Source organism: Sylvia atricapilla, chromosome 8 (genome assembly GCF_009819655.1).
Source record: "Sylvia atricapilla isolate bSylAtr1 chromosome 8, bSylAtr1.pri, whole genome shotgun sequence".
NCBI lineage: Eukaryota > Metazoa > Chordata > Aves > Passeriformes > Sylviidae > Sylvia > Sylvia atricapilla.
In genome coordinates, this window is record NC_089147.1 from 6,483,386 (window position 1) to 6,555,474 (window position 72,089).

The 72,089-nt window shown below is 38.6% G+C and overlaps 1 protein-coding gene across 1 annotated transcript; it reads left to right on the top strand.

Annotated features, from left to right (window-relative positions):
- The first annotated feature begins 4,715 nt into the window (after positions 1–4,715).
- Positions 4,716–37,042, top strand: RAB11FIP2 (RAB11 family interacting protein 2). Its single transcript, XM_066323508.1, has 5 exons — positions 4,716–5,289; positions 16,116–16,561; positions 17,255–17,714; positions 28,784–28,829; positions 32,446–37,042. Exons 1-5 carry the CDS (start codon positions 4,937–4,939, stop codon positions 32,671–32,673), a joined length of 1,533 nt encoding a protein of 510 aa, XP_066179605.1. The 5' UTR covers positions 4,716–4,936; the 3' UTR covers positions 32,674–37,042.
- The last annotated feature ends 35,047 nt before the right edge of the window (positions 37,043–72,089 follow it).

Consider the following 72,089-nt stretch of genomic DNA (forward strand, 5'->3'; position numbering starts at 1 on the left):
TCCAGGTTTCCGGTTGAGAGCACTGGATTTCTGCCAGAACAATGGACAATTCTATGGCATTTGCTTGATTTCAAGCCCCCACTCCCCTTTTCAGAGACACATTTCCTTTGCTGTTTCTTGTATGATCCCATTCCTTACAAGAAAGACAGGTGAAGAGTGAGGCAGGGCAGACACAAACTGCATCCCAAGCAGACAAACCCACAGCTGGCTAGAGAGAGCAGCACAGAAGAGATGACAGTGGCAGTGCCTGAGAGCTCAGGATCACTGAGATGTCTGTAGGGCTTTCAAAACCTACCAGAGAAAATTCAGCCCTAGTGTTGAGGCCAAAGGTTTTCTCCTTCTGGGCAGATGTCCCACAAGAGTGAAGGTGGAAGGTAAAAGGAAGCACACAGAGAAGGACAGTAGCCTCACTGATCCAGCCTCAGCTAATCTTGAACATTTGGGGTTGCGAAATTTGGGGTTAGAACAGAAATTTCATTAATATTCTTCTAGCTTTTAATAATTACATCAAAATACTTCCAGCATGATGAATCCTTCTCAAACCAAGAGAGCAGACAAAACCAGTAGCTTGAGAAAAACCTTCCAATTCACAGTAGTTCAAGCCCAGCTATTTGATTTCTGCAGTCAATTAATTCCAGTGAATTCCTCAAGAAGTCACTAATTGAAAAAATAATGACAGCTAAGATAAAGCTAAAAGGCAACAATGTTCAGTCTCAAAAATTGCACAGTCTTTCCAGAAAACAATCTGGACAGTTGCAACAGCTACTGAAAGTTATTCAGCAAGGCAGAAAGCAGAAGCTTGTCACATGTCGAGACAAAACCAGCCTGTTCCTCACAGCAATGTAACGTTCAAAGCAAACACACCGCCCGCAATCTGCCAACTCAGAATTATTCAGCAAATAATTTCAAAGAGGAGATAGCATTTTCATTAAAAAACAACGAAATGTTTCCTACTTCATAAACAGAAATCAGGGAGAAATTAAATCACCAAATTACCTGCTACAGCTTACCAGTGGAAACACAACTGATCTGATCCTCTTTTGCAAGTACACAGCTAAGAATGAGAAGCAGAACATGGAACTGTCTCAGTGGCACAGGCAAAAAGATTTTCATGCTTTTTTTTTTTTTTTTGCCTTTTTTTTTTTTTTTTTTGAAAGGGTAGCCAGAATATCAAGGCTCATGTTTAATCAGATGTACTGTAGGCTCAGGAGGGAGAAATGAGAGAGAATTACAAATTACTGAAGTTGAAAAAATCCACCACAGTTCTTGGAATTCCCTCTTTAAAAAAGAAAATGTTGATCTCCTAGGTCAGAAGTGACTGGAAGAACATGTAATAGAGATAGATGGCACACATGATCTTTAGGGTTCTGTATTAAATATACCATAGATATCTTCTGTTGTTCTGTGATTAACAATTGTTTTTTAAACTTGCTCTCATCACTATCTACAAGGAGATGGGGTGTTGGAGGAGCCACCAGGAACACAGGACAGCTATTGCAAATTAGAAATGCAGAAACAATTTCCTGAGGCCACATATTCCAGCTTTGATGGCTTTTTCTTCAATCACCAAGAATTCTGGTTTTGCCTTTCTCCAGTGCTACACAGGAGTGGCAGAACAGGGAAAAGGGGCACAGTGTAGAAACTACAGGAGCTACCCTACTATCCACAGGGAGAAAGAAATCCTTTTTACCACAGTGTAGCACAAAAAGGAGCTACAAAAAAACTGCAAGCTCCAAATATAATGTTTCGAGCTCAAAATCCTCTAAAAGAAACTAAGGACTAGAAAATTTGTGATGAGACAACCTCAGAGTTAGTGGACTTGGACAGAAAACATGATACAGCAGTAACAGTGAGTTTAAAAGATTATTATTACAGAACAACAGTGGGTATCTAATGGTGGACTGAAAGAATGGTACAGTCCTGTTACCAAAATGGTGTATAGGAAATAAAATGGATTTTCTAATGAAATATTCACTAAATCATGGACAATGATGAGCAAAACCTACAGTGCATAGAGGCACTGAGCAGTTGTGGTGGCTTAGTGAACGAAAATCTGAGTCATTTCTGGATTAATGCTCTAACACAGTGCCAGGGGACACTGTGTTGCTGGAGATATCATTATTTCTCTGAGATATTTTGTCATTTATATCCCACGTTACATTCCAGAAGATGACAATTACCCTATTCCAATGAGGACAAAATCAAAAGGCCAGCCTTCAGCTTGACCCTTGAGGGCTGTAAGAGGGAATAAAATATATTTGGTGCACCTTTGAGCAGAATTCTCTTCAAGCACAGGGGTGGAGGAGTTGAAGAGGGCATCTCCCCAGTGCCTGCTCCACCAGCTGAGCAGAGAGGAGAAACATGAGAAAGGGGAAAGGTTCCACACTCTTCTTTTCACATGCCAGATTGCACATAAGGAGTAGAGGACTAATAATCTGTTTATTTTTGAAAGCAGGAGAGGCAGATTGGGTATTGCAGTGATACATAGTCTGCAACAGTACAAAAGTTCTTCCACCTTCCCCTCTTCAGCTGTGTGCACATGTATTCCAGTCAGCTCTTGTTTAGAAAGAGACAATAATAAGAAATTAGAGAATTCCAATAAAAGGCAAGGAAAAAGCACAAAACCTGACTGTTGTAAAAACTCATGAAAGTTTTCCTAAGATGCATCATGCAAGACATGATGTTTGACTTGAATTTCTATTAGATAAATATATTCTGCCTACCTAAAATTCATTTCTTGTTTTGATTTGATGAGTTCATCATGCTTGTTTTCTATTTAGTGCTACGAAGATTATTCTACTAAAATAGAATTTGTATGTGGTAAAATTAATTTCAGAAATATTCTGATGTACGTAAGTGTCTCTGGTTTCCAAGAAGAACCCGTGGCTTTCCCCCATGGCCTAAGTCTCCCGCAGAACACTGGCACCATAATCCCTTCTGGCTCTTCCATCTCAAAATACTGCAACTCTTTCCCCAGCACAGCAGCTCCTCCTGGGAGCTTCATTGTGAAACATTTGGGAAAGATACCTGAGGATGTGGAAGAATGACAGCTGCAGAGCAGGGGAAGGGGTTTTCAGGCAAGGGGGATGGTGATTTATCCCAAAGAGTTGACGTGCAGCTTTAATTGACCAACATCACAAACCAAGGCAGACAATTGTAGCATTACAAATTACAAAACTAGCATTACAAAACTATGATTTCAGAAACTACTATCCTGGATAATCCATTTACAAATTTTTGCCTAAATACAATCCCAGGACATGTATTGAAGTTACCATTTCCAAGTGGACCATCTATTTTCCTATCAATAAAAATCAGATCCAATGTGGAAGAGGGAAGAAGTGCCAGCTCCGTGTTAACTATCACAGCATGCAGACAGCTATCATTGCCAGCCAAAAATTGAGCATCAATGAAGTATTTATTAAAATTGTATACAGAAATGACATGAGCTGGGACTCAGACTGAAAATGAGTGTGTGTAGACTGGTGATCCCTCCTTTTCGGGCCCTGGATGATAACTAGCTTGGCATTAGGTATTGTGGGAAGCATTATATTTTACTCTCTAATGGCCTTCAGCTTTAAGTTTTTAATTTCCTGTAGGTCTCAGCTGTATGAAAAGGTCTCCCATGGTTTCCAAGGTTTCATTGCTCACTAACTTGTGGACATGGACTGGGCATTCATGAGTGAGAGGTGCTGGGTGAAGTATCTGACCTGGATTCCCTGCTTTTTACACTTTACAGGGATGGGAAGGGATGGGATAAACAGCCTGGCAACTCTAATTTTTTTTTTTTTTTTTTTTGGTGGAAACTACATTAATACCTGTGACGCCACATACAGGTGTACAGTTTTGCAGTCTCTAGGTGCACACACCGGCAAAATTATGTGTCCTCAAAACACCTTGCATAATATTGTTTTTATCAATATTTTTATATTTTGTAGTTTTCACTCTCTCATTTAAATCCAAGAGATTTGCCAGGGCGGGTGGATGGGGCCGAAAAACGAAGAAGCTCCCGAAGCGGTGGGCAGCAGGGTGGGTTCCACCGCGGCCGGCTCCATGGCCGCCCCCGAGCCCCGAACATTGAATAATAATAATAATAATAACGACGACTGACGCCTTTAGCCCAGCTCCCTCCTCTCCACAGCTCCTGCACAGCTCTCTGCCCGCTCTAGAAACCAAAATAGCCATGAATTAATTAACGGGCCGGTGATCTCAGCCGGGAGGGGGCCCCGGGAGGCAGCGCTCCGTCACGCCCGGGGCAGCCGCGGCCTCTCCGGCCCTGCCCGCGGGCAGCGGCGGTGCTCGGGGCGCTGGGCAGCGCCTGCCCGGGCGCCCGGGGAACGGCGGCGGAGGGAAGAGAGGGAGGCGGCGAACCCTGCCCTCTGCCCTCTGCCCGCCGCCGCCGCCCGCGGCATGGGGAAGGCGGAAGCGGCGGAGCCGGCCCGTCAGGCCGGGCGGCGGCGGGGGGGCAGCGCGCCGAGAGGCTGAGGCGGCCGCGGCAGGCACGGGCGGGCCGACGGAGGCAGGGAGGGCGGCCCGGCACCGAGCGCCCCGCCGGCACCGAGGCGGCCGGCACAGCGGGGAGAGGCCGCCGGCGGCCGGCGGGGCCCCGCGGCGGAGCGGCCCGGCCCGGGGGATGCCCTGCGGGCGGCGCGGGGCCGGGCCGGCGGCAGCGGCGGGCAGGGCCAGGCCGGGCGCGGGGGAGCGGCGGGGCCGGGGCGGCGGCGGGACCGGCAGCCCCCGGCCATGGAGCCGCAGGTGGGGCTGCCGGGGAAAGGGGGGACCCGCGGGCCCGTGAGGGCCACCCGCGGCCAGGAGCGCTAGAGCAAGGAGCAGCCGAGCCCCCTGACAGGTGTCTCCGCCGTAAGTGCCCTTACGCAGTCACTCGAGGACTGACGAGACTTTGCGTTTGTTATTGCCGCTGCCGCGATCTTCGAAGATGATGTTGGCAGAGCAAGCCCAGAAGTGGTTCCCAACTCACGTGCAAGTTACGGTCCTTCAAGCCAAAGGTCTGAAGCCAAAAGGTAAAAATGGCAGCAACGATGCCTACACCATCATACAGCTGGGCAAGGAGAAGTACTCCACCTCGGTGGCGGAGAAGACGCTGGATCCCATCTGGAAAGAAGAGGCCTCCTTCGAGCTCCCTGGACTACTCATGCAGGAGAATCCAGAAAAATACATCCTGTACCTGATTGTCATGCACAGGTCGCTGGTGGGGCTGGACAGGTTTTTGGGACAGGTGGCCATAAGTCTGAATGATGTATTTGAAGACAAGCAAAGGCGGAAAACAGAGTAAGTGATGGTTGGTTTTTTTCATTATGATTTGTATTCCTTGGACAGTTGCACTTGGGGAGGATGGGAAATAGTAGCCTTACTATGAACGTGCATATGTACATTGAAATGAAATTAGTACTTTTTTTGTTGATTCTGTGCTCAAATCTCTTAATCTATACAGTTATGTCATTGTGGTATGACCTCCTCAGAGAAGTTTACTGTAATCAAAGTGCTTACTGTGCACAGGGACTGTCAATAACATTAACTTTTCTGACAAACCCTTGTATGTAACATGAACTCATTACAGTCTGTTTTTCTAAGCATTTTCCTTTGTTCTGCACAGGGCCATACCCCCATTCATGTCCTACCTCAGTTTGAACCATGTGTGAGACTCAGATGCTCTGAAACCTAGTGTGGTTCTCTTTAAAATTGTTTTCCTTCACTTGCTTCAACCAGGTGTCTTTAAATGTTTTATATTTATGTTTTAGTGGTCAATGAACTGTGACTTAATGAAGGCTTACCACAAAAGCACAGTGCTTTGCTGGTCCTGATTAATCTTAGGCCATGATCCCGCAGGTTGCACTGTACAGCAGGCCTCAGCTGAGAAGACTGAAGAGAAATTTCAGCTCTTGTGGTAGCTTCCATCACTACCTGCATCAGCCTTTGTCAAATAAAATTGTGTTTGCCAGGAAGTTCAGGTGCTGGAATGCAAGAAAAATGAAATTTTTTTTGAAAAAAGCATCATAACATTTTATTAAGTTGAACCATACTTTTCTAATTGTCTTGAGTTTTTAAACTGAATGAGTAAAGTTGTTATAATTCCTAGACAGGACGTGGTTGCACAAAGATGTTTGGTACCAGATTAATTTATCCTCCAATGTGTATGTGTAACTCAGACTGTAGGTGTGAGAGTACTGCAGGCATGCTTATGACTTTGGTTTAGAGATGCTTGTCCCACAGAAGTCGAGTCATGGAGACCTCCAAGTGTTGGCAGTGACATATAACAGATCTTTCTGCAGCGGTTAAGAAGTTCCTGCTCCAGGTGCCTTTCCTGCTCTAGTGTCTCTTCAGTAGAGTACAAAGGCTGCTGTGCCCAAATCCCAGCTGTTAAAATGAAAGTCTGGTATCCATAGTGATGGTGGGTCTGTGGTGAGGTGCTGGGCTTTGCATCCAAGCCTCTGAAAGACTGGCATTGATTGTCTGTCTCTGACTGTGCTGGGGTTGAACTTCCAGCAGCGTTGGCAATCCATATGGTTAACACCAGGCAGGGCTTCTTGGTCAGACAACTGTTCCTGCTGAAACCACCTCAAAAACTGGACCTACTTAAATGCACAGCTGAGGTTGAAGAGTGCCAAAGACAAGTCAAAGCTCTCTTTGCCCTGGTGTTTGTTTTTGTAAACTGAACTTTTTGCAAAACAGTATGTTCACAGACCATGCAATAGCAAAGAAGAAGTCTGTGCAGAATCTCTCGTGGGTTCACTGTTTGGAGTATTACGCTTTTTAATTGCTTACCTTTTTAGGGACAAACCAGTTATCTTGATGCCATACATGGTAATGCCTGTAGCCTTAGGGTCTTAATTTCTGTTAACACTTGATTCAAGAAGTTTCACTGCTCTTTAGACACGTATCTTAAAAATTCTTGAATCATTAGTTGTAATTATCTTGCAAGTCAGTAGTCAATTGCCTTAGTTGCAACACCTAGCAACAAGGTGAAAAACAAGGTGAATGAACAAGGGAGGAATGCTACTAGAAGTGATGACTGTAAATCTAGATAGAAATATGTGTTCAGAAATAATATGTGGAGTAAAATATGTAAATTATTCCATTATTACTGTGAGTAACAAAACTTCTTTTCCCTAGAAGAAGAAACGTAGGCTCCCGCACCAGTTTTAGCAAAAGTAGCGCTGGAGTCTTGCAAAATTATTCCAGAAATTTTTAAGTGGGGTAAGTAACACAGTCCTCCTGATAGTTAAACAAACATTCAGATCTGCGGTATTTTCATAGGAAGTTATGCTCAGCAGAGCTCCATAGGTGTTCTTTATTTTCTCATTTCTGTCTCTGAAGTGTGAGAGAGGAACTCCTGCTATGTGGCTGTGAAGCAGTTCCCCCCAGAGCTGGAATCACCCGGGAGCGCCGCGCGCTGCCTGTGAGCTCTGCTGCACGAGATGGGGGCCTGTGGGGAAAGCTTTATAAACAGCCCAAGTCCTTTCTTCAGAAGTTACTTGAGCATTTCAGATTGCAAATCTTATTAAAAGTTGATGGGTGTTAGGCTTCTAGGGCCGAGCAGCCGTACTTGTAAAAGTCTTATGTAAGTGTAAAAGTGCGGCTGGGCGGCAAGTGGGATTTTTGGCAGCGCGTTCTCGCTTAATGCCGGTTTAAATTCTTATGAGGAAGGAGCCACTGAAAGTCCAGCTTTCCCTTCAGCGTCTTTAGGTTCTTAGAAACCTCAGAAACGTCCTTTCAAAAACTCACTTCTGGAAAAAAGTAACGCTGAGTTCCAGACTTGAGATGTTTTTGGGTTTTGGTGGTCGTGTGCCCTCGTGCCGTGTGGGTGTGTCGTGGCTGTCTCCTTCAGGCGTTCCTTGGAGATGTGGATGTGTGTGGGACAAGGGCAAACTTTCAAGAATAGATTTACGAATGCAATCTCAAACGAAATGCTCTCTTTCCCCCTCCTCTTTATTAAATCCTTTTAATAGAAAATACTCCTAGTCCTGTGTTGGCAGTAAACTAAAGGTAATATATTTGGACCTAAAGACCTTCTAACTGTGACTATGGTGTGGGAACTGAGACACCCAGCACCTCTCAAAACCAAGTCCAATGTCTTTGTTACCAAAGCATTCTGATGGTTGAAAGCTATATTCATTGTTTCAGAAACACTAATCTGTTTTATTAAGCAATGTTTTTACTTTCAAATATGTTCAACAGGCTTGTGCTCTTATTAAATCCAGAGTTATTTTCTTATGTTGATGTAACCTTAACATTTCTTGCTTTGTTTGGGGATGAATGAGATCCAGTTATTTGATGAAGTGTCTATTGGTAATATTTCTACTTTTTAATATATTTAATAGCTTCCTCTTTCCAACACAGCTCTACATATGGTGCTGTAAGAGACAGACTCAGGAGTCACCAGGGTATTGCAAAAAAGATATTTAATATTCTGCACAATGCTGAACCCTGTCAGCAAATCCCTAGTGCTTTTTTAGTAAGGAGGTATGAGAAGTGAAGGCTACCAGCTGATTCTCAGTTCCTAGGAAGGCCATGGGGTGTGTGACATTTGGCTTTTTACATATTTTTTAAATTTAATATTTTGTAATTTGGAAGAAATAAATTTCAAAAATCATTACAGACTCGGGAACATTATGTTATGGAAAAATAATCTTTTTTTTTTTCGTGTGGAGCTTTTTTTTGTTACTTGTCACATCTTAAGACAAATACTCCCTGCAGTGAAGTTTTCAGGCAGAGGCCTCATGATAGGATTTGTCTTGTGTTCTAAGAAACTTGCTCTGGCTCAAGACTTAATGAAACAATGTAGTCTATTTACTATAACTTGATAGGGAAAATTTTGTACACAGCATCATAGAATGTCCTTTTCCTTTCTGAAACTGATGATTTTTCAAATTCTTAAAAGTAAAAATTCTTGGAACAGTTAGATCCAGCTGTGGCTCAGATGGTCCCTCACTCGATCTCTTCCAGAGACTTCATCCAAAGCATCTGCAGGATCCCAGTTCATTTTCTTTCTGTCTTAGTGCAGAAATGTCCATTGTACTGTGAAAGTTCATAAATTTGTATCTCTGACATCCCTGAAATGGACAGGGACTTTTTATTTCTGCTCTTTTTTCTAGAGCTGAAAACTAGGCTCCAGATGCTGAAAGATATTACTGAGGTTTTTTAACAGTTCAAAAAGCTTTGGAAAAACTGTATTTAGAAGTTTTCAAATGTTACATTTCTGACATGGTTTTTATTTTTTGCAATAACATCTCATGGGTTTTTTAATTCATCCTAAGAAATACATGACAATTTTTTCCATCTGCTCTTGCAAAATAAATATACCTCTTCTACTCTTCCATTTGAAATGTAAATTATGATCAATGAATGAATTGTTTTAAAGCATATATGCTTTTCTGTAATAATTTCAATTCAACTATAACTCACAGTTGCCTTAATGCTGCTGATAATCTGATTGCATAGCATCAAAACAAATTTGTGGGTTACCATGGAATGAAAAAAAATACTAATTTGCTGACATGTCTTAATTTACTGAAGCATTTTTCAGTTGGTTTTTACAATGACAGAGCTTAGAATTTTTTCCTCCTGTGGGCTAAATGAACACAACACTAGAACAAATTGCTGTTAACTTTCCCAGTGTTACTTATGTTGTCCTCAGCTTTTGCTTCACCCTTGTTACTCTCTAATTCCACTCTGTTTATTGTCCATTCCTTTATGAGCTTTGCTGGACGGCTCATTTTATTGTATGTTCAGCTGATTTAAGATGTAACACTTGTTTGGAATGCTATAAATTTGGGGAGGCAGGTGATGTAGAGTTATTATTTCTTATGGAAATGTTGGAGGAGACATCTTTTATTTGTGATTTAGTTCCTCTTCTCCCTGGAGTCTGTAATACCTCCACAACACTCCCCTTCACACACACACACAAATTGCAGCACTTGTTGAAAAAATGCTTGCTTGAGCATAATACAGTGAAGGAATCTTGGCCTTTTCTGAGACTACATCTTGACTTATATTGATCGTAAAAAAAAGAGTCAAAACCAGCTTCTCAGCAAGCAAACAAAAAGAACTCATTGTTGACCATGATCAGTACCCCTGTGTTGTAGGCACTGACTTTAGTGCTGCTGATCTTCCTGGAAGATATGCAAATGGTGTGACTTTTTCCAAATTATATGTGAATTCTTTCTTGGCAGCCTCTGTCTTGGATATAAAATCACTCTTCAACTGCCTCTGCTCTGTCCTCTCTCTCATCTGTAGCAGCATAAGCAAGAGAGAGGCTTCAAATACATCTGGAATTATGAACAAGCAAAACTAGTAAATAGATTATATATGGACTCAGTGCTTGTTAATGGGTGGGAACCATTTTAATAATATTTCTACAAAACATAACACACTATTATTTACTCATTTTTACTCTTAAATTTAGTTTAAACAAGAAAAATGCATTTTAAGGCATGAACTTCAATAACAGTGGAAATGGCAGGGTGTAATAGAAAATGTCTTTATTGTGGTTAAATCAAGAGAAAAGCCTTGTTCCACTCAAGCCAAAATTGGGAAGAGTAGTAACTGAGAATTTTGTTAAAGGCACAGAAATAAAGAGCAGGCTGGAGATTCCATACAGGTTGTCTTGTGGTATCACTCGTTGAACGTAAAAAGAAAAAAAAAGAACGTGAGTAGTGAAGAACAGAAGAGAAAGATGGTTATGGGAGAAAACAGAGTTTTGCCCAAGTGTAGCTTTATGGACTTACAGTGTTATTTTCAAATTATTTAGGAATATTCCCAGCATTTGCATTTTGACAACAAATCCACGCACATCTTAGTAAGTTATAACTCTGTGTCAAAGTGCCATCTGGATTGAAATGCTTCTCCATTTTCTGTGCACACACACACGTGCTCGTGCACACACTCAAATAACTGGCCTTAATTCTCATACCTTCAGTTAGTTTGTTTCTAATACAGAAATATTCATACATAGTCTTTAGCCAAAATAATAAGTAAACTAAGACTTTAATGACTTTGATTCCAGTTGATGTTAGCAAACCCCATAGTGAGGGTGTTGTGATAGCTGTCAGTTCCCATATGTTTTGTGGTGTTACAATGTCACTCTGTAGTATTTATTTTGAACTGCTTTGAATTTCTCATTTCAGTTGGCTTCCAGAAAGTAAGAGTATTCATCTTTGTGCGTGTCATCACTTATTTTAATGAATAATTTGTTTTCTTCTTAATTTCCCCTCATACACGATGTAGTCTGTGCTCATCCCCTTGCCTTAATTTTCCTACTTGCTGACTTTTGGGGCAGCCTCTCAGTATGGTATCGGAATGATTTATCACAAAACATACTTCTGCTTTTTTCGAAGTGCATACGCTGCTAAATGCAAATGTCAGACAGTTCTGGGCTTTGGATGTTGCTTTTTATCAATTAGCTGTGGATGTTGATGTTAGTGGGCTTTTGTGAAGCAAGTTTCTTCAGTGTATCTAGCTTGACAGCAGTCATCAACTTAATTTTTGGGACAGCTGATGGACATGTTCTATAATTGAGATTCTGATGGTCTTTTATTGGGGTGGGTTTAGAGTATCTGCCTGTATAGAAAATTCTCATTAATGTGTAGCAGATCATGATGCTGATTTTTGCCTGTAAAATCAAGGTCAGAAGCTTTGGTGGATGCTGTGGTAATTATGTGTCTTCTTGCAAAATTTCTTCAGTAATTTCTGAATTGAAATAAAGATCTTGCAAAATTCTTTGGGTTTTTCAGCAAAGCAGAACTCCGTCAGCTCAACAGATAATTACTGGTAGAGTGAAGGCAGAGGGGTGTCTTTGAGAAGCAGAAAGATGGGAAAATTCCTTCAATACTTTCCATCATTGGCACTCTCCAGAAGACAGTCGGGAGGTCGTCTGTCACGCACAGGATGAATGTGCTGGCTGGAACACTTAATTCCTGTTGAAATTGGTAGATAAGTTACCCAGTGGTTTTGGAGGCCGTCAAATTATATAATTATAAATTACATAAATATAATTAAAATGTAATTGAAATTAGGTAGTGCTTTTTCTTACCCGTGCTGTCAGCCCATCCTGCTCACTGTTATGTGGTGAGCAAAACAGGCAGAGTGATGCTTCTTCAGAGGAGAGAGAGGGATAAGACTTGGAAATGTCAGATTCTGTGGCAGGTTTGGGGGACAAATAGAAAAGGGAAGGAAAAAGACAGCTGAAAGTCTGTAGATCACTAGCTATTTAAATGAAATAGGCCAGAGTTTTGTAACTTGCTCATTTATAGTAGCTTATTTTAGTTTTCTCTTTCACCCCTCCTGTCTGTCTTCTCTAAGGTGAAGGGTTCATTACTGGTAAGACTGCCCAAGTTACCAGAGTTTGTTTTTTCCACTCCTAATTGTAAGTATGGCCAAAATCAACTAATTTTGTCATGGGTAGAAAGTAGCCATGCTGCGTCACATAGGGATTTAGCTTTTCTGGGCTGCCTGGTCAGCAGGTTTTTTCCTATTTTGCCTCGCATGTTGAGCTTCTCTTTGCACATTCAAGAAAATTGTCACCATGCAGAGTGGCAGTTTATAGAATACTTAAAAGTAAAACTTAACAGAAACCTGTGCAAGACAGGCAGAGCCCATAAGCACACTGAAAAACAGATGAGAGGAAGAAGCAAGGGTTGTTCTGATGGAAGCCATAGGGAAAAAGTCAAAATTAAGAGGGTGTATGGAGGACATTGCCCTACAGAACATTTGAAGGTGGGAGCAAGAAGAATGAATGTGATTCCAAAGGCAATAGGGCTTCTTTTGAAGTTGGGAAAATTTGCCAGACTTTGTACAAGGTCTGTTTAAATAAAGACTGTCTGCAAGACTGGATGTAATATTTGGTTATTAAGTAAAAGGGCATCTGCTCTCATAACAGCCACCCTGTTTTGTTCATGTATGTTATTGGCTATTTTCCTACTTTGTACAGGCTTTCTATAGAATAAGCTCATGGCAGCCTGACAAATGGAGCATTTATTGTGGCTAAAAGTACTGTAAACAAAACCAAAATAGCAAGTTTTATTGGCTTTTATAATACATTTCAATTTTTAAAATTGGCAGTAGTATAGTGGAATTTAGTGTTTTAGGACCCAAATGTTGTTATCTGAAAACAGCGGACTTCATTTCCCGGTTCTTTTTTCTCTCCTGTACAGAGCTGGTTTTTCTATTTGCTGCTCACGCCCATGTGTTGTCGAAACAGATTCTAATAGGAAACATTTACAGCCTTTGTTGCTCGTTCACGTGCAGCTCCACATAAATGCATTTCCCTGCATTTGTTCTCATCTGTTTTAAAAAAAGTAATTAGTTGCCTTTGAATTTCGAAGAAAATCATGATTTGAGTCTGCTTCACATATTGTCTTGTTATAAGCTGAGGCATATGGAACCTTCATTGTAAGTAAAACAAGATAAACTCTCCAAGGTAACAAAGAAACGTCCTTGAAATGCCAATGAAGATTAAATATCTGTCTTTCATACAAAGATTTGATCCAGCAATCATTATTCAAATAAAAATTCCACTGAAGAGTAGAGGAATTTTGCTGGAGTAAAAGAGTTTATGATTAAATTCTGTTGGAATCAGTAGCAGCGTTGAACCTAGTTCCAGCAGGACCTTCTGTTGTCTTCCTAGGGAAAGGAGAGTTTCTTTATTTTCCCAGCTGAAGTTATTTTTAAGGTCAAATTCTTCAAGATATACTTTGAAAAGAAATGTAAAAGCTATGAAGGCAAGGTATTAGTTGTGGGCTTCTCTTTAAGAAGAGGTAAATGTCAAAATAGAACATGGCATTTACCCTTAGCAGGTGAGTGCTGGTAATGACCCAGTGTTGTTGATTTGTGATAAGAATGCCAATAATTGAGTTAAATGAATTTTTAGAACAAAAGACATTCTTCCCCATAGCTAAAGCTTAAGAATTTATGTCTTCTTGTTGTAAAACAAGTGTTGTGGATCAATTTAAGGTTTTGATCATTCACAAGCAAAAATACAGAAAAAAATCCCCAGTTTTATGAGAGATAGAGTATTAATGTTTGAACCCTTTGAGGAGAGGCAAAAAGGGAATGTTTTGTTACAGTGTAGGCTGAGCCATTAAATCTGAATGTCAAAAAAATGAAGTCCTTTCTGCCTTTTAAGTGTTTCTTAAAACACTCATGAGCCTTATTTGTGCTGGTGTGTGTGGCTGAGGAGCCAAAGGGCTTTCTCAGGTCCAGGATGGTTTTGTTCAGGGATTTTTACCTTCACAGGAGCGGTCTGAGCAAGGCTTGCTCATTATGGCTGTGTACTGTTTGTATTTTTTAAAGGGAATATGTGGATATATTTTCTTTTAAAGAAGAATGTTAATGAAAGCAGGCTATCATGTCTTCCAGTTTTTGTGATACTGTGTAGCACAAAGGCAGTTGACTTTTGGTTCTGTTTTTGTTTTCTCTAACAACTCTATAGATGACTTAAAGTGTTTCTGGAATCAGTTACCAAAGAAGTGAAGCATTATTAACTAAAAGGAAAAACAATCCATCTTCTTCAGACGCATATTCCAGGTTTTGTATTTCATTTAAAGTATATGAATGAAGTTACCTCACAACAGAAGAAAAGCTTTTTTCCTAAAGATTTAATTATCCTTATACTGGTTTGAGCTTCTGGATCTATTGGTCTGAGTTCATGTTGTTCATTGCAAGGACAGAGGAGGTCTGGTATTTCTTAATTATTTTGCTTTAGTATGAAATACAAAATCTTATGAATATCACAAAGCAACAGCAACAAAAGGCATAACACTTTTATCCTTTTGTTATGTCTTTGGTGTGTCACTTTTGCAAGTATTTTCTCAACTTAAAACATGTAAACCTGGAAATTTGATTACGGCTGTCACCTTTAAAATATATTTATGAAAACTGAAAACAAATGGAGGGCTATTTTTCTCCTTTCCTGACCTGACCTTTTTCTCTATATTTGGCAGAATTGAATAATGTATGTATAACTGTATAATCCATTTTGTATCTGTGTTAATAGGCAATTAAATTTCTTAGTCTCTCCAATTGAGAAGTTTCTGGTGGTAAGGCAGTGTTGTGGGAGTCTGTTCACATGGATTTCTCCTGACAGTGGGTTTTGGAGCACTTTGGAGCTGGTGGATCTGAAATACGCCCTTGTGACCTTTTAAATAGGAAAAAGACTCTTGGTGGTGGTTGTGGAGAAGGGATTGTGTGCTGGTCATTCATTTAGTTGAAGCTGTGGAGGGAAGATTGGGCCATAATTCTGCAGATGCTTTCATGGGACAATGGAGCACAACGGGGAATGAATAAGACACTTGGATAATGATAAAGCTTTTGCTGGACCTGGCAAAGAAACACACTTGGCTTTTTGAAACAGATGATCACACCTTTGATCTCTTTTCAAGGAGTGGGGATTTATGTCATGGTTCCAAAGGAAATATTTCTGAAGTTAATCCTGCTGGTGACCTGTAAAAGAGAGGACACTGTTGGATACACCTACGTGCTCACAGTTGTGCTTGTGGAGTTACTGTCACCATCCAGAGGGAAGGCAGTTGCAGAATTAAAATGGTAGCTGATTCTCAGATATTTTTTAGCCACTGTTGCTGCAGTTTCATAAATCTTAACAAGTGCTTAGAAGAAAGGAAAATGTTTGCTAGTGTCTAAATCTGAGCAAAATCCAAGGAGAAGAGGTTACTGGATCAAGTAGTTGCCACATAGAATACTTTAATGTCACTACTACATAGAATACTACATCACTACTAAATAAAGGACACTTGAAAACTATAAAAAAAAAGAAAAGAAAATGTATTTGTATTTATGATTAAGTAGAAATTCTCCTTCATAAGCAGATGGAAGCCCTTAATTTTGGTAGTGTTTGGTCAGCTTCCAGAGTTGATTTTGATTTTGAAACAGGTGAACAGTAAAGGGCTTCCTCTTGCTTAGGTGTTTTCTCCTTGAAAACAAATATAAACAAAGAAGTTTTTCAGGAATGGTGGAGTCTTTGATACAGGATTTGTGTTTTCATACTGTAAATTGTGCTATCCAAATGCATTAACCAACTAACACTTGAGTGTAATGATAGCCTTCAGAAAACACAACTTAATTTGCTCTCTTTCTCCTTTAAGGTGGTTTCCGCTAGAATCCAGACAAGGGAAGAGAACTAAAGACAGAGGAGAAATAAACGTCAATATTCAGTTTATGAGGAATAACATGACAGCAAGTATGTTTGATTTGTCAATGAAGGACAAAACCAAATCCCCATTTGCTAAACTAAAAGACAAAATGAAGGGTCGGAAAAACGATGGGACGTTTTCAGACACATCCTCCGCAATCATCCCAAGCACACACATACCTGATACAAATCTAGAGGTGTGTAGTGGTGGTGAAGTGCAAATGAAATCAAAACCAAAAAAACCTTTCCTCTTGGGACCTCAGCGGCTGTCCTCAGCTCACTCCATGTCAGATCTAACAGGACCACACGTCTCCTCAGAGAAAATGAAATCCAGCACTGTTGGCTACACCCATCTTTTCAGGCGTCAGCTGGAGTCCTTTGGTTCAGTTGATGAAGGGGGTAAGTAAAACTCCCAACCATTACAATTATAGCTCATTATTAGAGCATTCAGAATCTGTTACTTTAATTTATGAAGCACTTACAAAGCCAGAATGTTGAGATATTGCTGGCCTATTTTTTATGCTTTCTTTAATTGCTGGTAACTCTGGTAATTGCTGTTTCTGAGCGTAAGAAGGAACTTACATTGCTCATGATGTATGATAATTTAGCATTTTCTCTTACTGTGTCCTCATCTGAGAGTGTATTGCATACCAGAGGGGACTCTAGGCAAAATAGCTTCTTGTGAGAAATATGTTCAATTAAAAAGTCAAAAACTTTTTTATCACCAAAATTTAAACCTGATTTATAGAAAGAACTGAAAATACTTCGCATTGCTCAAAGTTATTATGCAGCAACACATTATTGTCTCTTTCTGGAATGGCACACCAGTCACAGCTGTCAACTCTGTAGAACTTGGTTTTCATGCAGGAAACAGAAATTTCCCATGATGCCTATCCCTGAACATTTTCTGAGACATGAAATCGAGGCCACAGCTGTTAATTTTTTTATTTTAATAGCTTAGTTACTCACCAGTGTTCTGAACTGAGGCTCAATTGCAAAGCTTCTAGATCTAAGCTAAAACGGGTTTTCTGCATGTCATAAACTGTGATATAGTGTCTCATTGATAATATACTAATGACAGATTGTTTGCAGGGAGTCTAAAATCTCCACACAGAAGGACATTGAGTGTTGATACTTCTAAAATGAGCCAACTTGACAGCACAGTTGATGAAACTGCACTTGAAGCACAAAATGACCCATTTAATGTGAGTGCTTCGTTACCCCAAAAATTTGCTACACTGCCAAGACAGAAGAATCCATTTGAAGAAAGCCCAGCAACGTGGGATCAAAACATAAGTCTGTTTTCCAAACCTGTCGAGATCAGAAAAGACATTAAAAAGGAGAAAAAAGAGAAAGTTAGTCTTTTTGAAAGAGTGACTGGAAAAAAAGATAGCAAGAGGTCAGATAAACTTAGCAATGGGGGATCAGAGAGTTCTACTGACTTGAAATCACCGAGTGCGTTTGGGGAAGCTCATCAGGAGAGTTTTGATTATGATTCAACTAATCCGTTTATGGCAACCTTCAAGCCTACAAGCATGTTGCCATCTTCAAGGTAGGTTTTTGCTGGATTTCAATCTGATATCTTGAGCATGTTATATAAATGAAAATGTGGAGTGTTGAGGAGCACAATCATTGTGCTTTATACATGTTTGTATCAGTGCTTGTCCGTTTCTAAGTATGTTAAAAACTTTTTATGTAATTTGATCTTTTCGTACTTTGTTTTGAAGTGACTTTTTGATTACTAATGTGTGCTGTGGAGGTTCTTGGATGCTTGTGTTTGTGGAAGACCTTGTTTGTGCTCCAGAAAGGGCTCTCCCTGAAGTCTGCTTTCACTGAACATTCATTACTGATTTATTATATCAAGTTTTGAGAGGGAAAGGTTTCAAGTGTAATGGGATGAGGAAACTGAACAACTAAAAGAGTGGTGCAAATGGGAGTAGTGAAAAATAATCCTGTCACTCTTTGGGGAAAAAAAAAGAATATTTAGGTTCTATATGCTAGAATACAAGAATTAAAGAACATTCTGTTTCTAAATAGGAGCACTCAGATGAACTCTTATCTCACTTGAATTTTGTTTGGCTCGCTGCAGCTTTGCTGAGTTCTGTGGATTGAAATTGTTGCACGAGGCAGCAGTTTATGTCTTCAGCAGAATGAATTAAGTTACAGGGCTGATAAGGAACTTTGATTTAAATAATCCATTTTAATCTTCGTTTGTCTATCAATACTTTACTTGTTTTCCTCAAGAAAAAGTGTAACCCACAGTTAGTTTCCTTCCTGGGTTTTGTTTGCTAGTGAAAAAGATAGGCTGTCTCTCTTTATACATGTGTAAATATATATATATATTTATGCACACTGCCACCCACGTATACTGTTCACAATAGAAAAATGTTTAAAAAGTTAATTAACTTTCATTCCTTTGCATTCTTTTTTTTATTATTATTTAAATACCAGAAATTAGCCGTCCTTGCATTTGCAAGGTAATGATTCATTTCTATGTAATGAGTTAAATTTGGTACAAAGTGCATTTGAAATTAAAATACTTCAAACTAGAATCTAAAGGCTGTAAAATCAATCACTGTTTTAAATGGAAAACATGGTTCTAAAAAAATTCACCTTTTCCTGTGTATTAATTCCTTAATTAATGACACAAGAGTAGTTTCTTTTTAAAGAAAAAGTTTTTTGTTATCTTGTACTCTTAGAACAGAGGGATCTTATTGTGTCTCAGCACAGTTTTTTTCATAGGTTAGAATGCGTGCACTCCTGGTCTAAACGTAGAATAATTTTCTTAACAAAACTAATCATGGATGTGAATCAGGGCTATGCACTGAAATAGAACTGCTCTAGAAGAGAATTTGTTGCCAGAAGCTCATCCAACCTCAACAAATGATCTTTCTTCTTAGTGCCTTCTATGAGTCCAGTCAGTTCCTAGTGTCTTATACACAATCCTAGAATATTTTTAATTTAATTAACTATTTCTCTGGATTACCATAAGTTTAGGTTGTAGCTTGATTTGTCAGAAGTTAAACTTCCATTTAAATAACCTCCTTTAAAGAAAAATAATTCAATAACAATTAAAATTGCATAGCATTTGATTTTTTAAAATGAAATATTGTATTCAGGCAGATGCTAGATATAAGTAGTGAAATCTTTTGAAGTTCTTAAATGCAGCAGATCTTGATAAATATAAAACTTAATGGTAATCATGATGGAGTTTTTTTCTTTGTTTTGTAATTAAAAAGCTCATCAGAGTGCCCATTCAGAACAACTCTAGTCATTTGTTTCTGTCTTTGTATGAGAGTCCCTTTTACTAGTTCTTGACTTTTATGTAAACATAAACTTTTGATAAGACAAATAGATACTATTTTATTTTCAAGAAGCCACAAATAGTAAACATTCTGACCTTTTTTTGTGAGACAGCTATTATGGCATAATATCTAGCCTGCAATAAGTGAAGCTAGAAGCTCTTGATTTTTGTATGTTCCATTATGATGAACCTTTTTGACTTAGTTTATTTTCTTTCAAATGCATCTTACACAGTTATTTTCTTTTGAAGTAGAAACTAATACAAAATGTGCATATTTAATAAGTTTACAGTTTAAGTTTACCTTTTATCTGTGGAGGATTTCTCAAATGAAATCCATTTTTAATTTTTTGAACTGGTAATACTGAAGAAAGAATTTGTATGAATAAGTGGGCACAAAATAACTGAAGCTGGGTAACAAATTCTTTATGCTGAATTTAGTCTCTGGGTTGTTTCTTATTTACTCAATGTGCTATTAAGCTTTTTTAGATAAATCCCATTTCTGCAAGTAAACCAGGCAGTATATTTTTTATTAAGGTGTGTCCAAATTTAGTGTTCTATTGTGGATCAGGCGTTCACTTTGCTGTTGGGTCTCCCACTTAACCCCACTTAGCTGAGCCTTGGTTTGGGTGATGGAACATCCTGAGCTGGATTCCTGTCTGATGAAATCCTGCTGGATTTCAGGTTGTATTCCAGGAGCACACTGTAGCCATGAAACCTCCAGTCTGTGGGACCAGGCTGGACATAGAGCGAAGAGGAAGGAAAAAAAACCAACCCATGGCAACCCTCTTTCCCAACCCTCAAAAAAAAAATCAACCAAACCCAGCTCCTTCATGTTTGTGGTGTGAATTTCAAGTTCTCAGCCACATCTGTAACCTTAGTGGGAGGCTTTTCAGTGGCTTTGATCAACTTTGGGTCAGGCTTAAGTCCATCCTAATTAATTGTGGTTGGTAATGTTGAGCAGTAACAATGTGGAGAACAACAGCTCATGACATCAGCTGGGTGAGCTGCTGAATAACCCTTCACCAGCCCATCCTTGAGTGCTTAGCTGGCTGTCTGCATGCTCTGTCACTAATTACTCTCACTTACTAATTAAGCAAATGAAGATAAGTACATCTTCCACATGTTGTTCGGCTGCTGATCCAAAAATTATAGAAATGGTTCAGCAACACTTGTAGGATTTTTTTTTCCCAAAAGCAAGTATGCCAGGATTATTTGAAAATTATTATTTACTTTTACTTCTATTATTTATTGTTGTTGTTTCAGAGAAGGTTTTAGAAGTATTTCGGAAAAGCAAAACAAAACCTATTTGGTTTGTATATAATGCTTGTTTACAGGAAATCTCTAAATATGGACCCCTAATTTCTATTAATCTCTGATCTGGCCAAGGCTTGTTCCCTGGCTGTGGCTAAATCTGTAAAATAGGGATGATACTTTGCCTTCTGCAAATGCTGAGTGGATAAATGAGTATTTTTAAGATGTTTTTATAGGCATGATATTGCAGTGCTATGTGAGTGTTAAGACTGGGGGTTCCTTTGTCTGTTGTTGGCATAGTAGAGATATTTATGAGCTGGTTCTTTGATAATTTAAAAATGCAGGAGTCTCACAGTGAAACAAAAAATGCTGGTTTTGCAAATATTACAGAATCTGTTCATTCCAGAGCTTTCGTATCATCCAGCCAATGAAGAATTTTTAAGCAAACAGTATCTAGTGTTCTAAGCCAGGATTTACCAATAATAATTTCGGTTTTGTACTTCTTAATGCACTGTTTTGAAACTTTTACCTAATACTGCCTTAAATTGCACTCATTCTTACAATTACTACTATTGTCGTGGCTCTCAGGAGGTTAATTTGCAGTCATAAGCCACGTGGCTTTTGTGTTGAACACAGTTAAAGAAACTGAGGGTGCTCCTGGAAAACAAAGATTGTTTTGTGCCATAACCAAAGCTTGTGCATCGTTTTTCTGAAATTGTTTTTGTTTAGGAAAATACATGACACTACGCTACAGGCTAATAAACGGATGTGAAAATTTCTCAATTTACACCACTTGACAAGTGCTAAAAGAAAAGCATCTTTAATTTTAATGTGTTATTAGGACCTTTTTAGAGAGATTGTACAAGTTATTAACAAGGTCCTCTGAGACAGGAGACGGGTAATTAACAAGACCTACAGAAAGGGAGCTTAGGTAATTAACAAGATCTTAGGCACTGGACACAGGGAGACAAATAGTCCAATATTTAAAGCTGACAGGTTGTAACTAGTCAGATCGAATTCCAGATCTGGGAAACTAGATTGGTAAGTGTTCGGGAGCTTTCTACTAGACATTTTATATCCATACATATAAAAAATACGTGTACATAATACATAAATAATGTCTGTGTCTGTATATACACATATATGTATACATGAATGGAGAGAGGCATTAAAAAAAACCCTTCTAAAGTAGCATTTCCTTGACCTAACTATTGTTATACTTCAGAGAAAAGAAGATAAAGCTTGTGTCTACATAGGGATGACACTTTATCTCAAACTGTGGCAATAACTATGTTACATTCTAAACAAGATGGAATAGTGGAGGAGAAAGAAAGTTGTGTCTTACCAGGAATCACTGTAACAATTACTAATAGTGCTCATATTTATAATATCAATCACAGGTGAACTGGAGTATAAATTATGAAAATATTACTTCATTTCTTTTTCTCTATTCTCTTAGTGCCTCAGCAGTTTTTCAAATTTGCAACTCAGAAAGGAAAAAAAACCACCAACCCAATCCTTCAACTCTTTTACATATTTCTGCTTCTAATTTCTGAATGTGGTGGTTTTCTTGAGGCTCTCACCTTCATCACACGTGGCTGTTGGAGCTGCCTCAATGTCACGTGTTTCAAACAAATCAGGAACTGCAGTTTTGTTTCTCCTATGAAGGCAATGTTTGAAATAAGCAGTGCCTCTGCATTTGGATATGGTCATTATTTGATTTGTTAAAAAATGAGGGAGGTGCCATGAAAACAGGAGGTTTTTGATAACAGTGATATGTTTGGATCATATTGAATTGTTAGATCTGAAGAACAGCTGATGTCTGCTACATTTCGGCAGACATTAATGTTTTGAATGTGTGATGGTCAGGTGGTTAAAGAAGCTTTTGCAATATCCTGGTGTTCCTCTGGGTTCCTGCTTGTCACTTGAGCTGTGACAGTAGAGCAGTGCCTGTCTCGAGTCAGCTGAAGCTCTAAAGTAAAACTTGTTATCCCAAACCACACTGAGGGCGAGTTATTAGTGCAATAACTTCAACATAATCAAAGTCACTGTTAAATGGTTTCAATCTTGCAGAGTTGCTGGCAACAGCTCCATTGGAATGAACCCCAAAAGTTGCCTGATGAGAGCAAAGGACAGTAGTGGTTGTGTGTTTCTCTGCCAAATAGGAAATCCAGTGTACAATGCAATTCACTCTTTCTACTTTGCACATGCCTTTTTCAGAAATTTTACTCTCCAGATATTGCTGTGCTTGCTAAGGCAATAAAGTCCATTAAGACATTTTTGCACATTTATTTCTCAGTTAGTTAAAAAATGACATCAGGTGAACTATGGTATTTTCAGAATTTTCTTTCCTCTATCAGCGTTAGCATGTCTTATTTTAAGAACAATGTGCTTGTGCATTGCTTTTCTTGGTTTGAATAATTTCTTTTTTAGTTCTCCACTGAAATTTGACTAAACTTTAGTCAACCGTGATCTGCAGTCTAGTCAGAATATTGATGGACTATGACAGTGCTTTAATTGTACTCTAGACAGTTAATATTTGTTAATTCGGTGTGGTAAAGCTGTCAGTGGGACATTATTTCAACAAGAGAAATACATTGCTGGTACATGAGATATAAAGAGAAATTACAAAACAAGCAGAAGTCATGCAGAGATCCTTGGTCTGTCCTGCCAGGATTGTTATCATCTGATTTAAAAGATCACTGCATGTGATAAGAGAATAATGAAATCTTTTGCAAAGCTCCTACAAAGCAGTGGTCACAGCATTTGGGAATGACTAAAGAGGGCTGGAGCAATCAGTTCTTTGAGGGATATTGTAGAAATACTTGGTATTAATCTTGACTTTTGCAGGCTCCTCACCAGCAATCAGTCACTCCTAATTAGTTGACTGTTTTAGGAATACTGTTAGCAAAGTTCATCCTGCTGGCTGCATGACAAGATTTTTTTCAAGCTTTCACTGTCTCTTGGTGCACATTAGGGCATGTGAAATCTTTTTTGAGAGGATACATAAGGCATATTATCTTTCCCAAGGGAAAATGCACTGCCTGTTCTATTTTATTTTAAAAAAGAATAATTTGTTCTATTGTTTCTTTATTAATAAATTCAGAAACTATGTAAAAGCAATGTCCTTTTTTTTTTCCTCCTTCATTATGAGAGTTAAGGATTAGTTCTGCTCTTTTAATTATTCAAAAATGGATCTGTAAGTTTCAGTATAAAATGTAATTTTAGCATTGTTTGATTTGTTTGTTTGTTGTTGACTTAGAGATCTCTAATAATAGGGTCTTCCAGTGGAGATGCTGGCACAACTTTTAGCCTAACAGTTCTTTAGTGTTCTCTTGAGAAAAGAACTTTTTTGCTATAGCACAACTCCTAGTAAAAGGAGAAATGTTTATATACTTAAAACTCTTAACTAATCAAGAAAAGGCAGTGATAGCCACAAAACCTGATCCTCTTTTTGTGTCCTCCTGGGGTTATCCAAGCTGCAAAGGCCATGGAACATGGCTTGACATCAGAACAATTTATACACTGAAGTGTCTTAAGTGATGTTCCCCAGAATCTAATTGTAAAATAAATGGTAATATGCTTATTCTATACTTGTTTTAGCTGCCAGAAAAGACAGTTGTTCCTTCTCAGAATATAAAGTGAGCGCTGCATTGCCAGGCACAGCAGGCTGACAATATTCTATGGAAGGCTAAGTTTCTGAATTTCATTAACTGTATCTGATTTTATTCATTTCTTTTATTTTTTTTCCTAATGCAATAGTAATAACCTAAATGGCATCCTAATATTTCAAGATTTTGATGTATGTTGTGAGAATCCAAAGAAAAATGCGTAAGTACTGCAGTAAGAATCAGTCCAAAAACCAAGAAGTAGGATAGGAATAGGAATTTCAACTCTAATGAAAAATGAATGTGGTAGAGCTTTGCTAATTACCTGTATGCAGACATTCCTTATTGAAGGAAAGAAACTGAAAGCTCACACTTAGCCCATTGGTATAATGGATATTTTACAGAATGTTAAGTAACATAAATTTTAATAGTTTTGAATAGTAATGATTAATGTAAATATCCTCATTTTAATTTCTAACAGTATACACTACTATCATATAACTAATACAAATAGCAAAAGATCAGTAAAAAGCTTTTTCTCCTTAAGAAAATACTCTTTCCATGGAACATAATTTAGGAGTCTGATTCCCATTCATTATGTTATCAGACTAAATGGCACTAAGATGTTTAAATCAGTTATAGAAAAGATTTGATGAAGATCGTTTTAATCTCTAGGCATTCAGAAGCTAAATAATTAAGCAGACGCTAGACCTGATGTTTGAATTTTTAACTACTATTAAACTTCCACATCAAAATTATAAGATGCAGTCATAAACTTGAGCTTGTGACACATCCTGAACTCAACTCCACTGTGTTCTTCCTATACAAACTGTAAATTATCAACATGGAATGGAATATTTAATTGCCATTATGTTATCAAAAAACCCTGTCTCATGTATTTCTAATGAAATATTTTAAAATAGAAAAAATAACAATAAATACAAAATATTATACTTGCTATGATTATGAAATTTAGTAACCCAAACCGCTCTACAGAATCAGCACTGCAGTATATCTGCCTCCATTATTAGTTTATACTATTTTTTATTTCTCATCACTTTCTCCCCTCAGGAGCAGGGTGATAGAAAAGGATTCTCGTCTCAGATGAGCTAAAATTGAAATCTAAGCTAATAAAACCCCAGAAATTCAAACAAACTTTACTATTCAAGAAAAAATGTAAAAAGAAAGTTATATCCAAAGCTGTAAAATAATATGGACCCATAAAATTATGGATATGATTTAATCTGGTAAAAATGTCTGTTCTATAAAGTAACTGTCAAGGACACAAATTGAATTCCCAGATGAGTGAAATGAGGGACAGGATTAATTGTTGTGCTGGATTGGAGAAGTCTGTTCTGCCCAGAGAAGGGTAGGGGTGATGTGCAGCTTGGGGACCTCAGTGTCCCTTCCATGATCCTGCAGCAGCTGATTTTTAATCTGTGCTGGTAGGATTTGCCTCCCCTTTAGTAGCTCCTGTCTTGAGGTTGATCTGAGAGAATGAAAGTTTATTGCTTGTAAGAGCCAAACTGTTAAAAATCAGCGTGAGGCATCATCTGGAGGTACGTAAGGCACATGAAAAGTCCATTTGTTAGAAAAGAAATATCTTTTTTACTTGTAAACTGGACAAATTTAGTTTGGGCCTAGTCGAAAAATAATAATTACAGAATCCCACAGTGTCAGTTTTTCACAATCACTGTTCACAGTAAGCCTCACTCAAAAAACCCCTGCAAAAATCCAAAAAGATACTTTTTCCCAAGCTGTGAACATGTGAACTTCTTCCATAGCAGGAGTTCCCTGCCAGTTTATCAAACCCTGGGAAAAAACCCCAGAGACTGGATTGTAACTAATACTATCACTGTGAACTGGCTGTAACGCAGGAGAAAACAATGTTATTTTTTTATAATTGGGTCAATGATTTCAGAAAGCTTTTAGGAAGTCAAGAGAAGGGCTGCTCAAAAGAAGCCTGTGATGCTTGTACAGTGTGGGCTGCAGTCCTAGAGGCCTGTTTTATATAATTATTGCCAGTAATCAAGTGAGGTGGTAACTTTAGGGGTCTGTTATTGTGATGAAATTTAAACGAAAAAAAAAAATGCTCTCGTGACTTTCAACGCACCAAACAGACAACTCCAGCAACTGTTTGCATTCATAATTTGACAGGGTTTTCTTTTGAGGTGTTCCCTGCTCCTCAGACAGTGAAATAGGGGCTCAGTGATGGGGATCTGCATCTGCTCACGCTCACCTCGGGCTGGGAGCACTGGCAGGAAACCTTGCAGGGCTCAGCAAGGCTGAGCAGCTCCCACCTTACTTAGCAGACACTTTGATTTAGGAAAATGTTATTATATTCAATCTCAGCACCTGTTTCTTCCTGGAGAAGCAGGATATTTTCTACAAATCTCCTTAAAGTATGAGTGTTCGTGGCATTTGGATTTTTTATTGGGGAATATTTTAGTAGCTTTTCTTTTTTTTTTTTTTTTTTTTTTTTTTTTTGCAAGCGTATTCAAATTTCTTCTTGCAAAATACGCAGATGTTCTCTTCTGTAATTGCAGTTATGATGTCCACAATTTTACAGAAACGATTGCAGGTTTTTTCCTGCTTAAAAAACCCCCAAACAACTAGTCCATATTGCCAGTGATTTATACTTTTAATTTTGAAACGCAGCTTCTCAGAGTCAGGACTGCTGCTTTCATTTTAAGCTGCCACTACGAGAAAGAATCCCAGAACTTATTTCACAGAAACTATAAAGTCATTCAAAGGCAGTGAAAGATCCTGCTTTTTTAACCTCTCAGAAAGTCGCCCAGTTGAGCAGTCAGGCCGCATTATTCTATATCTTGTCTAACACGAGGAAACAGTCCCAAAAGAAAGATATCCCAAATTAACGCCACACTTGGTTAAATAGAGACATTCTTGGTTTTCACCGAGCTAATTCGATCCAGTTCAGTTCACTCGGGTGTTTTTGTGCTGGGATCACGGAAGGCAGCCGTGAATGGAGCGAGTTCATCATGAGTTTGACACATCAGTGAGAGGCTGAAAGGAGGCTGGGAGGGAAGGGACCCAGCCTTTGGCTGGCTGGACAATACCCCACCGAAAAGGCCCCTCATTCAAAAGGGGTCTCAGGGAAACGGGGCAGACTGCTGGGGATCGCTGTGACAAACAGGTAGAGTGGGAATTAGCCAGGCGTGATTCCTCAGACACCTCTGGTTTCTGGTTGTGACTGTTCCTCCAATCCAGTCTCTGTCAAATACTTTTAGCCCGCAGATGGTTTACAGAACTTCTTGTATAAGCAGAAGTTTGCCTGCTTTGGCAATTAAAAATCCTGTACGGACTGGAAAAAAAAAAAAAAAGTTGAAAAAAAGAAATTTTAAAATAAATAAAAATATTCTTTACAGAAAAATGTCGTTTTTATTTTATGTATTTTTAGTTCATGAATTTTTACCCTTCTCCTTTTACACTACGAAATATGTGGCTTATAAATTCAGATAACAGAGTGGTAAACAGTCACAAAATACATGTTCCCTAATAATAATAATAATAATAAAGTCTATAGAAGTAAAAAAAAAAATAAAATTTTGTAGCTCTCAGTCACATGTCACCCTCAAAGCCAGTATATGCAGTCTAAAAAGACAGATTCTGTGATGTGAAAGAATGTGTCTGCTGTGGTGCTACCGATTAAATAGTATTTGTGAGCCATATCCAGATTTTCACATTTTCAGAGAATGTTTTCCCTACTTGCTGTAGCAAGTACATAAGAACACAGCATTACTGATTTTTGAAGATACTTGCTAATAATTACACCAGCCTGAATGGACACTTTCTTAAGCCTGACATTTAGACAGTGGCAGTTTTTATCCGTGTCAACAGCATTATGAAAGAACTTTGCTTTCTGCATATGCACAATAATCACTTGGTTTATAAAATAATAGATTATTTACTCGATTTGAAGTACAAAATAAATGTAGCTGACAGAAGATTGCCTTTTAGCCCTAAGCTGGCGTTCTCACTGGAATTTCTGCAGGAACTTTGTCCTCTAGGAGCTGCCATGAAAGCTGAGAATTCGTGTTAGTCTGTAGGGTTTGGTTGTTGCTTTTTATCAGTCTCATCCCAGGGACCTGTTTCTAGGATATTTCATTTAAAGTAGCACTCCATGCTTAGAAGCTCAAGCTAAGTCTAGAGATAAGAGGAGAGATAAGGAAGCCAAATCCATAATAGCCTTTCTTGCCTTTCTTAATTAGCTATTCAAATTTTATGACAAAAAACCCCGTGAAAAATGTGAAGAATTGTAAACAAAGAATATATTAAAATTTCCTTTAATTTCTAATATTTTCTTAAGTTTAACAGATCAAGAAAATAAACCATAATTAAATACTTTGTAGCTGTGTGTCTAATTCCGTGTTTTAGGACATGTTTTGGTCAAATAAGTGTGCACTGCTAATATTTGTTTGGTATTTTTTTTTCCCACAGTTTTAATGTGAATCCTTCTGGCATTGAGGATCTCAGGAAAAAAACGGTGAGTTATGAAATGTTATGGAAAGCCATCAATAAATGCCAACTTGGATAAGTTTATAAGCTTTTATTATTTTTCAACCTCTTACATGGAAATGTTGGGAGGGGTTTTTTTGGGGGGGGGAGGGGGGTGGGTTTTGGGTTTTTTTTTAATATATCCAGAAAACCCAAATGGAAAAGCACAGGCTTAATATAAATTTGTAAATAAAGAGAGTTTTTCTCAGTATGGAGATTAGCTGTGATATTACTAAGAAGGAAATATTTAGTTCTTTGTAAAGTAAAAAAAAAGTGACTCTAGATGACTCTAGAGAAATAATGGTCAGATGAGGAACTCTGCATTAGGCAGTGATGTATTAAGTGACCAGACAGGAGTTTACCACCATTATAGTCAGAGAATTGAGGAAGTCTTCAGAAGGCAGATAAAAAGTGAAATTATGACCTGATATATGGTAGGATTAATAATACACGTAATAAATGAGCAGATGAAAACACTAAAACATAGAGATACGAGAAGGTGTTATTCAAAATGCTCTTGTTTCTAAAAGTACTGAGAATGAATTGTGTACTAAGAAAAGACAAAAAAAAAATCCACAGATTGCCTGGGCAGTGTCTTTGTTTGAAGGAAAATGTGGTCTTACTAGAATTTGTGCTGTGAATAGATGGCATCTTTAAAAGTGGGTTTGTTTTCAATCTCTAAAATATATAGAAAACAAGTTTCACAAGCAAATATGACTTTGTACTGTTTGTTTTCTGCTGGTTTATGTAAATGTTTTGTAATAACATTTGATGTTATTGTAAATGCCCAAGTTTTTATAATGTAAGTAGCTGGTGGGAGATGTCAGAGTATTTGAAGGCTGCCTTTGATCAGATAGTAAACTGAATTCTACCAGGCAGTTACTTAATCTCTGACAAAAAGAGACATCAAAAAATTGATTTAACTTAGCAGCCATTGTCTATAAAGTAACCATAATTACAGTTTCTGTGTGCTTGCAAATGTACTACTGCAAATCATGTAATTTATTGCTGGTAAAAGCATCGATTTAATTCTTTTAAGAAATTAGATGTGAATTGTTTTATTTAAAGGATTTAAAGGTGATAAAAGAAATCCTTGATGGTTTTTCTTTTGGAATACCAGCCATCCTAAATGTCAGTTGTAGGATTATGAGGTGGTGCTCATTTAATGCAAAATACAAATTAGGTGGGCAAGAAATTCTATCTCAACCGTAGTTTTGAATGAAACCATTTGAATTTCTTTTTAAATATTCAGGATTGCTTTCTAGAGTGTTTGAAGTAATTTATTATTAGATTCTGTAATAATAGCCCTCACCAAGTTATTATATTTCTTCCTTGTGCATATTATTTAGTAATTATGTTTGTATGTCTTCTCCTCTGATGCCAACACCTGTCTCTGAAAGCAGTGTTTAAATGGGAGCAGTAGCCAGTTGAAAGGGCAGCATGAACTCTTTAAGGCCTAATTAAGAGCTGAAAGGAAGATGAAGTAAGTAGGACAAAAGATGTGAAAGTAGCTTAGATGATATTCCCAGAGCAGAATTCCTCATTAGAACAATGAAGAAATGATCAGGGATTTCCAGCCCTTCATTTTATCTAACGTTGTTTCCTCTGGCTGGCAGTGTGTACCCCAACAGGGTTTTGTAGCTGAGACAATCATTCTTTGCATGGCTTGTTTAGAATATTTTTTTCCCCTTAATAATTGATGATAAGATTATTGTTATGCATTAAAACTGTGGTATCTATTTTTGTAAAGAAATAATAAAGTAAATTTTGTAAAGAAATGTTCCTTATGCATTTAAATATCACATTTTGGCTCAAGCTGGACATACCACTCTTCCTAATTTTTAATTTTCCTAATATTAATTTCTAAATACTAGCATACTTCAGCTAGAATTTTCTTGCATAATTAATGTGATAGGTTATCCACCCCCAAGATGTGTGGAGCATGTATATGATAGGACATCTTTAAAGCATTTATATTACACACAATTTTCCAGTAAACATGATTGCATAATTAAAGTGATCATTGCACCATAATTCCTGTTCCTTTCCCAAAACAGAAAATTAGACAAACCCTATATTTCAGGCATGTAAGTGTTAATGATATTTTCTCTAGTGTGTACAAAAATTTGGTAAAGAGAATAGAATTTAATAAAGAGAAAGTTTACTTCCTTCTTGTAGAAGAAAATATGCTAAAAATATGACCACAAAGTGAAGTTATTTTCTCTTCTATACTTGTTGAAAATCGATTACTAACCAATTTATAAATTTCATCAGGTAAGCCGTTATAATATAGCGGGAGTTACTGATTTCTTACAATCTTTTTACTTGGTACTTGTAAAGTACTGAATATGCATCCATAAATGCGACATGAAATGTCTCAAGTGCAGAGAGAAACTCTTAAAAGCACGTATTTTTGAGAGCTACTATAATTGATGGAGAGAGGCTGATCTGTCACACTTCAGCCTCTTTGCAGGGCACCATCACTTTTAGTCAGGTTCCTTTGAAAACTTCGGCCAGCTGCAAATTTTAATGGCTTGACATATGCCAATGTGCAAATATGGAGCTGTATGGAAAGAAAAGAATGGGTCATGGAAAAGAAATGAGTGTGACTATTATGTGATGTGCTTCTTAGCTGTGCAAGCTTTATAATTTTTAATGACATGCTTTGGCTGTAAACAAAAGCTGTTTTGTGTGCCCTGTTAGAAGTGCAGGATTTTTTAGGTTCCTTATCTTCTAAAAGTTTTAATTTCTGAATGAGATGACGCATACTCCTTAACATGTCTAACAGTGCTGATACTTTTATAAACCAACACAAAAGAAGACATTCAAGTTTATTGTCTTTTGGTTCACATGCTGTCCTTTTTAAGATGACTAATTTGTCCATCTCTGCTAATACCTGCACTTAGTGAGTCATCAGAAGTCATTACAGAAACAATTCTGTTTTCCCTAGTGCTTAATTCTAGGTCTCTCCTGCCCTAAAGAAAGCAAGGTCTTTTATAAGTACACATTTATTTCTGCCTTGAACTCTGGTGCAAGTAAGATACAACCTTTTACCTTCACCTGCAATTTAAAATTGAAAGTTTTATTATGTGATTAAGAAGCCAAGGCCTGGAGAACCACTGGTAACTAAAAATATGAATATGAAAGACAGATGAGGGCTGATGTCATTTAGAGCTGAGTAAGTGCTTTGCTGTGATGTTCTCCAGAGGCAAAGACTTAGAGAAGTTACAGTAAGAATTGAATTCTCAGGACTCTTCTCTTGTCATTCTATAATTAAGGTGATCGTTTTCCCAAAATGCCAGCTGTTGCTGTGGTCACTAACTGACACACTGACTGTGTGTCCACCTGAGATTTTTTTCTGAGATGACAAGAGTGGGAAAAACATTCATCCATGGGCCCATCTCCAGTTGTCTGCTCCAGTGGGGGTGTGGGAGGGAAAAGCACTGCAGCAGACAGAGGTGTTGCTGAAAGAAATTGCTTCTCATGTCAAGAGACATGTTTTTATGTTTCTCACATGAGAAACCTAAAAAGCAACAACCAATCAATTTTTGGGGAACATTGAACTGCTTAATAAAACCAGGTGTTTTTCTACACTTCACCTGCAGGAAGGAAATCCTTTTGATGCCACTGCAGGATACCGAAACCTCACTTATGAGGAGGTTCTGCAGGAGCTGGTGAAACACAAGGAGCAGCTCAAGAAGAAGGACAGCCACATCCGTGAGCTGGAGGATTACATTGACAATCTCCTGGTGAGAGTGATGGAGGAGACCCCCAGTATCCTCAGAGTGCCATACGAACCTTCTCGCAAAGCTGGCAAGTTTTCCAAGAGCTGAGATACTCCAGGGTACTTCCTGCTGAACGCATTAGTGGAAGGAGATCACACTTAAATGTTTTGACTTCTCTTTATTCTTTTTCTCCTAAGAAATCCCAGGAAAATGGACAAAGGCAATGTCGTGGGTTTTTTCCTTTTTCTTTTTTTTTTTTTAATCCAGACACTAGCAGAGGCTGCCAAACATTGTTTTGTCTTAGGTTACCTTGGCAACTTTTTGTTTTTTAAAACACTTTTAGGTACAGAATACTTAAATAGAGTTAATAATACATAATAAATATGTCCATGCAGTTTATGTAATAGCTTAGTGTTCACCATGTGGCAGTTTCAGCTGGGAAGCCTGTGCTGTTATGAATGTTCTCTTGAATGATTATTGGTATTAGGCAAATATATTGATTCTTTTTTTACAGCATGCCATCAAGACCACTGTTTTCAATCCAGTGTAGTACTCTGCTAAACCTGAGTGTGGTTTGTGGCAATGGAATGTAGTTCTGCCAATATTAGAGGAAAACAGTGATGCACAATCCTTGCAGAGAAAATGCTGTATTCTATACAATGTGCTTTTTATATAACAATGTAAAAAAAAACCCAAACCATGCCATTTCTGTCATGGCACATGCTGGAACCAGTTATTTTACATTTAAATGCTGAATTTTGTGTATGATGTGTGAACTTTGGTAGTGAGCTCATGACATAAGGTTGAGGATCTTTTTGTATAAGTTACTGCATGCCTTTTTGTGTATTAAAAGTGCTTTGAACAGTGTTCACAGAGTCAGAGGAACAACTGGAGAACTCAAGTATAGAATAAAGAAATTAATGCTTTTGTTCTGTCAAAGTCTACTGCGATGAAAACGTAGCAGAAATGGAGAGGCTGACTTAAATAGACACGATAAATCAATTTAAAGTTGAGTTTTACATGATCTATGTGTCTTAACTTTTTAAATCTTATGACAACAAAGTATATGTCTTTAGAAATGGGCCATGTTGCTTAAACACATATAGAGTACTTAGGCTTTTCATTAAAAATATCCTTATTCCATGTAAATAGTTCTAAAAGTCAGTTTCATTGAGGCAATGAAAGAAGAATGTAGTAAATATCTTCCTAGTCATTTAATAATTGTTTGTAAAATGATGTTTGAAAAAGGTATCTGTTATTCAATGAATTGGAAAAATCTAGTGATGAAGGTATAATGGGAAAATACTGTAGGAGAACCCTCAAAATATTAACATGAGTTTATTTTAATTTTGATTTCCTTATTAAGAGTCTTACCTGGATTTTCTGTTGCTGTGAGACAGTAAAATGTTAATTAAAACATGTACAGAGAATATTTTTGATTTGGATTTAAGATAATTGTCTTTTCCTCTCTTTCTGCACCTGATCTGTTGGGTTTTTTTACAGCACCATGACATGGCTGCTGCTGAGGTGACCAAAAAAGCTCGAAATTAAATTCCAATTTTTTCATTGTTTTTATAAAAGATTTTAATATATTTTCATTTTTAAGACTGCAGAAATTGGTAATATCTTGAATCCTTATATGTGGAAGGGTTGAGAAAGTTCTGTCTGACTGCTTTTGACATCACTAGTATTGTAGGACAGCACAGAATTATTCCAGTTACAAAAAACCTTCTTTGTACAAATATTCTCAGATTTCATTTACTTATTTGTGGCTTTTTCTCCTTTATTTTCTTCTTTTATTTAGCAACTACCTCCCATCCTCATTTAGCCCTGTCTCTAAAATGTGTGCAGCCAGAGTTCTCAACCCACCAGTGGGATCCGTTAGTGTGAATCCCTGTGCCTGGATGGATCCTGAGAGATCCAACCTTGCCCAGCTGTAGAGCTCTGCATTTGTGTTTTGCAGTGCAGAAATCCATCCCACACCAGGCAGTCTCTCTTTTGTCAGCCTAAGGATGTATCAAGTTTGGTACCTCAGAAACCACGTGAATGTCCTTTTGACCCACTTAAGGTCTCGATGACTGTAGATCTGTAGTAATCCATTCAAAGTGCCAAAGGTTGTGTTCTAGTTTATGGTACGCTTGCTGTTGGAAGTTGGGGTTTACACTCAATCAGATTTTCATTTTTTAATTACACCAAGATGTATTTCAGTTACTCAGTATTTCCATAAAAGTTCTTAAACATTTTCAAATGCTTGGCCGAAGCCAGCGGTTTTCTCATGTCGTTGGTGGGGAAATGTTCTGCAATTGTTTTGAATTCCACACTCATTTTCAGCTAACTGGTATGAGACCATCTCTAGTATCCACAGTGCTTAAATCATCCACACCAGTGAGGATTAAAAACTGCACTAACCAGGGAATGTGCTCCAATGACTCCTCACATGCAAGCCAACTTATAATTATTAAAATGAAACTCAACTATATTTAGCACCTCTGAAATCACTTCTTTTAGAATGTAAATGTAGAATATCAAACTGCATAATTGACTAAAAGCAGATCATTTGACATATTTGCATACCGAGAACGATAAGCAGATTAAAGGTAGCGAAAAGATCAATTTTTGTGCATTAGTGAAGAAATTTAGTGAAGCTTTGAATGTGCTATCTAGTCTTTATCTGATCTCTAAGTGAATAAAAGCACCTTTTGTTTTTAACAATTTGTCAAGAAAGAGGAGAGAACAACAAATGCAATTTAGAAAAAGGTAAAGTTACTGAGAGAGGCAGAATGGGACATTAACAACTATGAAGATACTTTTTATACTTTATGGGTAAAAATACATGCTGCTTTTGGAGCAATTCTTAAAAGATCATTTTCTGCTTAGAAAGAAAATTTTAGGCTTTACCTATATTTTGAGATTATTTTTAAAAAGCATCTTCACCCCACATGTATTTGTTGAACCATGCAACTTTCAAAAGAAAAGTTTCATGCAGAGTGGTTAATGTTGAAAACAAAGAAAGTTGTTTGTTTTTTTTTTTCCCCTGTAGGATTAAATCATAGACTTTCTTCCAGTTCATTTTAAACCCATAAAAACTTGCCACTTGTGGTCAGTCTTTCTCGCCCTTTAAAATACAGGGATGAAATTTTTGAACATCTCCATATTATTTTGATATTTTCTCTCATAGATTAGCATCAGAGTTCATCCATGCATGAACTATCCTTTAAAATTATCCTTTGGAACAGCTCTGCTCATAGCCATGTATTTTGCTTACTTAAAAGGACAAATATGAAGGCCATACTTTAATGTTGTAAGTCAGAAATATAAACTTTCTGCCATTCAAGAAGGATGTTTAATATTTATGTATGTTACCTCTTGCTGCTGTATTTTACATTTAGCTTGGTTTTCCACCTCCTAATGAATGTAGCATTCTTCCTAGATTATAACTGCATTTATTGCTGTTGGCTCTGTGTCAAGAACTATTTGTAATTTTCCAGCTGTGGAAATGTTGCCTTGTATTTAGAAAGGTTTCATGACTCGGGGACCTGATGAAAATCGTGCTCATTAGATACTAGCCTGCATTTCTTTCTGTACAGGATGCCCTTTCTTAGATGCATCTTAAAACAAACAGAGCTGCTGTCTTAATGTGTTTACTGCTGCACTGGGGGTTTATTTACACTTCCAGCTTTAAAGAAAGATTGTTGTCCTAGATCAAGTATGCAAAGTGAGCTCATGCTTTTCTGCTCTTTTTGTACCATTGCTGTTGTAGATAGGTTAGAGGCGTTAGCTGGGCTTTTACAATGGTGGCTTTAGAGCATGTTGACTAACTTCCCCTTCTTTGAAGTACTTGCTGAAGGATTATGCTGTATTCATGATGCTACATTTAAGGGTCTGTCAGCACTTTCGGTAGGAAACCCTATATTCAGGGATTTATAACTTAAAAATTTCCATACAGTCACTGGAAGTATTTAATATGCAATAGGTAGCACTTTAATCTGTTTGTGAAGGGGTTTGAGATTTGTTTTGTTGAAAAGGTCACAGTCTCCTAAAGCATGGTGGGCATTTGCTTTATCTTTTATAATTTCTACATTGAAGAAGCCACTGTATGTTACAAGTGGTCGAGCCATTCCTATTCATCTTAGAAGCTTCCAGATGTCTTGTATTCAAATGTATTATAAAAAAGCTGAAGATCCAGGTTGTATAGGAAGTTTGTAAAAGATAGGAACATTACTTATAACGTAAGGGTTTTATTTTGTCTTGTGCAATCAATGGTAGTTTGTCTACATTTAATAATGGTACAGATCATAACTATATGCACTTGTGAGAACTATAAACTTAGAATGCATGAAAAGCTTTATTTTTGTTCCATTATTGCAACTTCAGATCCTTTAATTTTATTAAAATGTTATCTTAATATTTTAATTTCTGTTCATTAAATAAATATTGCATGTCTAACACTAATAAAGCACCACAATGCAGTACCGCAGTATTTATTGAATTGTGACATTAATCTGTGTTATGCAAAGCATGTGACTCTTAAACTCCACAGTGTTAAGGCTCTCAGACCACAGAAGACTGGTATTTCCTTAGGGATAGTTCTAAATGAATATCCCAGATGTTTGCAGGGTAGCCGTTAAGGGAAATCTCTTCAGTAGTGTCCAGAACTTAGAATTAGTGAAAAAAATTATGTATTCTTAAATGTCCTAATCTCTATGGGTTTTTTAGTATGGTATCTGCAATCCCTTTAAATGCACTATTCCTCTGATGCCTTGGCTGTGTAAATATTACTAGGAGATCTTTGGCACTGCAGGCCAGAACAGCATTTAGCATGAGAACAAACACTGTGCAAATTCTGATATGGAAAATATGACAAATATTTCTCTTAATACTTGACAGAATAAAAGCCCAACCAGAATGACAGAAAATGGGAGCATCCTCCCCCATCGCCCAGAAGTATTTTTTTCAATGCTCCCACAAATTTTTCTCCTCTTCCATGGAGCAGCAGAACAGCAAAATCTGTCCCCTGACAACAGCTGGTTTTCTGGATTGAGGAGATTGAGGAGGTATGGACAACTGTCGTGGTTTGGGAGAAGAACATTGTGAATCTTCCACCCAGTTTCTTTAAGTTTTGAATTCCACAGGGATGTGATTCCGTCCCTCACAGTTCATTTGCTGTGTGAGCAAGTCTTTTGTCAATACTTTGGTCCTTTGTCAATATATCTATGGACTTAAAAAGCTTAGGGTTCTTCTCTTAGAGGTGTCCGTGAAATGTGGTTATGGGAAATCACAGCCGGTTTGTGAGCTGCCCATGGACTTCCTCCGGTGGTGGTGTGCAGATTCCATCAGCTGTGTCTCCCCATGGCTCACGGATTTTGCAACTGTCCTGGTGTGTGAGAGCTGAGGAATGAGGGCAAGAGGGGAAGGCATGTTTCAGAAAGCACCACACTGCCTGTTAATACCAGTTTCCCTCTGTAATTCACATCTGGGAACTAATCTCAGCTCCTGTGCCCATTTGAAAAGGGAGCCACACCATTTCCCTCCCTCAGAGGCATAATGTTTGTTAGCTGACACTAGCTGCAATCCTACTGATGATATGAGAACCCAACTCGATGGAACAGCTTCCAGTTTCCCCAGCATGAAGTTGTCTGTGGAGTTTTCATTATGAACCATCTCAACCCCCTAATAACGGTTTTCAAGGATATTTTAAGTATAGTTTTGCAGTTAAAGAACCATTGAAATTAGATGTAAACTAGAAGGACATTTAGGATAGTTCTCTCTCCAGTTGCACTCATTGAAGTTATTTTTTTATGGAACCACAGAGAGTAAAAATCAGGATTTCATTTCCCTATTTTAATTTGTTTTTATGAGAGTGTTGTGCAAGTTCTGGCTGCAGCTCACTTGGGATACGCTGCCCTTTTGTGTAACACTGGGCATGTTTGTAAAGTTATAAATAATGATGATAAAAAACCTCATCTCTTTTTCTGGATTAATGAATTAAAAGTTGGATTATTTTGTTGGATTGTTTTGTAATGGTGCTATTTTAGAAGAGATTGGAATAGGACTATCTACTAAAAGGAAGCTTTTCTGTGCTATTTATTAAGTAATTTTGAGAGAAGGCTACCAGACTGACTGCAGCCCAACCTGGAAACTGTGGGGCATTGATTGTGTAATGTTTATATAAATATCAGTATATTCAGTGCTGGAAGCCAGTGGCTATTACATGGAGATTATTGCAATGTATTTATAATGTGTTTTTACAGCATTTAGTAATGTAGATCGGTCTTTGATAAGTGGATGATGATTTAGGACAGAAAAGTACCCTCCGTGGCTAAACACTGACGTGTTTATACTTTAAAAGTAAGCAGCTTAAAAAGGTTTTAGGGCCATGCAACGTTTAAATGAAGCTGAATACTAAAAAGGGGAGAAACTTTGTGGGATGTATTTTGTTTTTTTCAGCCCAAACAGTGTCTGCCGTGTGACATGCAGGGAATGAGTAGAAGGAACACTGAGGAGATGACATTGCTGGGATCCAAAAAAACCCAACAAGCAGAAAAAGCTAGTAGGGCAAGGAGTCTGATTTTAAGGAATCTATTTGCCTATATGTGCCTTGTTCTGTTTGTTACAGGAGGAGGTAACACAGCATCCTTTACTGACAAGATTATTGGCAGGATAAAACCCCCCCAAAAGTGGGAGTTTAGCAGAGGGATGAATTCTCAAAGTTGTAGGTGTGGGACAGGTGTTGGGCAGAAGCAGCTCTGTCACTTCTGCTTTTTCAGCCCTGCTGACACTTGGTATTTAATTCAGGGACAAACCCCATTCCTAGGAAAGTTAGGAAGTGTCTGAGGAATTCTGGGGTATGCAGCATGTGGCTGGCCAGGTTTCCTCTGCTGTTACTTGAAGTGGGTGTCTGGCTCAGGATATTGTGGAGTGGCCAAAATGTGTCGTATCTCCTCCTCTAAATCATTCATCTGGGGCCTTCTGAGGTGCTGAATGTCTCCTTCTCCGATAACTTGCTGCTCACATTATGAATTCCTTGAAAATTGACTCCCTGGGACATCATGTCACAAAGACATCAAGGGTCTCCATTTAAATTTAATGAATATTGTGTAATTTGCCAAGGACTTCTACAATGCATTAGGAAAATCTGCCTCTTTGAGACCAGAGCTTTGCCAAAATAATGGCAGCTTAATTGCATCCTTTAAAAGCAACTGCTGACTCTCCAGCTATGAGTATTTTCCATTTCCTAATAAAATGTTTTCCTATTAAAGCAGCTTATTTCATTAACTTATAATTCATAGCTTAAATATGCTTATAGTTTGCTAATTGTAGATTACTTAGTTCTTATTTTTAAGGAACACTGAAGCACAAAATACAAAATGTCAGGGTTTTTTTAAAAGAAAATTCTTGCCTTGTGCATAGCAATTGCATTTGGATAAGCATTTTAAATATGCAATTTTTAAGGAGTTTTTACATGCTATTTTAAACTAAACAATTAAACTTCTATAACAAGAAACAATTTGAAGTGTTTATGCAATTTATAGTTTAATTCCTTCATAGATATTTGCTCCAATATTTTATAGTTATGATTCAAAAGCTACCACAATTATGTATTTTAAATGGTAAGGATATATTGTGAGACTTCAAATTACTCTTTTTCAAAGTACACAAAGCCAGAGTATCTGATAGACTCTGTTGTAAAAGTTAAAAGTGAGCTCTGGGAGAAGTAAGGTTTTCCTAAAAATTTGTACAAGCCTTTGTGTTGAACTGCAGTGCAGCTCGATTTGGGCACCAGCTTCAGGCACTCCTTTATCCAACAGGATCACATCAAATTTGATTTTTTTTCTTAATAACTCAAGGACAAGAGAGTGGGAATCTTTGCTGTGGGTGCTGGGTGCTTGTAAGGACCAAGTTACAAAACGCGGATGCTTTGTGAGATGTGGAATTGGCCTTTTGGTGTTTATACCACTGGCACATGAGTACCAGGCTTGTTTATGTGTCCAGGATCAGATAGAAAATTTCCTATTTTCATATATTTTCAGATTTAAAAACTTTTATGATTATTTTTTCTTAGTGGCCAGATTATATTTGGCTACAATGCATGTAACATTTCACTTGATTAATGTGGCTGCTATTAGAAACCCTCTTGTAATTGGCCTCATAATCCACACAGAGAGTACTGTGAAAGAGTGTGAATTTGAAGTTGAGAGACCGATGAAAGGAACATCCATCAATAGGGGGGAGAAATTAAATACTCATAATTAAAAGCAAAATAATTTTGTGATCTGAATTAAGATTCAGTTGGTGGATACCAAAGAGTAATTTTTCTGGTAAGTATTTTTATTATAACTGTCCAGTATAATTGCTTTGGAAAAAACCTCATCTGTTATGTTTAATGGTATAAACTTTATTAGCTCTTTATTAACCAAATACTCAATAAGGGTCTTTTGCTTAACCTTTGTTTCAATGGATATGATTTCAGAGAGTTTAAGCAGAATTTTATTGCTGGAGTTGATCACCACAGTTACTTTTGCTGACAGGCTCATGGTTATTCTTTTATCTGTTTCAGGATTTTCTGTTCAGTTTTAAGTGCTGAACACTTCACCGCAGTCTATTTAGAGCATTATTTAAAACTTGTTCCAGTTCTCTTCATTCTTACCCACGCCCATGTGTTAAACTACTCCAGAAACTGGCTTAGCTCTGACCATATTTGGAGGCTGTTCCTCTTCTTTGCTCTTGGGCTGGTTTGGACGGGGACTTACGTCTAAAGTAACAAATGAAATATGTGACGAGAGCTGACTGCCAAAACCGGCATCAAAGCAAGTTTCTGAGGAGCTCACTGGAAAACTATCCTGAACTTTTGGAAGGATGACTCAAAGCCACATTCTGAACAGAGCAAACCACAGTGAAATAAATGGCAAGGTGAGAACAGATTTCTTGAATAAGGTATGTGTCCCCTCTAAGACCAGAAAGTCACTCTAGTCCTAGGGGAAAAGAAGCAAATTAACAGCTGGATTTCAGATATCAGTGAGGATGATAATTTCAAATATCATTGCTCAGGATGTTCTTTTTCTGCAAGCCCACAAACCTTTATAATTCCTGTCTGGGCTAACTACACAGAAGTGTGTTAGCCAGAGAGGATTCAGAATGAAAGGTAACTGCTGGTTGTGTCATGTGGGACATCACTGACTTGCTTGAAAAGTTGCCAAGTCTGAGGGAGTGTTCTGTTAAATACAGACAGTGTCTTCCTCAGCTGACCTAGAACTGTGAGAACATTCAGCTCTGATTCATTAGTTTTAGGCAGCTCATGTGAATAAAGAGGAGACCTGAATAAGGAGAATTTCCCTGAATCCTTCACAGAAACATGCAGACTTGCAAAAAACAGCTGCTGTAACCGAGTAGAAGGCTGTGCTTTGTGGTTGAGAGCATGTCTAAAAAAGCTGGCATTGGAAAAAAGAGCGTTCTGTGAGAAACCTAAGCCTCTCTCACAATCATGGCATCTCTCAAAGTCACAGGACTTTAAGATGTTTAGAAATAGCTGGGGAAAACCATTGAGCAATGGTGGTCTGTAGCAATTGGGAGCTGGAAAGAGAAATGTTAATTTTAGAGGGAGAGGAGGGGTTTGGGTAGTTGTGTTAAAGACTGATCAAATGCTGATGTATAAGGTAGCTGTAGAAGGGAACAGCAGCTCTCTCAGAATATAAAAGATGGAGAATGAGCTTGAGTTTTCCAGGGGCAGGGGATGAGAAGCAATAACTGCTTCCTTCCAGGAGGCAATAACTGGCTGGCTGCAGTAAAGCATCACTCTTCAGGAGAGCGATGGATGCTGTGAACACAAACAGTAACAAGTTTCTCAGATTTTCCTAGTGCCTGAGAAAAAAATCACACAAATTCTCTCCCGAAGTAAATTGTTTCAAGTACAAGCCCCTGGACAATAGCAGATTAAAAAAAAAATAAATCTTCTTTATTTGATTCTACCTTTGATTTGGAAAGAAAAATTGTGGATTTTAGTCTGACTAAAGGCTAATGGGGTTGTTCAAAGACTGACATATAAGCAAAGAGTAATGCAGTTCTAAAGAGGAGATGTCAGGTTAGCAGAGTTGTTATTATTACAATTAAAATCTTTCAGTGCAATGGTGGTCTTCTGCCAGGAGTGCTTGGGGACTGTCCTTCCCCCAATAAATCCCCACACAAAGCAGCTCACATTCCAGCTTGGGAAGAGTTACTGGCATGAAGCTGGCCAGCTGGAATAACCACTCCCTGCAGTCCCAGGTACAAAGTGATGCTTCCCCTGAAGTGTTTTAGAAGTCAGTGTTTTCTCATTAGAGCATCTTGAGAATTGCTGAGGCAAAAGATCATCATCACGCTCTAAAACACACAGGATTTGATATTCTTCTCATTGCTAGCTTAGGACACTCTGTGTCTGGAAACATTTAAGCAATTTTTTGCAGTTTGCTTAGGAGAGGATCTCGGCACAACACTTGGATTATTGTTATTCTGTGCATTAGAACAGCTTCTGTTACAGGAACACAGAATGGTTTGGGTTGGAAGGGACCTCAATTTCCTCTACTTCCAACCCTCCTCTAGACCAACCTGGCCTTGAACACCTCCAGGGATGGGGCAGCCACAGCTCCAGAGCCTCACCACCCTCAAAGGGAACAATTTCTTCCTAATACCTAATCTGTCAACTCCCTCAACTACTGGATATTAATTATTTAGGGTATTGGAACTGTGAACCTCCCTGCTTCCCACAGGTATAAAATGTGTTTATTTTAATGTGGCCCTGGAGGTTACAATGCCTGTTGCTTCCTCTGAGAAAAGCTGGCAGCATATCTGCTAAAAAACATGAATCTCTTTTTATCAGACCACAACTCATGAGCAGAAAAACTCAGGAGGCTCAGTTCTGTGCAAAACTTCTTTTCCTTTTTTTTTTTTTTTTTTCCAGACCCTTATTAAGTATAAAGTTGTGGAATCCTTAATAAATGTAATTATTTTTTTCAAACTTTGGCCTTAGTACACAAATTTGGCATTATACCAGGTCAAAAAGAGCTTAAAAGGCTACTAAATCCCAATATTAAGAATTATTCCCACTTTGCCTGTTTTAATGGCTATATTAGATCCAGGGAAGTGGACCCTTTTCCCACCTGTTTTTAAAACAGCAATTAGCTTTGCTGACAAAGAGGAAAATTTAGGGCTAAACATAAATCCTGGTGCCTGGGCATGAAATATTTTGGCTTGTCTAATATTAAACTTGCACAAAATACAATGTGTTTGTAGCCCAGGGTTTCTGTGAGTTGGCATTAGCATCACTCTGTTGCTTTCTGAGTTTTTTTCCTCTTCTGGCACACACAGCTAAGCAGGCAAAGATCTTGATTTGCCACAGCTTCAGTTGTGAATATAAACTTTTCCTTCAGCTATTTGCTAACACTTTTACATGTTGATGCACCTGTACCTGTATTTGGCTTCAAATAAGTACAGAGCATGCAATTTGGCAAGTTGTAAAAATTAGTTCAAGAATAATAATAAATAAAATGGCATTCAGCCCAAGTGTGTTGTGTTTTCATTACTCGTGTAATAGCTCATTGGAGTTATTTTCCAGAGACTGTTCTGTATATTTAAGTATGTATCAGAATAACTGCACTTCTAAATCAAGAGTCAAGTACCTACTTTGTATGCTGTGCTTATCTTAAACAGAGTTTGATTTAAAACATTTATCTTCCCCAGTATCATCTCCCATGTCAAAGCACATTTAAATCCTGCTCTGTTCCTAATATCTCTGGTGTCTAAAATGGGATCTGAGAACAAAAAAGTTTGATGATTGCTCTGCTGTTTGCCCACTTTGTAGTTATTAGCTGCTCTGTCATTGTTTTGAGTATCACTGAAGCTGAGAAGGAGAAGCAAAGTAAACTTTTAAAATTTAAAGCCAAGGTCAGACTCCAGGGTTAGCAACACGAGGAGACAGCAATTTAAGATGGCTCCAATTATGCAAAATCATGTGTTGAGTTACAGCCTCGAGTCTCCACTGGGACCTGGGAGGTTGCCTGGGTAAAAATATCAGAGGAATTTCAGGAGGGTTCTCTTTTGTTTCTCCCTTTATCTTGAGAGAGAACAATGCAAACAGCTTTCCTTTTGAGGTTGGTAGCTGCAAAGGAAAGCTCTTATCCCAGGAATGTTTCGTAAGTGCATTTCAGTGAGGGCAGCAAACCCAGCACGAGGCTTGGGAGGCATTTGGCACCTTCCTGTATTTTATTGGTTTGCACAGGCAGAACATTGAGACACCTCTGAATCCAGAAATAAATCACTTGAGGCACATCAAATGACCCACTGAAGAAGGGCGGATTTTACTGTTTGTGTTCTTGATATTTAAACCAAGCACCATCACAGCTAGGTGTTTCTTTACAAGATCTTAAAAGAAAATCTTAAGTTTCCCTTATTTTGAATTTAGCTTTTCCTTCCAGTAACTGGAAAGCACAAGCACACAGTGGTGCCAAGTGGTGACTCCCAGAAAGGCTGGGAATGAAGAGATCAGACTTGGTTTACTTGGATGATTTGTGTGGAAGTTGGGATGGTTATTATTTTGCCAAAAAAAAAAAAAGGTGTTTTTTTTTTTTGTTGTTTTTTGTTTTTTGTTTTTTTGTTTTTTTCTGAGTGAAAGAACATCATGTGCTATGCTTTTAAAGAACTTATCCCCAAGCAAAACACTGTAGAGAGTTGTTGTAGTCCTCTTACTTCAGAAGACATCAAAATTTACCACCATTGCATTTTCTCCAGTTCTCTGTGAATCTGAGGTGTATGGTTTCATAATTTTGATCATTTGTATGAAAACATCCTTAATAAGAGAAACAGAGAGATTATGCTCAACAAAAGCAGAAACACAGTTCTAGATATGTTTAAACAAGTTTTTGCATTGATAAACAAAACTACTGGGTATTTTTCTTCAATCACTCAAACACAAGTACTTACTGAAGAATTTATACAGTGCTCAGGGCAAGTTACAGCTGGATCCTCTTAAAAACCTCAGTCTTTTCTAACAAATGACTCATAAAACTAGTGTAGCTCTGAAGTTTTTCAGAAAAGATATGTAATTAAAAGGGATTTTTGCCATTTGAACAAATAGTAAGTTATTGTAAATATCTTAAGGATGAGATAAAAACCTGATGTGTTGCTTTTGCAGAGCATTTCTCTTTCAAAAAAGCCAGAAGCTGAGCTTCAAAACTGACAAATTTGCTGCAGGAATTGTTCAAGTGTTTTTGACAGTGATGCTTCCTGCCAAGCAGGGCTGAGGCACCTGGAAGGAAAGTCTTTTGCATCTGTGTAATCAGCTGAGTGCCTGGGAATTTGCTGTCCAGCTAATTCTGCAAGAGTTCTATTGCACCAAACACCTTTGCTTATGCAAGGGAAGTGCATTTGTAAATATTGCTTAAATTCCTTTGAATCATTGGCAAAAGAAGTAAATTCAAACCCTGATTCCTTCTGTCACCCTCTGGGATCTTCTCTCATCTTTGGATGTTTTTAGCCCTCAAGACATCTCTTCTGCCTTCCACACCTTGCTGGTGGACTCTGGTTTAAGCAGCTTTTCCTTCCCCTTTCCTTTTCCTTCACGTCAAAATCTCTTCCCTCTACTCCCTGTGCCTCGTGTGGAATCAGTCTGGTGAGGCATTTGGGAATGCTGCCCCTGGGAAGACAAGGACACAGCCCTAAACAGGAGAAAAAGCTGAATTTATGCATCTCTCTTCTTCATGTTCACTGTAGAAGAGACAGTTTGTGCAACAGGGCCATTAGCAAGTCTAACCAAGAGAGCTGAATAATTTCTTCATGGCCAAAGCACTCGGGGGAAAGAAGCTCCCAGTCAGTTTTAAAAATATCTAGTGACTCACTGGGATGGGATGTCTACCACAGAATAATTCAGGCTGGAAGGGACCTCAGACTGGATCATCTAGTCCAGCTTCCCATACCCTCAGGCAGCATCACCTTTCCAGGAAACCTGTGCTAATTAAATAGTTTCTTCACAGGAACATAACCAGCTCTCGTGTTTTTTAGTCATTAGTCATTTTTTCAAAATGCAGAATTGTACTCGGTAACATCTTTTAATAAGTAAAAACAAACCAACCAAAAAACAAACCAAACCAACCAAAAAAAAAAAAACAACAAAAAACCAAAAAAAAAAAACCAACCCCAACCCCTTGCAATCCATTATACTTTTACAATGATATGTTTATGGGAATAGGATTATGTTTGTCAGGAATGGGAATGGAATTAAGTCATCTTCTAGTCAAATGATTATAACAAACTCAATAATAAACCTGAATCAAACTTTGCAGAACTTCCCAGAGACGTGTAAAAGTAGGTATTGTCTCCATGCTGAGTTTAAAAGTGACTGCTACTTCCAGAAATCTAAGAGCAAATTTTAATAAAAGCTAATATAGACTCTAAAAACAGGAAATATTGAGTTTTATGTTTTTATTGTAATGAAAAATAGTCAAGCAATATTAGCACCAAAATTATTACTGTAGCAGTAAAGATAATAAGTTTAGAAAAAAATACAATCCTGTATGATTCTGTGTTCTTCAAGGTTCAGGTTAGAAAGGGAAGCTTGTAAAAAGGATAAAACTTTATCTAAGTATTCTCTCAAATAAAGTTCTCGTTAACAATAAGGGACAAGAAGTTGACCTAGGGAGAACAACAGATTTAGTTGTAGAATACAACATGGAGTATTCAATTGATTGATTGACCTACTGAACTCTAGAGAGATAGAAACTATGATAATCTGGAATTTGGGAAATAATTTAAAATGTTGTGAGGTTAGCATTTAATTGGTGTTTACCCAGGAGTCAGAGGGCACAGAGGGAGCTGGGCTGACAGAACTAAAATCTATTTGAACACAAGTGAATGAGTAAATTCAGGAGGCAAGTTGGACAATCATATTCTGGTATCCCCTAAAGCTCTGGATGTGGTGTAAGATAAGCAATGCATTCCTTGGACTGGCAAAAATCATAGACATATAAAATTTATGTGGGAATATCATTATTGAACTCTTATGAACCAATCCCCAAATTTGATGCACAAATGCTCGTTAACAGAGTGTGCATGGCACACTTGAAGTATGATAGATAATGAGGTTAAGGAGAGAAAAATGGAATATTCTGCTACAGGAACAGAAGCAAAGTGGTGAGTTCAGCACACTGGGAACACTGAGGCTCCTCCAGCCCAATCCTCTGGTAAGAATGGAGATGTGCTATTAGAGGCTTGCAATGCAGCCTGGAAAGACCAAGCCACGTTGAGTTGATTTAAACCAAAATAATAAAAAAGTAATTTAAATAATATCGATAAACAAGCTTTAAGGCTGAAGTAACTTGCTTATATATAGGCCACATTTTATCTTGCATTTATTTTTTAGGCTCTTGTATAGATTTGTTTCTATTTGCATTTATTATGGGCTGGATTATGTTTATATCCTCATTTATGTATAAATTATAATTCCAGTGGTTATAAAATCTAGGAATTAATCTTAATGCTCCTGAAATAAATTATCCTGGGTAGGCTAGATATATAAGAAAACAATAAAAATTCGTCTAAATTCAATTATTAAACAAAGGGAATATTTTATTTAATTAGAAAATTGAATCAATTTACTTACATTCATCCTTATCTGTCATAATTTTAGAGATGATAAATCTCTCCCTCTTACACTGTATTGTTATACACAGACAGAAAGAAGAAAATAATATCTCTTCCATTTTGCAATTCCTGTTTGATTTTTTTTCTCAGCTGTGGATGAGCTAATTGCTAATCAGAGCTAGTGGAATAAATGGAGGTAAAAGGAAGGCATTTTTATACAATGGAAAAGCGTAATGTTGTCAAAATGTGGATTAGACTGACTAACTGATACAGATATTTAGCCAAGACTTCAAATAACTTAGTAGCTTAACTTTGAAAAAAGTTTAAATAACACTTGTGTGACTATTCATAATTTTAAATTTAAAAAATATTGTGAATTTAGTAAATGTAACTTTTTAAAAAGACTTTTTAAAAATCTAACATTTTTAAATTACTTTCATTACTCATCCCAATTTATAGTGGGTAAATGGGAAAGAAAACAAAGAATATGAAATTTAAGATGCCTAATCCAGCATTTTGGGGCATTCCTTAATCACTGGAGTCCAGCAAAAATTGGCTCCTTCTCAAATGGACTCTAATTGGTGTTTGATGGACTAATGTTTTTTTCCTAAGGAAGACTTAGGGCACTTAAGGTTACAGTAATTTAAAAAAAAATTGAGGATTTATTTTTATGCTGCAAGATATCACAAAGGCTTATGCAAATGGGACTAAATTGCTACTGGTCCCATTCCTTGGAGATGTTAAAGTCAGGCAGAACTCCTAAGTTTTACATTCTTGGTTTTTGTGGAGCTTATTATCCCAAATGGGCCAACCTGAAAGTCACCGTGCTAAAAGCTTGTTATATTTGGCTGGGATCTGCAATTGTCAGGAGTCAGTCCAAAATTCGGGGAAGTCATGGATTTTCATCAAGTCAGTATAAATTAATACAGGCTGGGTCTGTCACACTTCAGCCAACAATGACCTTTCTTTACGTGTATGAGCATTCCCTTTCTGAATTCGATTACCAAGATATCTATTTCTTAAGCCCTACAAAGTACTTTCCTTGGAAAAATACTTTGCCTGTCAATTTTTCAACCAGTGATTATAAGTAGTCATGGTAAATCCTGCAAACCACACTGAGACTAATCCTGGGAGAAAAAAGACCTTTGCTGGTGTCAAGAGCAGAAGTACCCGGTTTTTCCAAAGAAATGCAATTATAGTTAAGTATTTAAATAATACATGCATATTGAAAAAGGTGCAGTAAGTTTAGGGAGTTTCTTTGCATTACATTTCCTGAGAAACTATCAGGCTAATTTCCACACGAATTTATCATTGCATATAAAATTACCGCAGTTAGGAAAATTGCTGTTTGATGTATAAAGGAGTGAATTGTTCTTCTGACAGCAAAATATTATAGGGTTTGGCAGTTGTTGTATTAGGGTTTATGAACTGTGAATGTTCCACAATGTTCTCCTGTACCTCGTGGACTTGAACTGTTGATACATCTCTGAATGAATCTTGTAAACGGTGTTCCCGTGGGTGCACTCCAATTCTGGAGCCTTTGTTGCAGCAAATGGAATAAAGGGTTTGATAATCAAGAAACATAAATGCAGCCTGCAGCACGAAAATTACACCAGTTCTGCTTCTCTAGATTCACTTTAAAAATATTTAATTGGCACCACACAGTTTGTTTGTGGTTATTGAATTTTCTTACATCCACTGGTGTATGGGGAAAAGTGCTTTTGCTATACACTGCAGACTGCTCATTGATGCAAATGAATCTAAGGACAGTATGAGATGTTGAAGCTGGTAGTTTCATTGATTTGGCCAAAATAATGTGTGTGTGTATATTAGTATTTTGTGTATAATTACACAAGCACACAAAATAATAATGCAGCTAGATTATCTTCTCTGATTAAGATGATTTTGCAGTTCCTTTTAAAAATGAAAGTTATATTGGCTTTTTTAAAATTTAATTTTAATGAAGGGAAAGGGGAATGGGAGGAGGATAAAAACCACATTAGTGATTAGAAGCCTTGGCCAAGCTGTAAGAAATTCAAGTTCTCTGTCCTGTTCTGCATGACTGTATTGGGGTCCAAACCATCTGCTTCCCAGGAAGAGACTTTTGCCACTGGCTGTTGTAGTCCTGGCCACAAGGACACTTCACTTTGTAGCTAAAGCTTTTCCAGCAGCGCAGAAAGCACACAAGGTACAGAGATGGCAAAGGCAGGAGACAAGGGCTCAGTTCCCTGATGCAGTGGTGATATTTCATGCCCTCAAGCTGCAGGAGCTGCTGCTGAAGGTTCAGTGTCAAAGGCAATAGTGTTGGCATAGTGTTAGAGCTGGGCGCTGAACCCTCAGAGGGTGATGGTGGTGCTGGGCTGAAAACATCGAGGATTTCTCTCTGTTGAAGACACGGGTGCATGTGAGACCTGAGGAGTCAAACTTCTCTGCCTACATTTTATTCTTCTCTTGCTTTTTGCCCTTAAATCCTTTGGCAGGGGATGGCTTTGGGGATTTGCCACAAATCATGCAGAAAACTGTAATGAAGAAGGAAAACTGAGTCAAAGCCATCATCTTTCAGGCTGGGGACATAATTAGTAAATCATCCTCTGGCCCTGCTGCTCTGGATGGTCCCTATGAAGAGGATCAGGTTTGTTTGTAAGTTATCCTCTCCATGACAGATCTGTAATGGAGAACTTTAAAAGGCTTAATTAGGACCCACCGGTGTGCCCAAGCAGGTGTTTTAAATGGGTGTGGTGAGAATCTGCATGTCCAAAGGACAGAGAAGCCTTTAGGGTCACTGACAGGTGCCTTGGAGAGGTTATAGCCATGGGGACTGGGAGAAGTAAAATAAAATTCGAATGTGCTCTGCAGTCTGAGTCACCTGGCTCAAGAGCCATGCTCTCCCAGTGTGATAGTCCCCAAAAACGTGTCGCACCTTTTCCTTTCCCTGCAAAATCTGTTTGTTCATCCATCCATCCAAACAGACTGTGGGGTTTGAGCTTGCACTGCTGAGGCAAAGGCACCACTTCAGCTCATGTGGATGTTGTAACATTGTTAGTTAAGTATGAAACGCTGAGACAGCTGAGAGCCTGTAAATGTCTCTAAGAAATGACTCTTTAAAGCTCATCTCCTGCCAGCTGAGAGGGGTGGGGCAAGAAGTGTAACACCAGCTCTTGTTTTCACAGTACAACCTGTGGAAAAAATCAGATGTGAATAACAAGGCAACACTAATTCTGTTATTCCTCAGCTTTGGAGCATTTGACCATATAAACTTATATTCTTTACATTTATTAATCAAAAATTTGATAGAATTTTGCCATAATGCTGTTTCCTCCCAGCCCTGGGAGAAGTTATGGATTCTCTGATACAGGTGGGTAAGCTCACACCTTTTCAGTCGCCTGAGAGTAAGCGACCCTATTAATGAACTTAAGAGTAATAATGCTGTTCATTGGTGTTCCAACAGGCATTGAGGTGTCAACAAGGTTGAGAATCTCATGATATATGTCTGGAACAGCCTGTTCTTACAGTTTTAAGAGGCATGAGCTGGCAAGCATGTATTTGCCTCTGGTGCTTCGTGCTGGAGCAGTCGAGCTCTCCTCAAACCTCTGGGTGCTGCTCCTGGGAAACTCTTCCCTGCATGGAGCAAAGATGCAGCACCCAATCGTGCTCTGCTGCATTCCAGGAGTGCTGCCCCAGCCTGAAATAGGAAGCCCTGACGACCAAGGGTGAGAACTTTGTTTTGTAAACCAAGAAAAAGTGTTAGTTACGGAGCAGAAAAAGAGTTATTTAGCAGCAGTCCTATCCTGGAGCATAAATAATTTTACTCACAGTTCACTGAGAGCAGTTTATAAATGTGCATGTTTTAGATCAGCTTCTGTTCTCCACATCAAGAAGTTCAATGTAAGCCCAAGCAATGCTGACAAAAACAATATTGCTCTGAAGTTTCTCTGGCTGAAGGGGCCATAATTTGCTCTCAGTTACCTTTAGCTAAGCATGGATCTAAATGAAATTCCTGGAGCTGACCCTCCCTGTGTTTGCAAGAAGTTCAGCTGAGCTCTTGTTTTAATGTGTCCCACAGCTCCCATCTCACCCTCTACCTGCAGTGGCTGCACCTTTGGAGTTTACCTGTGTGTTTGCACTTGGAGAACTTCAGAAGACAAAGAATAATATGATGTAAGTTTAGGGCCACATGCTTGTGCTGTGAAGGCAGGTTGATCAGCCTCTTAACATCCTGCATTTCCTCTGGCAAGTAATGACATTATACTTCAATCACATCAACTTTTTTTAACACTGCCCTCAAGAAAGATTTGGAAAAGATAAACATTTCCCGTAACAATTTCCCCCCGACTTGCATCAGCTATATATGATTTATCTTTTAATGTGTCAAGACCAGCTCAGTACTCCCTGCCCAAGATAATCTCTCATTGACTCCACTGGGAGATTTTCTCAGGGCAAGAACATTAAACAGAACACTGATTTTATTTTATTTTTAATGTGTTTCTGACAAATTTTTTAATTTTGCCTCTCTTTTTTCATTTTAATTTCTGCCTCAGTGATGCGGTAGAGATGATTTATTGGAATATATTTTCAACACTATTGTTTCAGCCACGCTTTAACACCTGCCATAGAAGATAAATATACCATGCACTAGTATAACATGAAATGTGATTCTTTCTCCTATGCCTTTGCTTCTAACTTTATTTTTAGATAGAGGTCTTTGTGCTCAGAGACTGAGTTGAGTAATTCTTGGTTGGCAGCATTGCTGTTATCAATGATTTCTTTTCATGCACATTGGCACTTAAAATATTTTCTTCAAATCCATCCCTTTCTGCTGCAAAGGCACTTTGATAGTGACTTGATTTAAGAAATTGAAAGCCTACATAAAGCTTGCCTTAATATTGTAGACTGTGGAAGGTGAGGAGTCATTACACTCTTCTCTTTGTACTGTGGAGACAGCCCTAAATTTTATCATGCATTTGCTAACTTTAAATTCTACTCCTGGAAAAAAGCTTATATTTATGATTACCTTTAGTAACAAAAGAAAGGAAACATGAAATTGACACCACTATTTTAATATTAAAAAGGGTTATAAAATGAGGCCCTGTATTAAGATACTGTGGAGAAATTAGATTTTAATTGGCAATGTTCTTTTATTTTACTCATCATGGTAGCTGTCATGATTAGACGCCTTGTTGGAAAATATTTTTTGTTCATATTTTGTGAATAAGCTTTGATTTGCTTTTTATGCAACATGGTCCATTTAAAATTATTCTCCCAATGATTTTATGGGGCTTTTGAAACTCTTTCCCCATTATGTGTAGCTACTGACATGTCACCAATTTCAGGATCCAGAGACAGTTTTGTTTAGGGCACAAGTTCTGGAGCACAGTGACCTTGTCCTCTTCAAGTTTTCTCCAGGATGATTAAAATTTGCATCTGCCAGCTTATTGCAGCTGAGATGTGAGCTTTGCCATCCAGTGATATTTAAGATGAGGAATGGTGTCATTGGCTTTGTTTTACTCTGGGTTAAACAGAGAATCAGAGAAGTGAATGCTGAAGGTGGCAAAGTGTAGATGAAATTTTATCATTGGTGGTTTCCTCAGTCTCCTCTGATATTCCTGAGTGGAAAGAGTTGGGGCAGCAGGATAACACCAAGGCTGATGAGGGGCTGGGAACACAAACCCTGTGAGGAGCAGTTGAGGGAGCTGGGGGTGTTTTTCCTGGAGAAAAGGAGACTCAGAGGTGACCCTGTCACTCTCTACAACCCCCTGAAGGGTGGCTGTGCTCAGGTGGGGTTGGGCTCTATCTCCAGGCAGCAAATGACAGAGTGAGAGGACACAACCCCAAGCTGTGCCAAGGGAAATACAGGTTGGATATTAGGAGAAGGTTTTTTACAGAAAAAGTGATAAAGTATTGGAATGGTCTGCCCAGGGAGGTGGTGGAGTCACCATCCCTGGATGTGTTTAAGAAAAAACTGGATGTGACACACGATCTAGTTGAGGTGTTAGGGCTGGTTTGGACTCGATGATCTTGAATGTCTCTTCCAACCTAATGATTCTGTGATTCTGTGAACACATGGAGAGATCAGGACTCTGTTTCTGTTTGTCCTGGGGGGCCAGTCATGCTGATTAGACTAAATTTTCAGCTTTCAGCATCAACCAGCTGAGGTAAGGAAATCTCTCATTTGTTCTGTCTGGTTTTGGTGTCCAAGATCCATTATGGAGCTGCACACAGGTCTGGAAGATTTCTCTCTTGAACCACTGTTGTGCAGTCACTGTGATGCCTTAAGTTTTAGCTTTCATGTTTTCAGATTCTGTGCTGCCCAGGGGTGCTGTTCTGAGCATCATATTAAGTGTTAGTCAGCTCTCTTCACAGAGCAGGGACACAAAACAAATCCTTTTCCTGCTGAAGACCAAGGACAACTGTCAGCCCAAAAGCACAAACAAGGGTGGCTGGAGGGAGGAACAAGAAGGATGGGACCTCACAGCCTGGAGCTGTAACTGGACAATTAAACCCCAACATGCAAATGGACCAAAACATAAAAATGTGAGACCTCGTGACTGGTCAGCAATTTTGTCACCATTTTGGGTCCACCTTGGGTGTAGCCCTGGTCAGGCCCTGTCCTGCCCAAGGTATGTCCTGGAAGCCTTTCAATAAATCCTTGCTTTATTCTCTGGCTCTGTCCAGTCTATTTCAGGCTGTTGTAGTGTGGCACATGGCATGGTAGCAGTGAAGTCACTTGACAGGCCCGTTGCTTTAATTAGTTTCAAATCTCAGAGAAGGCTTCAGGGCAGACATTGTCTCCTGCTTTCATAAATGAAGATGTCTCAGACAAATAAACCCTGAATTCTGGCACCACAGCTGAGTGTGAATCTCCATCCAGGCTGGGCAGGTTGCAAAGCCCTGCTGTGGAACCAACCCTGCAGCACTGCAAGGCTCCAACATCCAGATTCTCACTTGGGTCCATCTGCTTCCTTTGTCTTTCATTTGTGATTTCATTATCCATCCCCACATCCCATTTACTTACTAGCAGAAATGGTTGCCCTGCCTTGGAAATTTTGGGGTCAGATGCAGCTTCTGAGGAATAGCCAGGAATAGCCAAGTCCTTGGGATCCTTGCCCATCTTGCAGGTAGCATTATCTGACACAGTATTAGTAGTAGAAATAAATTAATGCAGCAGAAATAGATTAATATCTACTGGCTTCAAGCTCAAAACAAGAATTTTGTCCCTGAGTTGACAGGTTTCCAGGCCTCCTCAGGCAAGAGTGTGTTTTTGCACCATTTGGTACCTTCCTGTGTGAGGCTTATCTACAAAGTGGTCACATTTCTGACCTGTTTAGTAGCAATTTTTCTCCCTTCCTCATGTCAGCTCTAAGTGTACCCAATACACATGAACACAGTCAATGCAAAGTGGCAGAAGGTGTTAAAATCATGCTTAAAATCACTGCCACCCTGTTTACTTCATTCACAGTTGTTGTCGTGAAGGAGGTGGTTTCTAGAAACATTTCTTTTCTGTGCTTGTACTCATTGCAATGCAGACTGAATTCTTCTCTGCATAAACAATTAATCTGACTCCTTTGCATCAGGCACCCTTTTGATAAATACTGCTGTTGCAACTTGTTTGCACAAGGTGAAGACCTATCGCTTAAAAACATTTACTTGATATATTTACATATAATTCTGCATTCTCTCAAGACCTGTTGGCAGCATTAAGTTATTCTACAATGTCAGCTGTTACAAGGTTGTGAGTCTCTTGGCTCCTCAGTGTTGCATAGAAACAAAGCACTTGCAGACACTTTGCCATTTGGCTGTAATGTTGCTTTCCATTTAACAAAAAAAGCAGTTCTTGGATGTCATGTGAGCATCAGTATCAGATTTCTGAGCGATTAGACCCATGGTACAGGTAGATCTAAAACTATTGCTGGTGCTGGTGTGTATTAAACCTTTAGCAAGGCCTTTGATGTTCTACCTGAGTGCTTGCAAACTGTTGCCACCTTAGCCTGCCAGCATTTTTGATGTTCCCAAATGTGAAGATGATAACCATGTGTCATTAGCAACCTGTTGCTGCTCAAAGATAAAAGCCAGTGACGGCAGAAGCAAGGTGAACTGCTGTCCTAGAGACACATTACCTGAGCTGTGCTGTGTGCAAGGATTTGTCCTGCCACCCATTAAAATAGTTAGGAAAATGCCACGTTAATGAGGACTTTCGAGCTGCCTAGATGGGTCCATGAAAATGATCCTTTATTCATGAGGCCAGATTCTCTTCTCCAAAGAAATTCTGTTGGCTTCAGTTGCGTTACTCTTAACAACAGCCTGTGAATACAATCAGAAGCAGATCTGTAGAACTGAGGGAAAGTATAATGTGAATGAATGATTTTTAGAATGATTGTTAGATCAACCTGAGGGAGGGGAAAAAAACGTGGAAATCGCTGTAAGTAACTTATATAGGGAGGTGTTTGCAACTAAATCATCTGTCACTGAAATGTAAGCAGGCCTGGACGATAGCTGGGGAAAGCAAAACCCTCTAAATGTTGATAGGAAAGTACTTGGAAGCAAAGTGCTTAGTGACAATCAGAAGAGATGACAGATTGTATTATTGCACAACAATAAGTCTTCAAGGTATTAGAGGTATCAATTTACAGCCCTTTCTATGCCATCATTACCTGCCACAGTCTGACTCTAATCACAGCAATAGAAACCAGGGGAGCTCCATGGGTGTTTGTGATTTTCTCTGAATATTTATGAAGGTTATAAATGAAATCAGAATCTTGCTCTCTGTTCTTAGCCCATCTGTATAACCATGAAGGCCAAATGAAGCTTTTAGTCATTATACTTAATTGGATGAATGGCCTTCAAAGCTGTCAATAAGTGGTGTGTTCACAGTAAGGTAATTAATAACACTATTTCCTTTTGGAAGACATATCATTAGCCATTATTTCTCGAGATACAACACTGATGTCTTTATTCAAGGAGGTAATTGGAGGTTACCCACCAATTCCCCACCAGTGACATCATCTTTGCAAACTGAATCTCACAATCTGTCACTTCTGAATTCATAATTAGGATATTTTTCTAATGGGAAGTGAATGTTATTGAAAGAAATACCTACTTCATCGTTACAGGAATAAGCACAGCCGTCCTGAGGAGTGAGGGGCTTGTGACACAAATAAGGCCTGTGAGTTGGTAGACTGAACATCTGGGACCTTCAGAGTGACTGTGTTGAAGGAACCAGCAAAAGTCAGAAAGACAAACCATCAGCTCTGCCACAACCAGTGTGTCACCAGTAAATTTGATGGCATACTTGAACAGACATGCTGCAAATATTCTCTGCTGCAGAATTTATTTGCTAATTCAAAGTATTTTATAATAACAGATAAAGAGGTTCTGTTAGATTGGCCCTGCTCAGAAAATACATATTATAATATACCACAGAGAAAGAATGTCCCTTAATTAGCTAGTATCCTATGCAGTGTAGCTGATTCCTGACCCTATCCTGAGAGGTCAGAAACATGGATAGCAGCGCATTTTGGTACCATTTATTTGTTCATCCTATTTTAAAATGCACCTGTACAAATAGCTAGAATCCTCCACCAAGAGGTGAGCAGTCCTTGCTGGTGTTGTGAAGCTGTACAGGTAAGTTACATCTATTTATGCCAGTGTGAAATCCTGAGGTACAGACAGTTTTCAGCTGTTTCAGAGAAATGTTTTTCTTCTTGCACCGGCCATGTGGGTTCTTCAGTAGCTTGGGAATTTTGTGAAGGTATAAGTGACAAGGTGGTTTATGCACTGACTTTGATCTGCAGACTTCAAACAAATACACTCTGCAAGTGTTTGTCACAGACCCAAAATTCTAGCAGGAGCTGGATCCCATGCTGCATCCAAAACCATGGAGATGGATTCTGGTTTCACCCACATCTTTCCAAGAGCAGGAACACATTTAACATGATTTCTTCTTCCTGACCCTTGCTCTTTGCTCAATCTGGAGTCACCTGTCACGTGCACTGTCTCACCTTGGCTCTGTGTTTGGCCTCCAGCTGACCCTGAGTCACCTCATGTACTCCAAAGAATCCACAAAGCAGATTAAGGGTTGCAAAGGACTTCATAAAAAGGGCTAGCAGCAGTATCACCAAGCAGCTTTGGAGCACATCACCTGGAGCAGGTCCTGAGCAAAAATAGTGTTGATGGCCTTGGAATTTTTGACCCAGGATGGGAAGATAACTCCTTATTTTATCTTCATTGCCTTGCAACACTAACAAGAGTTGACAGGAGGCTGTGGTGTAGTGGAAATTCTCTGGAATTTCTTTTTTGGTGGTTTAAAGATATGGTGCTAAGCAGTTTCTTCTGGTAAAATATTTTAAGTGGTGACATAATTTCCTTCAAATAACTATCATTTTCAAACCTAATAAAAGTGAGATCTTTATGGCCTGTGTTAACTCAAACAGCCCTTTGGAGAATGTCTGACATTTTATGAATATTTATTGTCTTGCTTTCCTACCTGCTCTTAAATGATGAAAAACTTAACGTGTGGAAACATGGAACTCTGTCAAGATGGAAGATCTAACATTTTTTTGCATTGCCTGAAATATCAGGCACCAGAATTTGTCGTTTCTAAATAATATTATTCTTATGGGGCTTGCAGGTACCAGGAAATCTTCATCTCAAAGCTACTGCAGGAAATGTTCAGGATTCAGTGGGTGGGTGCACTCTGACTGATGACATACTGGAAAAATTTACCTCCCTACGCTGGAAATTTAGGTCTTGAAAAGCCATAGGCAGCATGGTTGCAAATGGCTCTTGCAGAAGTACAGTGTGAAAGATTGCATAAAAGTGTCTCATGGGAATGAAGTGAAGTGGTATTTCAAATACAATACAATAAAAATTGAGTTCAGTGTCTGATCTTCTTTTACTTAGCCGACTATATTTGCTATCTGACTTGCTATGTGGAAAAGATTACACTTTTCTTTCCCCCAACCATCTCATCTTTCTTTAATTTTTTCTCCTTGCAAACAGCCCAGTGTAGTATTTACCTATTTAAAAACCTAGGGAGAATGCTAGAGCATGGGTGCATTTAAAAAGCACCATTTAAAATACAAGTTCTTGATTTATTAAGCAGAAGGAAGGTGGACTTTTAATGCTAATTCATCGAATGTATTACAAATTGTAATGCAAACTTGCAGAACAATTAAGACATAATTATTGAGAAGTGAAAGTCTGGCAATAAAATTTCTTTGAATTTTGCATTTTAAATACATAGAGTTGAATCTTGGAAATCTTTCTTTGGTAGAAATACTTGTGTGATAAAAGACAGTTCAATAAATGTCCCTTTATCCAAATGCATTTCCCAGATGATAGAGAAGATAAAATGATCAAGCCAGCCCAGAAGTGTTTTATTTGCAAGAATAAAGTGACTATTGAATGAGGTTTGCAGAGCTGTACTGAGAGAGACTGCAGTCAGAGCTGACTGGGAGAGATGGAAGCTGGGCCAAAAGCACACACAGCTCCTTTGGGTTCAGGTGGGAATGGAAAATGTTCCTTTTGGTTGTGTTCCTGGAGGCACATCACTGTAGGACTTGTCCTCCTATTTCTACTCAGGGACCTGTGTACACCATAGAAAGAATGAAGGACCAAGGCCCTCCTGTTTCTGCCCAGCTGAATCAGCAGGATCACCGTGGGAGCTCTTCATGATTCCTGAAGCAGAGCTTGTCATGGGCAGTAGATCACTGCCATGGTGCATTGTTGGGTCTTTATGTTATGAAGCAATTCCTGATAAGGAACCTCAAGGACTATCTTAAATCAAGGTACAGTAACCAGTACAAAGCCTTTCTCCTCAAAGAGTACTTTCAGGACTAAAACTTGGCCACCACGCCCTTCCCTCCAAACCACAAACATCTTTGTGGCCAAAGATGCCAAGGTGTGTTTCAGCTCTGCTGCATTAAATTGGTCAGAAAATCTTACTCGGCCTCTCAGGAGAGGATCTGGGCATTATTGCTCAATAGCACCACTGAAAACACTGGCCCCAGGCACTGGAGTGAAGCAACTGGATGTTGTTTTGCACAACCTCAGCCTGTGCTTGCAGATGGCTTTGTGCAACAGGAGCTCTCCCAGGACGATTGGCATGATTTGTGTTTTATGTGCCTATAAGCCTATCAGTAGAAGGAGTTATTAATGATCACATCCCTTCATTATCAGCAATCTGCTGGATGCTCAGTCCATTGATTGCCTTCAAGAGCCCCTTGGAAAGGTGGAAAGCAGGAGCACAGTCACTGTTGCATAATGAAATGATGATGTAATGAACGTGTAATTATGTAATGCATAAATAACGTTGGGTGTTGCCAAATGTTAACTGGATGAATCACTAGAGGGCAGATTATAATCCCTGCTGGGTCCTTCCCTGCTCGCTGCCCGTGGGCACAGGGAGGCAACAGCTCCCAGCAGCAGGTGGGGAACAGAGGGACAAATGCCCAGCCCTTCCCAACACGACCAGCAGAGAGCAGGGACAGGGACACACAGGCTGAGCCCAGCAGGTCATGTGGAGGCTGCATCCTTCTCTTGAGACAAAGGGGACCACTCTGACATCTAGCAGAAATCGCATTTATTGCTGTTTCTGGAAGTATAAGAATGTGGCTTTTTATCTGGTTTCCAGTTTATGGCAGAATCAAAGCTCCAATCTATTAATAGGATCATTTGTGATGCTATGGCTCATTGTTAGCCAAAATGTTTACAGGATCAAGGCATTTATGATAATTTTATAACCTCAGTGACATTTAAATATGTACCATATCTCCTCCTTTTTGGTTTGCCTTTTGTTTGTCCTTTCAGACCTTATGCAACATATATATTAGTGTAAAATTTTCCCAACAGCAATTTAAAAGAATTTATATTTTAAGCTCACTTGAAGCCCATACCCCACTTTTAGACTTGGTTTTGGTGTTGTCATAAACCCATCCTACCTATCCACAGCCAGAACAACCATGAGGGAGCTTGCTGTGTGCTATTTAACTGAAACAAACCAAAAAAGAGTTGAATGAAGTTTGAGATCAAGACAGTTCTCGTCTTTTCCTCCAAACTGTGGCATAAAGATAAAATCAGTAACGTTTCAATTCTTTGGATTTTTAAGGTAGAGAGAGACTAAATATAGACATGGAAGCCTCTGCCTCAACCTGCTGACCCTGAACCAAGTGACTGCAGGTTACACTGACAAGAGCTCCATTGTCCTTTTCATTAATCAAACCCACTGAGCCAGGTAAATCTTTAAACAAGATGAATGGGCAGCATTTTTAAAAAGTAAAATAATTCACTAGGCTTTGGATGTGTTTCTCTTTAATTAGTTTGATGAGCACAAAGTCTGAAGCCTTGTCAAACACCCAGTATTAACTTCTGGTGCTGACCTAGAAAAGGAGCATTGCTGAGGTAAGAAATTGGGCAGGTGAAACTAAGTGAATAAGAGATCTTTTTTTGTGAAGGCCTTTTGCCAGATGAAAAGAATCATTACCACAGTGATACTTCTAATTATACTGTCATTAGGGTACTAGTGCAGGTTCCTATGGTGCATGAAGCTTTCCCTCTTTCAACAACTTGATCCAAAAAGGGTAAAATACAGGTATTAACCCTTTCACTGGGAATATCCACAGCTGTGTATTTAGGCAAGCTAAAAAAACATATTTTATTTCATAGTCAAGTCATAATATCGTTGAAGTTCCTGGAAAATACACAAGGGATTTATTTTATATATATATATATATATATATATATATATATTTTTTTTTTTTTTTTTTTAATTCAAGTAATAAAGAATACCAAAGAGTAAATTACCTGGCCACTGTGCATTCTTGACAGAGGCCAAAGATGAAGAAACGATGACGTATGTTTCTCAAAGTAGCCAAAAGGGAACAAAAATGTGCTTCATGGTTGATCTAATTGTTACCTGATTGGAAAATGTGAGGTGAAGGTTCTGGCACTGAGTTGTCCAAATCATTGAAAGGAGCCAAGAGCAGATAACACACTGAGCTGTAGACAACAGAGCTGCTGAAGGTCACTTTCAGCTCCTGAAGCAACTGTTTAATCTATGAGGTGAAAAATACTTGCATTTTTTTATAACTTGCAATCACTTGCAGGTGATGCTATAACATAACCTCAAGGCTTTCTCTTGGCTTTGGAGGACTGGATGTTTGACCCCTGTATCCAAAATGGGTACAAAATCACAAGCAGCTACAGCCCAAGGTATTCAAAATTAGATTCTCTTGGATGTTTTCACCTGGTACTTAAATGGTCCTAGACTTTGGATCCCAGATCCAAGTTGACTCAACATCCTTGTCTAAAACTTGCTCTGTCCCGAGCAAACAGTGGATTTCTCACTGTTCTGGATGGATTTTAGCTCATGTTTTGTTCTTCAGGAGCAGATGGCAGGACCACAGCCTGTTCTGGCAGTATGGAACAAAATCATTTAATCTTCAAGGTAACTAGAGCAGGGGACTTGAACCTTTTGGCTTCCACATCTACAGAGTCAGAGTGTTGGATAGGTTGGAACTCTGCCATCAGATGTCCCCAGTCAGGAGCTGCTCCAGGACATCCAAAATCCTGGGCATCTCTCTTTGTTTCATCAAAATAAAGGGAGAGATGCCTAGAGGAAGGAATCTTGGAGCTCTGAACTATCCCTGAGGCAGATGTCCTAAATGTTGGGAGACACGAGAGTTTCCAGTAGAAGGAATTGAGCAAGGCCAGCAGATCCGAAACCTCAACAGCAAAACACACAAAGGCAAAAGGAGAATGGGCAGCCAGGAAGGGAGATAAATTTCCACAAAATGGGGGGGAAATAGCACTTTTCATGTATCCCTGACTTTTTGTGATGCTGAGTCAGTGATGCTGCAGTTCCATGATACAGCTCATGGCATTTTAAAGTGAGGATGTGGCCAAGGAGGTTTTGTGAATCCCAGAAGCTTCTCTTTGATGAATAAGTAGTTATTAGCTCTTTTGAGACCGGGTACCATTTGGATAATTGCTGAGTGGACTGTGACCTGAAGTACTGATAAACAGGAGGGAAATAATTCAGAATTCTTTTCTGTTTTACTCCATACTCCTTTTGTTTCATGTTCACACAACTCAATCTAAAACATGAATCATTATTTTCATAAGAGAAATCATAATAGGCATAATTTGAAGGGGAAAAAAGTAGTAATACTTGTTAATATGGGCAGAATTCAATTAATAAAACACCAAACCACATACTGTGGCTGATTTATTTCTAAAATATCCTCTTTTCTATTTTAATAGGCAAATATGTTGTCTGTTGTGGTCAGTCTTTTAAAGACAGCAAGTTTTATCCCTTCTGCCCCATTTTTTAAAATCTTTGCCATTATCCACAACTTGGAAACAAAGAGCCTGGTCCTTTATGCCTAAAATTGGTGGAAGTTCTGTTTAAAATCACATGTGACTTCATTTATGAGCATAAAGCAGCACTGGTTTACATGATATTGCAACATTGCCTGGCATGTACAGAAAAGAGACCTTTTTAAGAAACATTAAAAGAATAAAAAATCTGGGAAATTTACTCCAGTTCTATCCTTTAGTAAACAGATTTCCAAGTGGAGGAATTGCAATACTGCTTTCAGCATGAACTGCAAAATGACCTCAGTTATCTCCTGTCCAGTCATTTGTTCCTGTTTAGTTAATAAGTACAAAATGTTTTCAAATTTCTTAGGCACTGTTCTTCTTTGTCAAAATTTATGGGGCCTCTACTGTATATAGTCTCCCCACAGAAATAAAGTTTAATAAAGAATATTCAGATTTTTAAAACTTTCGTATAACACCTGCTTTGCTGATGCTTGTAGATTTTTAGGTGATTTTACTATAACTTTTTAAGTGAAAAGGAGATATGAAACTCATTTTTGACATAATTAGAAACCTGAAATGGAAGTTTGCTCACTGAAAACTATATCTCAGAGTTCTTTTGCAATACAAGTTAATTAACTGGATTTAGATATTTGCAAGATGATATATTTAATGGGATTACCGCTCATATAATGTTCTCAGTGACTGATCTGGAATCCAAGCTCGGGGAACAGGGTACTGAATTTCCAGCTTTTTGAGAGTTAATGTTGTGTTAAGAGAAAGTACAATTTGAACCTCCTTGTTGATGAATGGGGAGGTTATTCTGGTGAAATGGAGCCGGTGCCTACAAGGGCTGCACGAGGCAGATGCGGGAGCAGGAGCGCGCGGGGAGCGACATTCCTGCCGGGACTGGGGCCACGGGGACACCCACACCTGAACTCCTGGCAAGTTCAAGGCAATTGCAGATCTCATCCCAGCATAATGGCCCTTTATTCTGCCCCTGTCTCCCAGGTAGGATCAATTAGATGCTCTGGTCTGCGGGTTTAAAAAACAAACACTTGTGTTTTCGTTTGAGCTCAGGACGAAAATGAAGATGCGTTCCTTTGCTGCCTGCCGTGGTTGGAAACTGCTGTTATATCATTCTTTCAAAATACTGTCTTTTCAATTAAAAAAAAAATAAAATAAAAGGTTCCCCTTTTCCAAGTTAAATGATAACTTTCTCTGGGAAAAAAAATACAGTAGACCTGACAAAGAATATTTCCATGTGCCGATATATCCCACATTAGTGTCTATCTTCTTTTTAAGGCAAATATATTTCTCTGTGTCAATTTGGTTCACTACAATGTAAGAGTTTTGCTCGCAGCACAGGATTTCTCTAATGAATATGATAATTTAAATCTCATGATCAGAGTACTACATTTAAAGAAATTTGAACATTTTTTGTTTAAGTGCTATTAAGTGTTTCAATATTAGCTCAGTCAAATAACTATTAGATTGGGGAATCTCATTTTAGTGGATGGCTGTGTAGCTCTACAGTTCTTCTATATTGTAATATTTCTAAAAAGCAATTCATAAGTAAAATGATAATTCATGTTTAACCAGCATCGATTTTAAAATTTAACCAGTGTTCAGAAACTCCAGAGAATTCAAATATCCCAACATTTTTATTTGTGAGACTAATTTTAATTTTAAATTTTGCTCAAATGAAGTCTAAAAGAATTAGCTGGATAAGATTGTTCAGTTCACAGTGGCTCACCAGTGCCCATGCTGGAATGCAGACAAAAATCCCACAAAGAGAGGGAGACACATACCTGAATTTTCCCCAAGTCAGAGGTAAAATGCCATTGGAAGTTATGTGGTTTTGGTTTGTTTATGGGTTTTTTTTTCACCAGTTTTAGCTAATTTCATATTACGTATTTTGCCTTTGAATAAAAAGCTTGGTTTAGATGTGGTTATGTGCTCTGGGCAGAGGGTTTCAGTGACACAGACGAGAAACAGAGTGAATTTACCTCACTTTGCAAAATCAAAAGTGAGCGGTCAACCAGGGTCATGCCAAGGCAACCTTGAAGTCTACAGCTCTACAAGCAGATTATTAGGTTGTGAGTGTTCCCTTCTAAGCATTTTAGTACTTGAATAAACAGCCCTTATTAAGTTAAATTTAGACCTGTTCTATTTATGAATGCATGAAAATAGGCTTGTTTATTTTTCCTGATTTGTCTGTAGTCAAGACAACTGTGAGTTGTGCCCTGTAATACAGGGCAATCACTGAACAGACCACAATAAATTAATAGCTTACAGAAACCCCTTAAAATATTCTAAGCTCATAGATTTGTGAAGAGTTGGGGATCTTAAAATATGATATTCTGTGATTTACCAGCAGAGGAATTTGAATTGTGCCATTGTATTCTTGTCCTGCAGCATGATGTTCTTACTGCTAGCGAGGGCTTTCACTGATGCAAGCCCAGATACTGTATTTCCTTGACTGAACACCAATGCCACTGCATGAGGGAGAATTCACGAGCTGAAAAGGAGTTTTTTCTCAGTTCTTCAAATTATCTTCAACTTGTCCCTTGCATATGATCGCTGGAGGCATCATAGGAAAAAAAAAAAGAAAAAAAGATCACTAACAGCTTTTTTTCATGTAACAAATTGACCTTGTGAGTTTAAAAAGCCAGGGTTTCCAAAAGCCAGCTGGTTGTGGAAACAGCACAGCAATCTTGCACATCCAGGAGTGGCATTTTCAGGGAAAATATGGAGCATAAAGAACATTTCGGGTGGGCAGGGATCAGTGAATCAGCTGCCATTTGTCGAGGGGTCCGATAAAGCACTTGTGGGGCTTTACTCTGGCTCTCAGTATGTGGAATCAGTGCTCCCCAGGATGGAGTTACAGCCACAGGCACAGATAGCAGGGAGATAATGAGCTAATGCTGGGGAAAAGAAGGTGGTTTGCCCAAGGAATGTGAATGAACAAGGCCAGGGACAGCAGGTCTGGCTTGACAGTGCTGATACCGGACGTGCTTGGGGAGTTTCTATCAGCTAAAACTAATACAGTCACTTGTGCAGGGTTATAATAGCAGGGAACAACATATTGCAATCAAGTCCCATTTATTTGAATAGTCCATTGTTAAGGAGAAATGTAAAATGACATCAGGCTGGAGGAGCTTTTAGGAGACCATGTTCAAGATACGCTCTCTCAGAGCACATCATTTATCAGACTGAAATGCTTTGCAAAGTCAGGTGTTGCCAGAATGTCTGAAAATGTTGTGACAGTAAGAAAATATATCTTTTGGAATGAACTGATGATGCTGTATTGTCTTGTCAATTCCACTTTTAATTTATTGTTTTTCAGTATCCTGTTCCATTGCAAGTTGAACTGAAGCTAAATCTAACAAAGCATCTGTGTCTGAATTAGTGTAATAATTCTCCATTTACAGAAAGAACAGTAATTTGGCACATCTTGACAGAGGTATTTTACAACTTTCTTCTATCATACATCTCCTATCCACAGATAAGTGAGAAAAATGCAGAGCTGTACTATTGTAATGGCAATATCTGAAAGCACAAAAAAAAAAAAAAAAAAAAAAAAAAGTGGTGCTTTATTAATCAAAGAACAATGTAATTCTGTACTAATAGCAGTTTGGAAAACACGAAACGAAGCTGGAGCATTTGTGAAATTATCATCCATTACACATATTAATTGACAGTGCACTCCAGGAATTAATTGATCTGAGCGTGGGATCTGGCAGTTATGGCAGATAGGAATGCTCTTCTCTGAGAAGAGGGAACATGCAGTGCCAGAGCAAGCTGACAACATTCTCAGGCTCCTCAGTGAGCAGTAGGACTTGTTTTCCATGCTCACCATTTACCCTCCTAAGGATCCACTGGAGACCCTTGGCTCAGGCCTGGCAGCACTTTGGTATTCACTGTCTCAATTTCAGCCCAAACAGAACATGCACATGGAGGAGCTCATTGGGAATGCATTTGGCAGCCCAGGGCAACCAGCTTTTCCCAAAATGAGAGCCTGTGGAAAGCAGTTTTCATCTTCCAAAGCCACTGGCCTTATGGACTTCAGCACAAATCAGTTTCCAAATAATGAACCTGCAGTTCAGTTTCTGGCCAAGGCGAACGAGCACACGTTAAGTCATTCAGAAAGGAGATGAAAAGCTCACATTCAGGATGCATTAATCTGAAAACAAGTGTACTTTTGTGTCTGGGGAGTATTATTTTCATTGCCATCAATTTAGAACATAGATAGACTGTGATTCTAGCTTCACTATCAGGTTGCCCCGTAGGCTGAGACCCCTCCCCAGGCCACTCTATTTAATTTAGACTAATCTAAAGCAAAGTGAAACTTTGTACCCTCTCTGATTTCTCCTTATGATGGGGAACACTCTGATTTCCCCTTGCCCAGCGATCTGCTCGGGGTGGCTGGAAGAGCAGGGGAAGGAGAGGTGCACAGGAAAATGCCCCCAGGTAAGGGGAATTATTTGTGCCAGCCAAATAATTCTGACAGCCTGTGAACAGAGGGATGGCAAAAGTGTTCAGCCACCTCTTCCACAGCAGTTTGTGCTAGTCTGACTTTTGCTTCACTTTTACACTGTCCTTTTGAGGGCAGCCTTTGGTACACGAATTTTTCAATGCATTGCATGTACCAAGAGATTAATCTCCCATGGAGCAGAATTAAATCCAATACTTTTATTGCTCTTACACATTTCTTGTGGCCCTGCATTTGAAGTGAAATTTGATGTGGCAGGAATCGGGCCCTGTATTTTTCATGTTGGTTTCTTCATGGGTTTCTTTATTTTTTTTTTTTTTCCCTGAAATGAAATTCTCAGCAAACTGAAGCATGGAGTTGGTAAAAGGGGTGCCCCGAGGCAGATGCAGTGAGGACAGTGTGCATCCCTCATCCTCCTCAGAAGGTTTTAATGCTAGAAAGAAGAAGAACCTCTCTTCAGAAGGTTTTAATGCTGGAAAGGGAGAAGGGCTTGATGTGCATGTGTGGGACTCTGCATGGAGAGGCAGGAGTCCAGAGCTGAGCCTTCACGTTCACTAAAACACACAGTGAGGATATGGGGAGGTCTCACTGTTGTTGGGGCAGTCTGATATCATTAATTTGACACCATTTGCAATCTTTTTTCTAGAAAATTTTCATTTACTACAGCTGTGCAACTCCTTGTGAGATTTAGTGTCTGTGTGAGAACCTGCTTTGGGCAGCATCTGATGTCTGGACAATTTTGGTGACTTTGCTGCATCTTTTCTTTTGTCCTTTGAATTTTACAGGCTCATCCAGAGACTCTTGCTATAATTTATATAATTCCTCATAATTTAGGTTGGTTTGGTTGATTATTGTTATTATTATTGTTATTAATTTGTTGGTTTTCCTTTTCCTTTTTTTTTTCCTTTTGTTTTGAAACCCACCAAAATTACTTTCTGTGGATAAGCCAAGTGAAGAAAACAAATTCTGCCCAGTAACAATCTTCAAATGAGGATCACTCAGCAAGAAATCCATTAAGAATCAGATTGATGTTCAGTTTGGGCTCTCAGCTTACTGAATGAATTAAGGAGAGGCAACTGCCTGTGACTCTTAATGTTTTACGAAGCAAAATTTTGGGAATCTTTGCACAGGCCTGAAAAAAATTATCTGCAGCAGTACTTATTTTAAATGTGTCAATTAGTAAATTTGGATTACTCTGTCAATAACCAATAAATAAAATATAGTGAAGAAGAAATTAGGGTTAGTCTGAGTAGCACTTGGAAAACGTGTTTAAACTGAAGCGTTTAATTCTTAAGATGAAACAGCATAGAAGTATTAACAAGTCTAAAAAGGTAGACCTGTTAATACTTCAATTATCTGTTATTGTAAATAATCCTGAAATATCTGGCTTCAATGTTTCCATTAAAAAAAACCTGTTAAATGTGATGAAATTATTAAACTAATTAGTTCTAAGTGATCTTAGAGGGGAAGATATGTTAGGGAAAGAGAAGTCCTAAATTTACCTCCTGGGTGCTGCTGGGCCTGATTATGTTTCACATACACAATTGTGGTATATACAAATTGTGGTTTTCTGATTTAGGCTTGCAGTGAAAAAAAAAAAAAAAAAAAAGAAAGAAAAAAAAAAAAAGAAAAAAAATTCTTATTTTTGTCTGGTGGCTCACAAAACTTGCACGAACAAGACTTTTATGTGTGTGAAACTGCCAAACTGGAGCCAGGGTCGGAACTCTCAAGAGGCTGAATATTGAGCAAAAGAGAGAAATGAAACAGCTGAGTTACTACACTGAGAGACATATGTGGTACATTTACACATTTACCAACATTCAAAAGATTTTCTGATATGTAGCTGCTCGCTTGAAAAATTATGTATGTGGTTGTCTGGAGTTGCACCAGAGCTGCAGGACCTATTTTGGCTTCTCAGGCAAATTATACAGAGTTGCAATGAAGTTTATAAATGAGTATTTATCCCTTAGAGGGAAACGTTTTTGGAGGAGCTCTGACAGCCTAGTGGGGGAATAACGAGTCCTTTGAAAGCTGTTTGCATGTATTTGCCCAGGACTGCAAAGCAGTCTCTCTGAAGTATTTTTATGATGCTTTGTGGTAAAAAACCCCAAGAAATTATCGTGAAGCAACAATAATGTTGTTGCATGTAGTAAAGCCAAAATATTAAAGGTTATGGCTGACACTGGTCCTAATTGATTGAGCTGACAGTTCCTTACTCCAATCAACCACTTCCACCTCGATTATCTGAAATCTTCTATTTCGGTGAATAAGGTGTTAATTAAATTAATGAAATGAAATTGATCAGGCATGCTCCCCTCACAAATCCTCCTGCAGGTCCTCTCCACTCCTGGAGATGTAAACAGACAGCAAATGGTGCTTCCTGGTCTTTTCCATGGCAGGAAACATAAATATTTCCTCCGAATTCAGGAGAATGAGATGGGTTTAGTAGTAATGTATTTGAAGAGATTTTGAGTCTTTTATCCTGGAGACCTCTGCATGGTGGTAGGAAGTAACTAGGACTGCATAACTCTTCTCCCACTTAATTTTCCCAGGTATATTTATTTGATCAGTGTTTCATATTTAAATATGCAGCATGTGCTTTAGGTTGAGAGAAAACTGTGCTATTAAATGATAGCAGGAGAAAACTGGAGTCAGAAACAAAGGAAACAAATAGACTTGAATTATGCTGTAGACAGCATGAAAGAAAGTGTCTATAAATACACACAGAAATGAGTTTGTCTAAAAAAGTGCATTAAGGGTTGATAAAAACATCAGTGACACCAAAGGAAATTGCTCACACTGGCTGTGGGTGAACACTGAAATACAAGTACTGCCCACATCAGCTCCAGTTGGTGATTTCCATCCCCATCCCCATCCCTCCTGCTGGCCCCTGCTGCAGCAGGACTCTCCAGCCTGGTTTGGAAACTCACTGAAATCTCTTTGGTAACAGACAGGAGAGGCTCCTGGAGCACCTTCAGCTCTGACTCCTGGAAATGTCTCCCCCAGACTGTACCAGGGGCATTTGGCCAGATCCAGGGTTCAGCCTCCTGGGAAGTGCTCCCAAGTGGAGCAAACAAGGCTTCCACCCTTCTGTGCCTCCATCCTCTCTCCCTGTCCCCTCCTCCTCCACTGACTTTTCTCAGGAACCTTCTCTAATCTTGCCCCATCTCATTCCAGATTGACAGTTGTGTGTTGTTTCTGTATTCTTCCTATCTATCCTTGCTCCTTTCCTTTCAAGTTGCTCTATTTGTTGCTATCACATGGGGGTTTTTTCCCATAAATATTCTCTTTCAGCTCTGGATACCTCTTTTTGTTACCAGAGTCATCCATTCTGCCCCTTCTCACAGCAATCTCATGACCTTCAGGTAATAATCAGTACTAAAATAGGTGAAGTCCTTTCTCTTTCCCCAGCCAGCACCCAGTTTCCAGCCCTGTTAATGCTCTGTGCCCAGGGCCAAGCTGAGTTCCACAGGAAAGATATTCCTTTCTCTTTGGTAATTTAAGATGGAGACTGAGAGCCAAGGGTGCAATGCTTTGAGAGTAACTCTTCATGTAACAAATCCAGTTTGACTGTGAGGAGCACAAAGTAACCTCCTAGCATTTTGTCAGATACTCAAAAATATTCTGAAAGGGTGGAAATTATTCTTCTATAATCAAAGCCTTAAAATACAAGCAGGTGAATTTTTTCTTCTTTTTTTTTTTTCTTCACTTGGTCCATGTGGTATTCAAAGATGCAAATAAATAAAAAAAACTGATTTAATGACTGAGTTGTGTGACTCTGCTTCTTGCTTTTAATACAATAAAATCAAACCCCAGAAACAAGTTAAAAGAGAAAGGTCTGAGGCTCACCATCTCATGGCCACAAACATCAAAGCTCCCCTGAGGATGGAATTTTTGCCACGTGAGAAGTCCTGGAATTACAAAACTCAAACACATAATTGAAATACCAATCCTGCCACTGCAAACTCCCACCCAGCTGTGTGGTCATACCTGCTTTTGGCCAAACTTTGTGCCCAAAGTAATTTTCTTTCTCCAGGAAATAAATAATTTTTCCATTATACTACTAGAGGATCAGGTCTCCATATATTTACATCTGTTTTACCATTTTTAA

What these genes read in the sequence shown, in the direction of transcription:
- RAB11FIP2 (XM_066323508.1), top strand. Translation starts at nt 4,937, where the DNA reads ATGATGTTGGCAGAGCAAGCCCAGAAGTGGTTCCCAACTCACGTGCAA. An exon ending in AAGCAAAGGCGGAAAACAGA is followed by an intron (nt 5,290 to 16,115) that starts GTAAGTGATGGT and finishes TTCTCCTTTAAG; the next exon opens with GTGGTTTCCGCTAGAATCCA. An exon ending in AGCATGTTGCCATCTTCAAG is followed by an intron (nt 17,715 to 28,783) that starts GTAGGTTTTTGC and finishes TTTTTCCCACAG; the next exon opens with TTTTAATGTGAATCCTTCTG.